The sequence below is a fragment of the Protomyctophum parallelum genome (assembly GCF_964188405.1).
Source record: "Protomyctophum parallelum genome assembly, chromosome: 10".
Taxonomy (NCBI): Eukaryota; Metazoa; Chordata; class Actinopteri; order Myctophiformes; family Myctophidae; genus Protomyctophum; species Protomyctophum parallelum.
This window is the reverse complement of record NC_139704.1, coordinates 41,101,944-41,169,921: the sequence shown is the minus strand read 5'-3', so window position 1 is coordinate 41,169,921 and position 67,978 is coordinate 41,101,944. Positions and strand designations below refer to the sequence as shown.

The window sequence follows — 67,978 nt, the reverse complement described above, 5'->3', positions numbered from 1 at the left end:
CAGAAAACAGCCCGGTCAACTCCAATGCATTCCGTGTGTCACTATTCGCCAATAGAAGTCTATGTAGAAGAGCCGCCATTGGACTGGCCCCATGAAGTGAACGGAGTTGTCGTAACTCTGTCTCACTCCTGGAGCTCTCAGAGGCCATAGACTTAACTAGGACCACTTCACTACGTTTCAACTTATCTTCATAAAATTGGTTCTCACTGTTCATGATAAAATGCCACCTTTTGTTCTACTCGGTCTGTGTCTCATAGGAGGGCTGTGGGCATGTATGACATGCTTTTGTTTTTGCTTAAATGTAAGTCACTCTGGATCAAGAGCGTCTGCTAAATGCCTAAATTGTAAATTGGGCACTTGGCAGTGACATCATCATTAGGCAGATTTCTTTTTAAGCAAGATTTTCATTACCATGAGAACGATGGCTTCCATTTTTGCATTGCAACTTTTCAGGAATAGAAAGCCTGCCGTTTCTATTAGGTTGGATTCCCCATCGATGATGTCACTGGTGGACGGGTTTCTGAACTGCCCACAGCCCTCCTATGAGACACAGACCAAGTAGGAAAAGAATCGTGGCATTTTATCATGAACATTAGTGAGGGCCAATTATCAATCAATAAAAATGTATTAAAGACACATCACATGGCCCATGTATATACTTTGTCCTAGTGAAAATAGCCGATTTTACATCGCAATGATCGCATTGCGATCGCCGTTTCAATTGTAGAACTATTTTTAGCTGTTTTGGAACATTTAGAAAATAATTATGGTGTAATGACATGCCCAAATAGGAATGCCAGGTGGTTAAGAAATATTGTGTGAGGGTGTCCACCATCTGGTATGGGTATGGCATGGAGGTAAAACATAGAGGTCCAGCTTCGCCTCCCGGCAGTGGTGCCTCAGGTTTTGTCCGACGATCTGATGAACACAACTGGCTCTTTGGGAGATTTTGAACTAAACCCGGAAGGGGATTACATCCTTGCCGTTGCACTAGCGCCTCCTACTTGTTCTAAAATATTGTTGTTTATATTGTATTGTCTAAAATGTAATGATTAAAAACTGTGTGAAAATATCTAGTGTGACATTAAAGACGGGATGAAATGGTTAATTTGGGCATTTTATTTTGACGTTTCAGCTTGAAACACTGGCTCTGAACCAATCTGAGCGTCGCATCCCTTCAGGCGATGGGACGGTAGCTCTGCATGCTACACGCACAGCACGCACAACGCATGGAGTGTGTTTGTTTACAAGTCAGACAGTCGGCCAGCTCTAGCAGTTTACTGCTATGTGGCTTATTTCTAACCTATAATGTTTTCAGATACAGTGTGAAAAACATATTTTTCATTTCAGTAGGTCTTTAAGTCACAGGCCGACCTCAGTCATCCCGTTTCTCCAGTCCATACATCTGGCCAGTTCGTTGCACCCACGTGCAAACGGCTCTCCTGGGACGTTGTCATCAAGGACAACACCTGACACTAACACCTCACCATATTTGTCAACTCAAAATGAGTTCCAGGTTTTGTTAAGAGGGAGGAAACGAGCATATATCCATCAATGTTCCTTCAACACGTGCTTGGTTATAACAGCAACAAAAGAAGGTGACTCACAGATGAGTTTAAAATGTCATATCCATTTACAGAGCACATTCGATTTGGTCACTTTGACCGCAAACTATCATTTTCATACTGCATTAGGCCGCACCATTTGTTGAGTGAAAACAGAGCAGTAACAGAATGCCACTGTAAGTGTGGGAGCTTGCGTCAGTGCAGATAATCAGCAAAGACACCCCCCACAGGCACACACACACACACACACACACACACACACACACACACACACACACACGCACACACACACACACACACACACACACACACACAGTTCGACCTGAGTTGTTTGATGTGTGCTCCTAACAGAGAATGAAACTGTTCTTTTGTCAGACAGAGAGAAAAGCACAGAAGATCAGGTTCACTCCCATACGCCATGTTCTCCATCTGGAACTAATGTCATTTAGCAGAAAAGCCTGGTAACATGCAGGCATGACCGTGTGACTCTCTCTCTCTCTCTGTGTGTGTGTGTGTGTGTGTGTGTGTGTGTGTGTGTGTGTGTGTGTGTGTGGGCACACTAGCGCCTATGTGCCACCTAAGTGTGAATTATATCTAGGGTTTGACTCAAGATGAAGTAAGCCCTTCTTCATGGTTTGATGAGTCAGTGGATGTGTGTGCGCGTGTGTGCGTGCGTGTGTGTGTGTGTGTGTGTGTGTGTGTGTGACATGTGTGTGCATATTCTATGCATAGGCAAAGTGAATAAATCAGGGAGAGGGCAATAGTTGTACAACCTTCACTGCATAACCGCCCCTTTCATTTTTTACCTCCGAAAATGAAACATTGAACAAGCAAACAAATCAAAGAATGACCAGGAGGAATCCATGTAAACAGCTCTGTTAGTGGTGTTAATCTGTCAGATAAGGCTGTCATGTCCCCTCCAGTCTGTCTCAATGTGCCCGCACTGGAAAATAATAAGTGAAGGCAGTCTAATCAGTAACAAAAAATCACTGGTCCCTACACTGTCAACATCACACTCTTTGAGACGTGCGATTTGTATCTAGCCTTATTAAAACGAGCCTTCCATTTGAACCTGGCTGCTCCACTGCTATATAGGCTACACCTAAGTCCCGCTTATTTTTAGCAGCTGCTGCAATGTTGCTCCGTCCACAGGAGACATTGTTTGGGGAAATCCTGCAGTCATGGTGGAGATGGGAAATGCAGGGTGGTAAGACTACATACAGTAAGGCCTCCTGCAAAGCGTTGGACACTCTAAGCAAAAGACTCACAGACAAGCGTTTGAAGTTTGTGGACGAGTGATGTTTTCAGAGATCTCATCTCATTATCTAAAAGGCTGTTCCTGAGGACTGTTGTGTGGATAATTAAAGCCGGTGGAGGCTGTGTACTTAAGAGGTTTTATAGCAATGACCTCATTAACACCCGACTTAAGAACGCGCAATGCAGAACCAGATTATAAAATGTACATTTCTTCTCCATACGACTCCTGCATCTTATCTGTACAATCATTATCTGACATTGATTTTCATGAACTGTGTATAAAATGACTTACTGTAAGTCAAATGTAAATGTTTTGGTGGGATCCAACTGTAATTTTACTAAACAATGCAAAGTCCATTCACAGCTGGTATTAAAAACACCTGGTAGCCTAAGCATACTCTTAAATAACAATTCCAAAACCCTGTGGCGGTGGTGATGGGACCATCAGTCATCCTATCCATCGCTGTCTTTACAGGTAGTTACACAGTAAATTCCTGATTGTTAATTAAACTCTGAGAGTGCACAAATTGCATTAATTTGTACACTCTCAAGCTCCAGATATTACAGTGTGTGTGTGTGTGTGTGTGTGTTTAATTGTGTTTAAACGATCTTGACACATTTGGTTGGTGTTGAGATTCTAAATACAATGTGTAAAACTGGATCATTCATTGGATTCATCACCCTAACCGGCATGTGAAATATGCACAATAGCAGGGCCAGGGTTTCTCAGAGTGAGTGGCACCCTAGGGTGCCGTGACGCAAGTTCAAAGGGTGCCTCGGAATATTATTTATTTGGAATTTATCAATATCGCTTCAGTTTAATCACTTAGAGACCCTCTATAGGCCTACAGTAGTTATTACTTGCACTGTAGCCTACTTGGTGCGTTCTTTTCTACGCGAAATCCCTCCATCAAAAACAGCTGATCTACAAGCTCACTGTGTGTCGCAATGTTCCCCCTGAATAGGGTTAGCTAGCTACTGAGATTCAAGTGGTTTAACGTCAAGTAAAAGTTATTTTCAATCTGTCATAATGGAAGCAGATATTATCTCATATCGTAGTTTTCATCATATCATGCTGTATTTTAGGGCAAAAATATTTACATATATTACGTAGCGTATAAGATCATAATATGACATAAATGTAGGGTATTGTGAAGTAACAATGTGATTCAGGGGTGCCATGGATGAAAACATTAACTACAGGGGTACCCTGAGACAAAAGTGTTTGATAACCACTGCACTATAGCTCACTGAACCACCAGCACCATGCCCTCCCGAATCCCCGCCAATTTAGCGCCTTTCATCCCAACATCTCTGTTGGGTATTGGGATTGATGACCCGCGTACAGTTGGTCACACCACTGGAGTTCTGCAAAAACAGCTAATTTACATAATCGCATCATAAATACCAAGAACTCATTTAATCATCTCCTCTTTTCTCTTGCTCAGGGCTAAAGAGTGTTGATATGATAAGACAGCAAGTTATTAAGAAGAAAGGGAGCGAGAGAGAGAGAGAGAGGGGAGAGGTAGGAGAGAGAGGGGGGATCAGCGAGTGAGCTTGTCCTGATTTAAGCTGCCGCTCGGGGCCAAATGAAAATTAATTAATTTCTGTGAAGAATCAATTTCTCAGAATGACAGTGTTGTGTGGTTACGTGAGAGAGAGTGTGAAAGTGAGAGATGGTTTGATACCATAAGTGATCACGCATAGCCCACAAAAACGGCAAAGTTTTAAGAGCAATAGAAAACTGTTTTTTTTTCTTCATTTATGTAGCAATATTGCTGAATTCTGTACACCCCCCCCCCCCCCCCCCCCCACACACACACACACACACACACACACACACACACACACACACACACATGACACACACTTACACAGAGAGAGAGCATGTTCAGTGAGCTTGCCAGTTAGAAAAAGTTCTCTCTCTCACACTCACACACATGTACGCACTGTACGCACACACGCGCACGCAGCATCCCTCACAAAGCTCACCTTGCGTTGGTACAGTCGCTGTAGAGGGTCTCGAAGTCCTGTCTGGAGATGAGTTTGCAGCGGTTCACCCCGGGCTGGATGGCCCCGAGGCCCCGCAGCACCCGGACCTGCTCCACGTTGCAGACCACCGGGGTTATATCCAGTCGCTTGAGCTTGGTGTAGACCGTGTGGAGCCCCCCGACCAGGTGCTTGAGGAACAGGTCGAACGCCTGGGGCAGACACAGGAGCTCCGTGTCTCTCACCGTGAACGAGGCCAGCTTGGCTCCCTTCACCTCCACGAGTTTACACTCGTTGTTCTGCGGCGTGTTCTCCACCGGGGACGGGGTGGCGTACACGGGCTTGCCCCCGGAGGAGGACGAGGAGGACACCGGCGGAGGAGCGGCTCCTCCGAGCTTCTTCGCCGCTGCGCCCGTCAGCGCCGCCGGGTTCTGCAGGCTGCCGTTCGGTAGTAACAGGTCCGGTCTGAACGGGAGCTGGAGCAGCGCGGGGTGCGTCACGGCGACGGGAGGCGTCGGCGACGAGGAGGTGGAGGTGGCCGCAGGTGGCGGAGAGCTGGTGGCCGGGGAGGTGGAGACCGGCGCCGGGTGGTGATGTCCGAGAGCAGCGGAGACCGGAGAGGCCATGGTGGCGGTCAACATGTCCCAGGGTGGAAAACAAGAAGACAAGTTAACTTTGAACCACGGCTGGAAAAGTGAACTATCGATAAAGTAACTTTGCAAGAACGCACGCTCGTATAATTTGCTCCGATGTGCGAAGGGAACTGGCCTGGGTGTGAGTGTGTGCGGGCGTGCGTGCGTGAATGAGTGTGTTGTGTGGCGCGAGAAAAGGGAGAGAGAGAGAGAGAGGATAAACGAGACAGCGTCGGTCGGTGTGAAGAAAAACACATCACAGTTGAATTGAGAGAATGAGAGGAGCTTGTCTAACGCTGGAGATGCTACTGTCACATTATCATAAAGAGGAGGAGCCTGGGCAATTCTTAGAGAGAGAGAGAAACAGAGAGAGGGAGAAACTGAGAATAAATAAATACCAATAAAAACATTGGAAAAATGTCTATTTGTTTTTTGTGAACAACTTTGTATATGTATTTTTATTTTAAAGAAACCCCTCACCGGACCCCCTCGTTCATGGTACATTACAAATTGATGTAATGTCTATTTTTACAGATTTTATATAATCTTTTGATATGTATATTTTTAACAGAAAAACACAATTTAGTTTTATTTTATTTTTGTTACCTATACTGCATATTTGATTGCAAAGTATCTCTCTCTCTCTCTCTCTCTCTCTCTCTCTCTATATATATATATATATATACACACACACACACACACACACACACACACACACACACACACACACACACACACACACACACACACACACACACACACACACACACACACACACACACACTACCTATGTAGGCCTATAGTTTTACTGGTAATTGTACACAGGCCTATTTGTTCTTTTTGTTTGCACACTTGCATAATTGGCAATGTTAAATGATGTTTCCCATTAGTGGTCCCTTATTGGCCAAGGGTTTGCAACAACATGCCAATAAATAAATATCTCTAGTGAGAAGTGAGTGAGAAAGAGAGAGATTAAGAAAGAGAGAGAGAGAGAGAGTTAACAGATATGTGGATACACCATAGGCATATAAATCTTTTTTTCTTGTCCGAGTGACGCATTGTTTTAAAAGGAAAACAACACCTTGGATTAGTTGTATATCTTACAAAGTGTAAGCAATGTAATATCTGAAAACACAGACAGAAAAAACCACAAGGAATAATCCAATTTTACAGGCATATAAAGGCATGTGTCTGTCCAAAGAGAGAAGGCTGGAGATCATGTCCAAGGAAAGAGGAGGGCCAATAACCTTGAAGTGACAAATTGGCCCCTTTTACCTGTCCCCATACTGCTCTGTCATCCAGTTCTCTCTTTCTCTCTCTCTCTCTCACACACACACACACACACACACACACACACACACACACACACACACACACACACACACACACACACACTAACACAGCCGTCATTTACATATGGAGCTCGCAGTCCTTTCAAAGTGGCTTTCACGGAACATTGTGCCGATAATGATCTCGGTCTCAGAGGGAGAGGGAGACACATCTCCAGAGACCATCTCGCCATAAGACAAGAGCAGGAAGAGGATAAAAACTACCACTGTACTTCAACTCAAAGACTTTAACCCATTCTGATCTGAGATCAGATTCGTACAAGGTTTCCACTGGACACACACTGGTCTGATCAACCCATTCTGACCTGAGATCAGATTCTAAAAATGTCAGTCGTTCTTCGATTTTTCAAATAAATAGCAGACCTACAAGCTCGTATCGCGCCACTCGGTGGCGCGATATGAGCTTGTAGATCTGCTATTTTTCAATAGCTAAAGCATAACATGATGCCAACACCAAAATGGGTGCCCGTTCAGAATGGGTTAACACCCTTTTCCCTCGCCCCCTTCCCCCTTTCTCCAATAAGCTCTCTTGTGTTTTTTAATTGGCAGAAATTAATCTTTGGGATGTAGATGGTAGATTTACATTCATTAAAAGTCAAGAGAGGAAGCCAGCCTTGATGCTAATCAAATCTGCTTAATTATGCTTAACATGAGTATCTCCGGGGGAAGATAGATAGAGAGGGAGAGAGAGGCCTAGCTCAAACTTTTACTTTTGCCTTTGAGAACTCCTGCTGAGTATGGCCTTTTCACTGCCAAATAGAAATGTCACGACTCCCTTTCTCTCTCACTTGATTAAAACACCAGGGTCTGTGTGTAAAGCAAAATTGATTTGAGCACAACATTCCCAATATAAAATGCTTAAGTATAGAACCAGAGTCGATGCGGTTCTCAACCATATTTTGGTGCTGTGAAGGTGTACAAGTTCATATCTATTGATATCATAATGAATGATGGCGGCGGAAAATAGCTACACAGTGTTGCTCAACAAAAATTAAAATGCAATAATCTTGGAAACTGTATCGTCATCATAAGCTGTATCAGATTTTAAAACAAACTTAATTTCATTAATTTAATTGTAATTTCCTGTTACTTTAGTTGTTGTTAATAGTAATAGTAGTAGTATATAATATAATAGTATAAATTGTATACATTTAATATCAGTACAATAAGAGAAATGGCTACCACTGTTATTGGCAACAGATGACCTGGACGTTTGTCCTGCATGTTTGAAAATAAGCATCCATCTCTACTGCATGTGAAACCAAACATCGGGCAAACAAAGGTGAATCCCACCTTTTGACTTCAACTCCACTGGGAGAGTATAGTTCGGGAACTAGCCCCCAACTAGTTTGAATCCGGGCTTCCCACAGTGGAACTGGAAACAATATCTTACTAAATAATTCTAATATTGTCTGGCCACTTCCTTAGCACTGCGCAAGACTGCTGCTCGCTTATAGTGGCCCGCTTATAATGTGTGCTAAATAGTAAGGCCAGACGGGGCCTCGTGCCACCCCAGTTAGGGCCCGGGTAGGGCCAGACCTTAATCCATTCTGACCGGGCACCCATTTTGGTGTCGGCATCATGTTATGCTTTAGCTATTTAAAAATAGCAGATCTACAAGCTCATATCGCGCCACCGAGTGGCGCGATACGAGCTTGTAGGTCTGCTATTTTAGAAAAATCGAAGAGCGACTGACATTTCTAGAATCTGATCTCAGGTCAGAATGGGTTCATCAGACCAGTGTGTGTCCGGCGGAAACCTCGTATGAATCTGATCTCAGGTCAGAATGGGTTAATTGGGGGAGTGCCGCTTTGGCATGGGATCAACTTTGACCAAAAAATGCACAATGAAAAACAGGTATGGCTAGGGTTCATGGCCATGGCTAGGGTTCATGGCCATGGCTAGGGTTCATGGCCATGGCTAGGGTTCATGGCCATGGCTAGGGTTCATGGCCATGGCTAGGGTTCATGGCCATGGCTAGGGTTCATGGCCATGGCCAGGGTTCATGGCCATGGCCAGGGTTCATGGCCATGGCTAGGGTTCATGGCCATGGCCAGGGTTCATGGCCATGGCCAGGGTTCATGGCCATGGCTAGGGTTCATGGCCATGGCTATAGGGTTCATGGCCATGGCGGGTCTTGAATGTAGAGGGTTTGATGATGTCAGACTGACATATAATGGACTGACAACCACAGAGATCTAAGATGTCAAGAGCTGTCACAAGGTCAGATCCATATCTGGAGATCTAAGTGTCTCCATGATGTCACAAGATGTCACGAGGCACGATACCATATATGGCCACAAAAGATATACAATCACTGATTGGCCAAGGGGACCACCAAAATTCACAATCACTGATTGGCTGAGGGTATCACCAACATACCCAGCCGAAAACAGTACTTGTGCTGCTCTGTTCGCGCAAGTAATAATAATCATTATTATTATTATAATAATAATAATCCAGGCCAGTGGTAACAATGGTGGTGCCAGTGATCTTCACATTATATTCACATCTGTGAAATTCACGTTGCCTAATAATCACACCTGTGTAAAGTGAGGGGCGCTCTTATAGGCGCTAAATCCTTTAAACCCATTATTGACCTAATGACCTTATACCGACCGTCAATAGTGGTCCCTTATTGGCCAACATACCGACAGAACATTCCGACAGCCGATTTGCTCAGGCGAATATGACCTAAATTCTCCATTCATTGACAATGGAATTTAATGTTTGTGTTCAGACCATAGACTGTAAAAAATATGGACAAAGCGTTCTTCCGGGTCTAACATGAACGTAAAATGAAGCCTGTCAGTCTTTGTATTGTAAGTCGCCATCTTTCTAGATCCGTTTGGGCCCAGCTGGCCATTGGCTGGCCCAGACAACGAGGCGGGACTTCCCCCCTTCTTCTCCGTTGGTTTTTATTTTGACTCGAGTGGGAGGGGAATCCCGATCATAGACTGTAACGGTAGCCACGCCCCTCAGAACATACGCGACTTTATGGTCATTTTATTAATAAATGGGACCATAATTTTCCAAAAATAATATCATGACATTAGAAATGAGACTTTAAACTAGTGACTGGAAGCAGAAAGTATTCATGACCATGTTTATTAAGGTAATACAGTCTAGGTGAAGTTGGGCCCAAATCAGGGGGGCAGTCAGACAGATATTTTGTGAAGCCTGAAACTCCTGAAAGTTCATATAATGGCCTGTTGTGGCGCTGTCACTGGACCCAAAAAAACCCATAGCCCCATAGAAGTCCATGTATTTGGGCCCAACTTCACCTAGACTGTATTACCTTAATAAACATGGTCATGAATAATTTCTGCTAGTTTAAAGTCTCATTTCTAATGTCATAATATTCTTTTTGGAAAATTATGGTCCCATTTATAAAATAAATGACCATAAAGTCGCGTATGTTCTGAGGGGCGTGGCTACCGTTACAGTCTATGATCGGGAGTCCCCACCCACTCGAGTCAAAATAAAAACCAACGGAGAAGAAGGGGGGAAGTCCCGCCTCGTTGTCTGGGCAGCCAATGGCCAGCTGGGCCCAAACGGAGCCAGCCAATGGCCAGCTGGGCCCAAACGGATCTAGAAAGATGGCGACTTACAGTGCAGGAATAACAGGCTTCATTTTACGTCCATGTTAGACCCGGGGAACGCTTTGTCCATATTTTTTACAGTCTATGGCCCAAATACATGGACTTCTATGGGGCTATGGGTTTTTCTGGGTCCAATGACAGCGCCACAACAGGCCATTATATGAACTTTCAGGAAATCCCGATTTCCTCAGTGGCTTCACAAAATATCTGCCTGACTGCCCCCCTGGTTCAGACAGAATCTACACTATAGTTGTTTATAGCGCCCCTCAATAATAATAATCATACTTCTGACAAATGTCCCAGGACAGTGGTTATAATGGTGGCGCCAGTGATCTTGACATTCTATTTACATCTGTGTAATGCACGTTGCCTAAATGTGTGTTAAGGTACTGGTATTAAATCCACTACCTCAGCATTAAGCACAATGTTCTCAATGGTGCACTATGCATGAATAGAGCTACTGTACCTCATATTCTAATTTAATGTTAAAATACATTTCAATTTACATCAGTGTGTGTCATGACTTGATTGTTTACTGTGTTCCTGTGCCTTAAACAGAGTGACAAAAACATAGTTTTCTTTTCAACTGGGAAAGGAAACCTTTCCGCATGCATACAAGTACCGGTACATAGTAAAAAACGGAACGTTTTTTTAATTCAAAATGTATGTTGGGGGGGGGGGGGGGGGGGGAGTGTAGCACATGACCTTACTTGCCCCACATACGACTCCAAAGCGTGGTACATAACCCTAATAGTGAGTCCCTGCATGGCTCGAATCCTGGACAATTTACCACTGCATATCACTTTCTTTAGCAGAAAATGTCCCCTTCCCATTTATAAATAAAAAAATAAAATAAATAATTTATTTTAGGGGAATCCTCTTTGGTTGAGGGAGATGTAGGCTTTTGGTATTAGCCTGGTTAATAAACCAGACCGAATCAGCCGTTGTCTGCCGGCGGATTACGGTCTGGAGTGGCTCAATTGTACGCCCATTTCCTACACCAGAGAAATGGGGCGCCCAATAGGGACACGGTATGCAATATGGTATGCACACGACATTTTCGTGTTTTTATCACCTTTTTGAACTAAATTTAACAAAATCAATGGCCAATGAAGGGCCCCAGGAGCCCTTTTCAGGGCGTCAAACCCAGTACCTCACGGTCCAATTTCCCTGAAGGGCCCCTGAGAGCCAAGGGCCCCTGGCCCACGGCCCAACTGGCCCAATGGCTATAATTTGTCCCTGCTGATTGCATTAAACAACGTTAAACTCACTTTGCCATTCGATTTGCACTCACTTTAAGCATGCGCATACCCTCACTCTGCACCTTTTGTACACTTGTCAACCCGGAAGGTGGTCCCCTCTGTTGCGATCAATTCAGTCTTGAGATTGAATCCAAAACTTTCTCCGCAAGGTATGTTTTTCTTGGGAGCCTTTTAGACTCTTAATGGGGGTGTTGTTTTGTTTCCTTTGTATGGCCTGTAAACTAAGCCTTTTGAGACTGCAACAAGTGATTAAGGGCTATAGGCCCTATACAACTAAACTTGACTTGTTGCTCTTCTAGTCTAAAGCAACAAAGATTACTTACTGCATACCTTTAGGTTGAATTAGTAAAGAAATGGGACAGTGATTTGTTGGGCTGCTTTGACTGCAGATTGGGAAGTGTTGGTATGAAAGAGGCCCATATACTGTATGTTCTAACCAGCAATATCATGTTTTTAGATGAATTGAGCATGAAGGACCCCAATGGAAACAAGCATTAGGCTTTCTTTGTAGTGAACTATACTTTCCTGTGCTTTCTTCTGCAAACTGTCAATCAATCAATCAATCAATAAATCAATCAATCAAAACCTTCTGTGAGATGATAGTTGATAGTTGAAGTATTATCAAAGTATAAACCTTGGATTACAAAAGAAAGACCAATCAACTCTCAATACAAAGAAAATAGCATTCTCTGAGTGAACTCTAAACAAACAGATTAAACAGAACAAGAAGCCATAATTACACAAATCTGCAGGCTCTGTGGCAGCTCCAGCAGAATCATCGTCACTGGAGCACCACATGGCCCTATAATCTCACCTGTGCTTTTCACCCTTTATGAGGAGCTCAGACGCCACTGATATTGTTGACCCCAGGCAGCAACTCTAGTGTTTGATTGCAGTTTGAAGAGTCACAAAGTGGTACAAATCTATCTGGATCTCAACAACTTCAAGACCAAAAACCTGCCTGTTTAACGATTCTGTTACCCATTCTGTTCGGCTTCTCATCTGCTCAATTGGTTGAAAAAAGCAACTGACTTTAATTCAAACCACACAGTAAATTCTGTATAGTATACAACAATATTTTAATTTTTAAATTTAATTTTGTACATTCCGGTAAAACTCTGTATACTTTTCAAAATACAGACTTTATACGCACGCACGCACGCACGCACGCGCGCGCACGCACGCACACACACACACACACACACACACACACACACACACACACACACACACACACACACACACACACAGGCAAAGCATACAGGGACACAGGCAAAGCATACAGGGACACAAATATTTTAGGTGCAGCAAAGGTTACATTCACAAACTCAATGGATCAAAGAGAAATCATAGGAAATGATGATATGACACAAACAGATTTCTTTTTAAACTGGAACACTATAAAATGTAAAGCTCTCTCCTGAGTGGATGAAATTGACCCATCTGAAAAGGTCATTTCTGTTTAAGAGAGATCCCTGTAACTGAACATATACTCTTAACGATTACGGTATACTATCAGAATATAAACTAAAACGTATCACTTTCAGCAGATTTAATTATTACAGTCTTATAGATTTTACAGTCTACTGGTCACTCACTGTACATTTACATTTTAATGTGTCCACGTTTTATGCTGATCTTTATCCCATTCTGAACGGGCACCCATTTTGGTGTTAGCATCATGTTATGCTTTAGCTATTGAAAAATAGCAGATCTACAAGCTCATATCGCGCCACCGAGTGGCGCGATACGAGCTTGTAGGTCTGCTATTTTTGAAAAATCGAAGAATGACTGACATTTTTAGAATCTGATCTCAGGTCAGAATGGGTTAATCAGACCAGTGTGTGTCCAGTGGAAACCTCGTATGAATCTGATCTCAGGTCAGAATGGGTTATGTTACTGCTGACATTGCTGTGACACACTGTACATACTGTACATGTCACAGCAGGTCCCTGAGTGTTTGCCGTCTTTCACCCACTGGAATAAAGCTATTTTAACCACATTAAACATGGCATCCCTATGGTGCGTTTGCCATAGGCGAAAACGTTCTAAATGTGTCCATTTGTTTTAAGTGCTATATGAGCTCAGGCCATGCACGCTGTGACGTGCTGTGAGCTTGTATATCGATTAGCCGAAATATAAAATAGGGCTTACATGGTGACTTGAACACTTTTACCCCACCTTGGTCTACATTAGAGGACTCACATGCATTTTTGGCCCCTGAGCAGTTAGGGACCTTTCGAATGTGAAGTTTGATGGAGTGTAAATACCACTTTATCTGTTTTCATTAGAGAAGTAATAGCCTATATTATGTAGGAGCCAACACTCTGTTGTTATTAATGTCTCGAGGTCTAGTCAGTGTGTGTGCATGTGTGCGTGCGTGCGTGTGTGATGTCTGAAATGCCACCAAGATCATAGCTGCTCGGTTCTCTGACATACGTTTAATCTGAACAGACAATCCATTCCGACAGCCACCGTTCTGATTCAAATCAAGTTGGAGTGAAGGATGTGTGTGTGTGTGTGTGTGTGTGTCTTCCTGTGAATGAATGAGTGACTGAGTAAGCATGTCATTGTGTTTTGGTATGTGATTAGGTGCCAGACTGTGCATGCATTCATCAGTGTGTGTGTGTGTGTGTGTGTGTGTACAAGATACCACACATCTCTTGAACATTCGCCTATGATAATGTGGATTGATTATGGATATGATAATGAGTGGCCAGTGCAGCGTCGCGACCTTCACAAGGTCTAATTGAAACAAGCGTTGGTCCTCCGCAGCACTTATCAAGTCACACAGCACATCATTAATCACGGAGAATACAAGCTGTCACTGTACACACAGACACGCACGCACGCACACACACACACACACACACACACAGGCGCGCACACACACGTTCATGCACACACTCTCTCACTGTCTGACTATCTATCTCTCTCCCACAATTCTTTGCACATACACATGCCATCTTTCGCGTCTCTCTTACACACGCACAGCGCGCGCACACACACGCACACGAACGCACACATGCACGCGCGCGCACACACACACACACACACACACACACACACACACACACACACACACACACACAATACAAGCTGTCATTACAATATGGCTGGTATTGTCTTCTTTTAAGGCAGAGTGGACAGCTAACACACCCTCCATCTCCTGTTTTTAACAAGTAAAGTTGAGGAGTGAATATCAGAATTAATCCCATCTACCAGAAAGAGGCAGCCTAACCGGAGGCAAAGTTAAAACAATTCCATAAAAAACGAACAGCTGCTCACTTCACCCAATCTGAAATGAGATTGAATTAACTCAAGTTGTTTTTTATTACCTACTTTTATTGGGCGACCGTTTAACAGCCAAATTCGATCCCAGTGTCTGATTAACGCAGCATATGGTGCTTACCTGTTAAGCACAACATGTTTAACACAAGCTCAACGCATCACTGCACCACGGAATAAACTAATAAGACCCAATATGATATTAGTCATTACATAGTCCAACACACAAAATTCCAATATGATAAAAGGGTGGTTTCATTATCATTATGCGGAAAAAACACAAGGGAGTTTACAGGCATTGCGTCGACACCGTGGCCAACTTTGTTAATTGTTATTCAATTAAGTGCTTTTGTTAATGAAACCAATTAATACCTGAAAACAAGAGAGCAGATATATGATTATTATGCATCTATGCAGGAGATGGCTAATTGCAACTGTAAATCAATCAGTCCAAGATTAATCAGCTTGGAAGGTGTCCAAAAATAACAAAGTCACCAAAAGACTTTGGAAGTAAAAAGAACGAAAAAAAGAAAAACATGTTTTGATTGCCACACCATTATCCTGTCTAATGATCATTAACGATCCCTTAAATAGTTTATGATCCAATTTCATTGCTATGAATTTAAGTAGTAAAGTCTTACAGTGTTAAAGTATGGCCTGCTACTTAATGAGTGATGCATAGCATGCTCTGTCTGACAAGGTCAATGTATAGCTTATAACAGGGTTCCCCAATAAATTTTCCTCAAGGGCCATATTTTGACTAGCGTACCAGGCTGGGGGCCGAGTCTGCACGTGCGAGGTCGAGGTCTTGCCCTGAAAATTCATTTTCAGGGCAAGACCCCATTTGAAAAGGTTGCCCAGTTTGACATGCATAGGCTACTGACCCCCATTTAATGCCATTTATATCTGGGACCCTTAAAAAAAACAAAAAAGAAAACATTTTTTTTTTTTTTTTTTTTTGAAATTCTTTCATGGGCCACAAGGGGGCGCTCTGTGGGCCGCAAATGGCCCGCGGGCCGCCTATTGGGGAACCCTGGCTTATAAGATGCACAAAGGTTGCTGTCAAATACAGGAATACTGTAGCAGTGGAACTAGTGGCCATTCTAATAGATGTGGTGATGATACATGCAAGTATATGGAATGTAATTTCAATTTGTTTTGTGTTTGTGTGTGTGTGTGTGTGGGGGGGGGCTGTTTAAAACCTGAGATCAGATTCATACGAGGTTTCCCACTGGACACACACTGGTCTGATTAAAATGATCTTTGATAGCCAATAAGGCCGATACTCCCATCCTAGGCTTTGGCCATGTGACATAACCAGTGGCTTAGATGAGAGAGGTATCTATTCTTAGATGTTTTATGTATATATGGATGCTGATCTCTCGGGCAGCCGCAGGACACTGGGATTTGGGAATATTTTGTTTTACAGATCAAAGCACCAGTCCAGGGCAAAGGAGAGCCCTTTCAAATACATCAAACAGAGGGAAATGTGTCCTGAACACTGGGCTCATTGAAGCCCTGCAAGGAGATGCGTAGCTCAGAACTCTTGACTGTGTTATAAAAAGGAATTTAATTGTGCATCTCTCCCACGTAGAAAGCTCAGTTATCTTCTAATCAACACCCACTCACCTCCTGTAGCGGGCCATGGGCAGTGTTGCCAGATAGATTTTACGAGAGAACTAAGCAAGCAACCTGGTTTATGAAAACGAGCCCAAAAGAATGGACCTAAGCCAAGAGAACTTTAAACCGATATAGATCGCTATTTGAAAATAGCTGTTCTACAAGTTGTGAACTTGTAGATTGTAGGTCTCTGGCACAAAATATTTCCAGATAAGGGGCAGCGAATAAATACATATTCATTTGGGGGCCCTTGACATGAAAATGTTTGACAACCACTGATTTAAACATTAACAGAAAGCCCAAATAAGCAACTACACTTTACAAAGAAGCCTCCAAAAAAAATCGCAACCAACAACTACCAATATTTACAAGCAAGGCTGTTTGGCCTTACAAGACGGGAGTCGGGGAGGGCACTCGACTGCATGTGTTCATCTCTCATTGCTAAGCTATGTAGAAGCATGACAATGCTGCGTTAAGTGATCAAAGGAGCGGTCCAGAGATTCAGACCCATGGCCCGTCAGTCAGGAGGACAAGACAAAGCCAGAGCAGACAGAACTGCTTACATAAACACTCTCTCTCTCTCCGACTGCCCGTCTGTGTGGGGTGGGGCTTTATAATATTGTCAGATGGCTTTGGGGAGGGGGTGCTCATTTGTAGACATCTCTCACACTGTACTAACACTTCAACTCATCCACACTCTCTCACACACACACACACACGCTCACGCTCACACACACACACACACACACACACACACACACACGTGTGTGGATGAAGGGTAGCTCCTAGCCTATACAGTATATTGGCCTGTGGAGGAATGTTCTGTGTTCTCAGCATTTTCCTCATCCCGAAGATGAATAGAGCTATTTTACAGATAGCGGAGAAACAAAACAACACTCTGTGGTTGGATACACCGTGGCAGGGGCTGCACTCGTGGATGATCAAAGACGCTTTTTCCCCCCAAAAAAATGTCAAGTTAGCAATACATCCAAAATCTTTTATGTGACCCAAGTGGAAAAACAATGGGGGTGCAGTCTTGTAGAAATTCAGTTCAATAGTACCTCCTCCTGCTGACTATCAAGAAGTAAGAGTAACCCTTGTCCTGTCCTTGAATCATTGTCCACTGCATGGGGCTGTTTTGGTTGATCACCTCTTCACCACATTAACCCAGGCATCGCTATTTGGACAAAATTAATGTTAAAAAACATTAAATGGCTAAAATAGCTGTCGCATGATTAAGTATATAGGGCTTAAGTGGTCAATACAGCCACGCTAGTCCAGGTACTCTATTGATCTCATCATATCAGTGTTGTTTTTCCTTTTAATCTATATTATCACTAATTACATTAAAGGAATACCAATGCAAAAAGCCATGCAGTGAAATGACAATGAACTTTGCTACAATACCAATATACTCACTCATGCAGGACAATACAAAGAAATAGATGAGAGGGGAAAACAGTCACCTCTACTATGCAAACTATTTATTAGCTTTGAGTCTAAAAAATAAATAAACCTTTAATTTAAGTATTTTGGGGTTTCTTTAAAATTTGCATTGCTATGTCATGGTACCAAACAGTAAATAATCTAGTGGTTGACTGTATGAGTGGTACCTACTGGATTAAAATGAAGATAGATGACACCATCTGGTGGCCATTCATTGTAACACCTTTAATTTAGGTTCATTTTACTGACTTCATGACAAGAGTGTACAAAGTTGAAAAAACACATTATTCTTAGCAAAAGAAAACTAAATACAATTCTTAATGAAACATTGGTCTTCCACTGAGGAACTGAACAGATTGATTGGAGGGAGAGCTTTCCAAGCAAGAACCGGAAAACAAATTGATTGAAGAGCTCTTCACTCAGGAACAAGAACAGATTGATTGGAGAGCCTTCAACTCAGGAACCGGAACAGATTCCATTTAATAAGCCAAACCGTACTGGTTAGCTAGATTCTTCAGTTGGTGCAATTTTCAGAAACCTGGAAAATAATACAATAATATTGTATAAAATAGTACCCTTTTGGTCACGTCATGCTGTAGCAATAGATACAGCATGTGGTGCTGTAGGCCTATAAACATTAGTATAATTGCAACTAAGATCCTTATGGTATGGTCATGACAAGCCACACCTTATTTATTGAGGGGCGCTAGCTCCTCCTATATTGTATATAGGAGGATGTTTGTGTTTGATTTATTTGATATATTCATGATACAATTCATAGAAGAGCAGTACAGAATTATCAGGATTGCACAAAAAGTCAGAGGACTTGTGATCCAAATAAATAAATAATTACAGCATATGATAAGAAGAACATTACAATACTAATGACATTTACAACCGGCCATCATAGATCAATAAACAAAAGACAATAAATAGATATAAATAGATAAATACAGCACTATACTAACTTGCCCATCATCCACTTTTTCAACATATTTTTTAAACTGGTCAAATTTAATTTCCCTTGGGATTTTGTTCCAATCCTCCACCCCTGTAAATTTAAATTAGCTTCTACCTACCCTATGTCTCAGGTTTGGTGGTTTAAGATCAGCTACACTAGCCCTTGTGTTCAAACTATGGAACTGGTTAACATACGGGAAGTAACCTTTAAAATGTTTTGGGCATTGTTCTTTTAAACTTTTATAGACCATAATGAGTCTCAGTTGTTGTATTCTGCCTTCCACTGGAGCCAATTTAATTCTCTAAAATGGTTAGCGCCAAGGGGTATTTATATGCAAATATCATGACCAATGGCATTGCAATGAACATCAATAATAATAATTAAGTAATTAATTACAATAGAAATGTTACCGAAAAGCAACACTGGGTCTTACAGGGTTAAGGGGAAACACTTGACACTAAAACTCTGTTCCTTCTTACCTTGAGCGATTCTGAGGCTTTGCGGAGTTCTTTGATGACGGACGATAGGGCCTCTGGATTGATACCCTGCTCACACAGTCGCACACAGATGGACAGAGACTCCATATCCAAGCCTGTGTTCAGCAGCCTTGAGATCTCCAACAACACTGTTGGAAAACGATGAGGTGAAACGTTGGCACCGATACACAGATGATGAACAGCACCGTACACAGTAAAATCCTTAAATGTATCCAACTATCCATTTGTAACTCAAGACGAAGAGTGCACAAAATGGTGCACAGTGCCCACACCATTTGTAACTCAAGAGTGCACCCATGCCATGCCATGATTGATTGATTGATTAACAGTTTGCAGAATTACAGTACATTTCAAGTACAACTCAATACAAAAACTGTTAACTGAGTGGACGACATCACGACACCATAAAGCATTACACTTAGGGCCCACTATTTTCAATTCACCAAAACATTTAGAGACGTACGAATATACACTTCAATATAGCCAAAAACAGGAAATCATCATAGGATGTAAAAAAAAAACATATACAGTGAGTGTGAAAAGGGGTGGGTGGGGGATTCAGATTTTACGGGGGCCAGTTTTGAATGGCAGCCGTCCGTAGGTGCCCTTTGAGAGCAGTTTTGAAGGAGTCAAGGGATTCGCATGTCTTAATGACTGTTGGTAGGGCGTTCCATATTTTGGTGGCATATTTAGGAAGGAGGAATGGAGGAATTTAGTCCATTGTTTGTGCTGAATCTGGGTTGCACATGGTTAGTTGAACTCCCTCTGGTGTTGTGGGTGTGGGTACACGTTACCCGTCTAGCCCCTTTCAGAACCCTAGTTTACCTTTTCTGAAGTTTGGACGTCGGTACCCCAGGGTCTCTAATCGGTTATTCCACTCTCGTTGGGATGTATGGGTACATACCCTCCGTTCATGCCGAGCGGCGCGCCTCTTGAGTGTTGGTGAGATGTTTCAAAGATGCGGCTATAGGAGACAACGGAAATGTAGGACCGCAGATGCCGTTAAGTATTTTTTATCTTTTTTTGAAGTTTTGGCTTCTCCGAAATTATCTCTTCCTCACTTCCCATGTCCCGCCTCCCACGACACAACAGCATTATAAACAACCTGCATGTACGCGGTCGGCCAATCAGAGGCAGTAACTAGGACGTGCAGCTAGCCAGTCGCCGCCAAGGGGCCAGCTATGCACTCCAATGTTGAAGCGCTGCGCCCTAGTGGTAAGAGGAAGGACTGCAGGCGGACCAGTGGATTCTTGACGAGGAAACCCCGTGCAACCGAGCGCCCAATGTTAAAGCCCAGCTGCACTTCCGCATTTCCGGACACCAAAATTTGGTGCCCAAATGCTGAATCAGCGAAAAAATGCGGAAATAGACGGTACTTCCAGCAGCCTTCCGGGTGCTTCAAATGCCACTGAGCAACTTCCACTGACATGAATAGCGGAGGGGGCGGAGCTTCGCGCCAGTTTAGTCTCTTATCCTTTTAATACTCTATGGTCGCCGCTCCGGAGGCGGTACAATGGGAAGTCAACAAGGAAGTCAAGGAAGTGAGGAAGAGAGAATTTCAGAGAAGCCAAAACTTTAAAAAAAAAAAGGTTAATGCGATTTCTCCCACGTTTCCGTTGTCTCCTATAGCTGCTTTATGCATCTTTGAAACATCTCACCAACACTCAAGCGGCGCACCGCTCGGCGTGAACGGAGGGTATGTACATCTGCATCCCAAAGAGAGTGGAATAACTGATTAGGGACCCTGGGGTACCGATGTCCAAACTTCAGAAAAGGTAAACTATGGTGCCGAAAGGGGCTAACGTTACCTCAGCATCTATGGATCAGAGCAACACTAGCCCTAGAATGTCTCCTGTTGTTACATACAGTTGGCACGAAGTATATGAATGATCACAGACATTCGAGGTGTAAGAGCTACCCCAGCATCCTTATGGGGCGAACAGATCTACAAGTTCACAACACGTCTGAGCTTGTAGTTCAGCATTTTTTTTAAGGCATTTGGGGAGTATAGTAGACAGAGAGACAGACACCTCAGGTCCAGCTTACCAATTCGCCTTTTTAAGTGATTAATTTGGATTTACTGTGTACATTCACTGATGTTAGCCTCCCTGACAACATCACACCCCAAATGGAAATGTAGAATATTTGTTATTCTTTATGACATTAAGCAGAATAGGCAGAAAAAGTTTGTTCTGAATTAGCCTTGTTATGAATTCACTGGGACCCATGTTGCTAAATTGAATCGGTGAACTGCATGGTAGAATTAAAGTGTTAAACCTGTGAATGGTTTAGACCACATGAATGAATCAAATATTATATCTGGGTGTATTGTTTGTTATTATTGTATTTACCGTCCATTGTCTCCCGGACTGCGTTCATGTTTGGGTTTGCTCCTGCACTCGCCATGGTTACGAATACGATGCTCTGATTCAGCTAACGTCCCAGACTGATGGATGGGTCCTCCTTAACGCACTAAGCGGGCCAATGTTATGAAATGAATGACTTCAAGCCTTCACCAAGATCACTACGATTGACCTATAGACATTGTATGATTCGTCAGTCGCTTGCATGAATCAACAGCAGTATAATATGAGACACATTGGGTTGCAGAGTTTCACAGAGATGCAGAGCTAGCTTAATTGCGTGCAAAGTAAAATCGGCATCGGCTGCAGAGCTGCAGATACACATGTGACTTCCGCTTGGCTAACTTCAAAATAACAGCATATTGACTAGCGGAGTGGACCTTAGAGTATATAACTCTATGGAGTGGACCCGTCCCCCATCTGGCTGCAGACTGCCCGGACCTTAGAGTATATGGCCGGACCCCTAGCCCTAGCCGGACCCCTAGCCGGACCCCTAGCCGGACCCCCGGAACTGAAGAGAACACTTTGTTAAAAGATTATCAGAAACTATGTACAGGCTCGCAGTAATAATTGGCCGCTTTATTCTTATTTTGTATTATTATTGTATTATCATCTGTTGTTGTGATTTCTGTTGCAAAAAATGTGAAAGATGAAGTGCAGAAAGTCAAGTGTAGTGTGTGTGTGTGTGTGTGTGTGTGTGTGTGTGTGTGTGTGTGGGGGGGGGGGGTCATCTATGGCTGCAGTACACCGTTCGAGCGGACCAGAAGTGGGGCCGCTGTCTCATTTGGGGGCGTGAAATTTGTAGTCGCCGTTTGTGGAAAGGAAGTGAGGCAAAAGTGCTCCTATTGGTTCCCGTTCCCATTCACTTCCAGTTGAATGTCTTTAGGCTCCTGATTGGCTCAGAGCGCTGTGTGGAGAATTGAAATACACGTTTGAAACAGAAACTTGCTATAACTGTTTGCTGCTGTCTTCGTCGTCGTGTTTTGAGGGCTTTTGGGGATTCGTTTTCTACAAAAGTAAGTGCGAGACATTGATTGATTGATTGTTAACAGTTTGCAAATAGTACAGTGGTACGATTATACAAAAATGCTAAAAGGATAATAACACTAACACGTTTCCATTGTGGTCCTATGTATTCAATGTATAGGGACATTTAAAGACAGTAATATGTATTCAATGTATAGGGACAATTAAAGACAGTAATATATCCTAGACATCAACACTATTAGACAAATTAACAAAGTTAAACCGTTAACGGCTGCTGCTATCAGTGCACGTCACGTTGTTTGAGCGGTGCGGGGAGTTAGCAAGGAGGACAATCGAGGGGTTGTGTGTTATGTTAGGAAGTAAGCAAGCAGTTGGAACGTATAATATCTTATTTTACGTCTATCCTTTCTAAATTGAAATATTAACAGTTTGCAAAATGGGTACATTTCACATGAAAGCACAACTCAAATGCTGCTGTTACTGTGGAGTGGACGACACTGATAAAGCATTACACTTGATTACAGTTTTACTTTTATTTGAATCGGAATCAGTTTAACAATTATGTTATATTATCCTTTGTAGTACAATCTGCAGACTGTTAAAGTATTCAATCAATCAATGCTGTTCCTGGATCTTGAGAACAGAGCGTAGAGTAAGACCAAATGGAAAGAGTTGGAAAACAAAGATTATACCACACTTCTACCACTGTCTTCTTGGTCCCGGTGTAACGGCCTGTGGTTGTTGTTTTTTTCCCTAGCTGAGATGGGGGACCGTTTTGAGATACAGATCACACCTGAGACTCCAGGGAGGCCTTCTATTCGGAACCCTTTCGAGAGTCCAAATGACTACCACCATCTCCACGAATCCCTGGTCCCGAGTCCTTCCATATTCAAAGTCAAGCCTTCAAAGCCTTCATCTGTAAGTGTGATAGATACCATGTATTTTCCTGATACTTCCTGATACTGATTCCTTCCGATACCCATAAACGTGCATAATGCATATCGGTCGATATCGAGTACCGACCAGTGTGTAATTTAAGTTTAAATCTAGGACACTCACACAGGACATTGGTTCTCAAAGTGGGGTCCAGGCTTTGAGGTTCCAAATGGACCCTTACAGGTCTGTAACTCTGAGAGTGTACAAATGGACCCTCTCAGAGTAATGGGGGGTCTTTGAAATTAAAAGGTTTGAGAACTTCTAGGAATCAATGAAAATACCATTAATAATACAGTTAGTAAGGGTATAAAACGGTTGTGCAACATCAACTGAAGCAATAAAAATGACATATGTAAATTAATAAATATGTTTGATATCATATGTGATACATCGGAATGGTATAGACTGGCATGCTCGCCAATACCGATGGCAGTATTTTAGGCAGTATCGGCAGCTTTTCCGGTGCTGGTATCGTGACAACTCTAAAGTGTGACTACATGCCACACATTTACAACACAGAGGGGTGGCGGGGGCTGTCCGAAACAGACACACCCAATGTAACATATCTGGTGTCTCACCTTTTATCACTGCTGCTGTTTCAGTCTCCAACTAAGTTTAATTGGTCTATCGATGAGATGTCCAGCCTGCTGCCAGTACACATAGACCAAGAGGACATCCAGCGACAGAACCTATACCTCAGCCAGACACGGTAGGTCTGTCTTGGAACAACAGACAGTAAGACATAATGGGAAGCGCAGTACAAGCTCCTTCTGGCTAAAACTTTTTCCCGGAAAGGGAGATTTAGATTTTTTTTCTTTTGACACTCCTGCACCCCCAGATATGTAAATATGCTATTGTTGTTTTATAATTTATAGAACCATCTTATTTTCCTCCTAAACCTGTAGATTGGATCATGATATTGAGGAGAAGCGGCAGAATGCTATTGAACAGGTATGCACTATGCTGATAGACAGAGAAATACATTGGATTAATTTCACTTGACTAAATCCATGAGTGTAACTGTATTTTATCTGCTCTCAAAGTTTTTTATTAAAGGAGGCATAGTCCCATCCCCATGGGGTGCCCCAGCCCTGCGCAAAACCACTCCAATTCAAACGTGTAAGTCGCCCCATTACCATTATCCTCTGTTCATATTATTGTGCTATTTATTGGTGATATTTCATATTTTTGACATTTTCACATCTTTTGCTCGCCTTTGTTGTGTGTGTGGTGTCAATTTACCAATTCCCCTTTCTATCCTATGTATTTCTCCTTTTAGTTTCCATGTCTCCAATGATTACTGTGGAGCCTGAAACACTGACTGGTAGGTACAGTATATTCATTGAGACAGGACATGACTTAAACTATTTATATAGCGGAGTAGGATTCTCTGCTTTTTGCTCAACTGGGAATTGACCTGCTTTTTTTTTTTTTTTGTCCAGTTTCCTGTCAGACGACACTTTCATTACCCGTGGATTTTGATTTGGAAAAAGTACTAGGTATGCTTCCACAAAAAAAGAATAAAGTCCACACTGGTTAAATGTCGCACTTGTTTATTGCTTTCTCACCGTTAAGATCAAGAATCTTTTAAAATGTTGCCTGAATATCCATCTTTGCTACCTTTTTAGGAGAGTACTACTACCGCTGTGATGAGGCATGTGAGGCTGTTCAGGAAAGCCTCAGCTCCTCCTCTCTCAGACGGAAACTCTTCCTGGATGGACAGGCTGACATCAGCAGTGGTTCCGACACCTCTGGACCACCAAGCCCTGAAAGAGGCCTTTCTGGGTTACAGAGGCCTCCGCTGGACCATGAAGGGCAGGAGCTCAGATCTGTGGACTCCGACTGCAATGGCGGTTCTGAGGGAGAAGCACTCTCATGCTTCCTCTCTTCTCCTATGTGTTGTGGTATAGGGGCACAGACCCTTCCCACGGTTAGTGGGATTCCCCAGGTCATATTTTAATTCCTGTCTAGGTGAATGGTGTAAGAAATGCATAAATGGCGGATGTTGTTTCAACTGAATTGACTGTACAGCGTGAAGTTGTTTTAAGTCCGAACATAAAATGACATGGTGTCTGTCATTTGGCTGATTAACAAAAAGTATAATTTGAGTGAATTCAACCAAAGCAGTCACTGTTGACATTTTAAATCTTGATAAATTAGACTTTTTATTATTTTATCTGGCTTGAATATAATTTCAGAAATCATTGATACCAGCTTTTCCAAAATGTAAATTAAATATATTTTCATTCTCTCTACTGCAGGGCCAGTTCTCCTCCAGTCCCATTGAGAAGGGTCGTTTCCGTAACTACAGCCTGGGAAGCCAATCCAGTCCAGCGTTTCCTGATAGGTCATCGCCTGCTGGTTTCACTTCCCCTACTCTGTCTCCTATTGGTCCACAATCATCATGTACACCAATGGGTTCAGGTTAGCTATTTGTCTCATGAATCATATTGTTTGATCAATACAGTAGGAATAAGAACTTATTTCTTTCCTTTTGCCAAATACATTTGGACATAGTAAAAATGTCAAACTAAACCATCCCTCACTGTCTCACCCCCTGCCTTCGTTCATCCATTTAATAGGGGAGAGGAAGCAGCTGAGCTTTATGTCTCCAGATGATGTCGGCTCCCCTCTAGATATGGACGTCAACTCCTGCACCAAGAGCTTATATGTAGAAGGTTGTTCACCCATTCGGAGCTGTTCCCCACACCCACTCCATTCCAACAGCCACTCACAGCACACCAGCAGACACAGGGCCAGGACGCGATGCTGGGCCTCGCCTCACACAATCTCTCCAATCCTCAATCCCGGGCTCCACAACAACCTGGAGAAAGAGGACCAGCTGCCACCTGCCGCTCTCCTCTCCATGGAGTTAGACCCATCTTCTCCCTCAAGGCGCAACGGTCTCCCACGGAGCACAATGCCACCTCCGGGCTTAGAGAGGTTCGGCGAGAGTGTCAACTCTGGTCCTCTTGAAGCCGTTAAGATGGAGGAACTTAAGGGGGTGGAGATGGAAGGAAGATTGGAGGATATCATTGAAGAGGAGGAGAAGGGTGCCTCTGTGCTGCTGACCAGCTCTCGTGTGGTCAACATGTCTGCCACAGAGAGCTCTCTGGGTGAGGGGAGCAGCATCCGCTACGACTCCAGCATGCAGGCGAGTAGAAGGGTTGAGGGACCTGCTGATCTATTTGAGCTTTTTCACGTATTGGCTGGGCAGTCTGATCTGTTTGTTCATGATGTGAAGCATGGTACTGGTATGATGAACTAATTGGCATGTATTCGTCTCTAGGTGGACAGTGGGTACAACACCACTTCAGCAGGCACTGCCAGTCTCATAGATGGGTTCAGCCTGGAATTTCAAAGCAAGGAGTCTTTCACTTCAAACCTGGGAGATGAGGCCTTCCCATTCCCCAAGACCACTAAAGTTAAGGTAAGTTACCACAAGCAATTAGAAAAGTATAACATGTACATCCACTCTGTTAAATCGGGTGCAGGAAAAACACAAGATCAGCACCCAAACATAAGTCTGCACACTTAAGATTTGGTCCCACTAATTTTGATTGCAAGAATAAGATTAATGTGTACGTGTGTATATATATATATATATATGGTTTATTGCAGGAACAGTGTTTGCAAACCTATCAGTGTGCAGACTATTTTAATTTACCACACAACCACCTACACCAGTAAATAAGACTACATTATAGATGCTGACATAGGCCATGCAAAGTTAAATACAATACAGTACATTATTTTGTAAGTTTATCTAGAATATTAAAGAAACTCTTGTTTTTAACAGGTGTTTTACCCTCCTTACTGATTGCTGCATCTACAGGGGAAATCCCTCCTGGCTGGAGCCCAAGATGATCATGTTTACACTGTCTATGTCGAGTGTTCTTAGCAGACTAAAATTTGGTTCACCAACTGTCCTCCGGCTAAATCAAAGTGAGTTACCACCATGTTCTTCATGGTTAAATTATAGACCTCCTTTTCTCCTATTTAGTTGTTAGGCCAATTCATTCCTCATGCTGATGTTCTACCCCACTGAGCCCCACCCCCACCAGGAGGACGTACAGCCTTCATTCTACTCCTCTCACTCTCCATTCCCAGATGACATGCACTCCCGTAGGATTGTGTGCAGTGACAAATGTCACTCACCACACAGCTTACTCCAAACACAGGCTAAATGTATTCGTATAGATATTCAGCCAAGCCAAATTATGATTTTGACCCTTTTGGTTTTGTGATTGAGTACTTTTTTTTTCTTAAAAAAAAAAAATTGAAATTAATCAATGGATTGAACCATTAACTCCCTCCCACCCCTCTCCCTACAGACCTCCCCCCTCACTAGTGGTCAGTTTTTTTTCCTTGTTTCTTTTTAACAAATATTATGCATTAGCAAATTTATTTTTAATTATTACATTTTACTAAAGTAAAAAAATGTACTAAAGTAAGTGGATATCATGGGGGTAAAGTTCCTGCTCATCACCACAGAGACCGAAGTTGTTCCTCAGCATGCTCCATTTAATTTGTATTACGCCCTCCCCCAGTGAAACATCTCGGTGTGAAGCATTTGATGACATGTGTTTCAAAGGGGAAACTTGATTGTTTACAATACAACACCCTCACCAACCAGTAGGGGTGAGTCTTTGCGAGAGAATTGGCATAATGACTAATTTTGGAGAAGGGTGAAAAATGTATTTGGCCTAGTATCAGTACAATACTATAAGCCAATGTTCTTGAAAAAAATATGCTTTTAAGAATTCACAGCTGGTATAATGGTGAACGAATGAGTCTGAAAAGGAAAAAGTTGAATATTATTACTGCACTGAACTTGCACAATGAAGTTGGAGACCTTTTTAATAGTGACTAAACCTTTTTCCATTTGGCATAGACATGAACAAGGGACTGATGAAACTTTACTTGAAGTAGATTTAACATAGCATTTATGCTCATCTGCTGGACATCTGTGTAAAACATTTTTGATGGTTAAATCTGTTACTGTTTAACTATACTGAATATGGCTACTAGTTTGAAATGAATGCATACTGAATGAGCCATACTGTTCTTTTGTTTTCTTTATAAATATTTATTGAGATGTGTTACAAGTGCAGCACTGTCGCATTATGGCCTTAAGTGGACTTGTTTCTTACTTGAGTTTAAAAGTTTTAATACAAATATACAAGTGTAATTTTCTGAAATGAATGGATAATAACTTCATACTTGGTGCCTGGGACCTTTTGGCAGAAATCGCACGTTTCCATTTTTGCTTTGAAATTGTGTTCCCCTTGCATAACTCTTCTAGCTCAAATAAAGATGGGATTTAACCCATCAAAAAAAAGCGTGCAATGTGTTCAGGTTTGTTCAAAGATTTACATAGAACTGTATGTATATCCTAGAATCAACTAACTTTCCAATGGTCATCATATGCAGTACTTTAGTCAGTAATAAGTAGGGATGTACCGATACACTTTTTTCTGTGTTAGCCAATACCTAATATCGATACCAGTGTAGTGATCTCATGTTTATAGCAGACTCCTCACTCATAGATATGTGCACTTGCCCCAACATTTTATTTACCTGCCATAGTGTCAACCTTTGTGGGATCTGTGGTTAGACTGGTATATTCGCCGATACAGATGACCCGATATGACATAAGGGCCGATCCAATACATACTTTTCCCGATACAGTATCGGGACATCTCTAGTAATACGTTATAACTTAACACTGAATTACGATGCTAGTGGTTCTTAAACTTGAATTTCAAGGACCACCATAACTCTAGGAGTGTACAAATGGACCCGTATGGGTCCATTTGTACACTCCCAGAGTTGGACCTGTCAGGGTCCATTTGGAACCACCTACAGGAACTGTTAAAGATTGAGTGCTGTGATTTTTGTACTTTGTGTCCATGGAGTTAACATTACTAGTCTATATTGTGGTTAGAATATTGAAATATCTTCCCTGTGTGTCTATGAACAAACTGGACATCGGGGAATGTGCCTGACGGCACTCATGGCATGGGTGACAAATCTCGCACCGGAAGTTCGATAAAATGCATGGGAGTGGGTGGAGCTGGCTGGACCAGCCTGTGAGCAAACGCTATGAACGATTGCGACCTTTGTCATAATCGGATTCGGTTCAGGAATATAAAAGGTGTATCACAAGTTGTTTTCTAATCACTTTCTTTTTGATGTGCACAGAACATTTATTGAGGCATCTTAATGGCAGGTATCACAAGATGTGGTTGCCAGACAGAAATCGGCAGTCTTGCGAATGCGATACTTGGCACATTCAGAAACATACTTTGTGCTCTTTAGATACCTCTATAAAAGTCCAGTGTACACATCGAAACGCAACAGGCAATGATGTGTTCTTTTATTTTCCAGAAGCAATTTTACAATCGTTTCCGTTTTTAGGCCAAGGAGTGTTTTTCGTGCAAAACTAATGCTTGGAATGGATTCAGAATCATGAAAACCCCTTAGTTTGACATGTCACATGCTAGTATGCTACTTAAAGTACGACAACATTTTGCCTTATATTGGTTGTCTATGGTGGGGTATACAAAAATAGCCATAACTTTTCGCGATATTTCCGGCTGAGCAGACTTTTCATTCTGTGGACTTTAATGACCAAGTGAATAGAAAAAACACAAATAAAAAGTAGGTCGTGACATCACAGGTCCTCTCAAAAATGTTGTGCTGGCTCCCCGGCTATTAACTATTCAATTATTCAAGTACTGAACATAAAGTTAAACAACATCCAACACTATGAATACTACTTTATTGCTAAATCTTAACTTAAGACTTACCATTGGAACACTGTACTTCATCGACAACTAATCCAATCAATCTCTCACGAAACAACGGTGCTTGCATGGCTTTCCTCCATAAATCCTCAAATGTTTCAGGGGAACCGTAGACAAAGGAAAAATCGCCATTACAAAATACAAATTGTGTTTTTACCAGCGTACGCAGCCGAAAGTCCCTTTTCGTTCAGCCGTTTCAATTACTCCATTATGGATTGTACTAGGCAAACAATCAGAAGCATGGACACAAAGGCAAGAGAGCAACAGTTATGGATAAAACAAATTTATGGTTGAGTAGGCCAACCACTTGTATGAAGCGAACATTCAATGGAAAATAAAATGGGATACAAGTGTACAAGTCCATGCACAATACATTGGAGATGTTGGTCCTAGTCTATGAACCAAGTAGAAAAGATAAAATCTGCAGATCAGGTGAGCTCCCATTTGCCATGACTTATTATAGTGACTTTGAGTACTAAAGCTTCTGTTAGAGTCTCAATGTAACATGTATATAAGATTTGTAACAGGTGTGCTGTGTCACATGGTGCATATATACCGTATAAGCACTGATTCAACAGAAGTCTGAGTAAGTAAGGGCCGATTCATACTCCTATTTTAGAGCCGAATAAAAGTCGGTTCGGCGCTGTAGAGCCTACAATTTGACGTCATTTGAGGCTCGGGGGGGGGGGGGGGGGGTACCGTCCGAAAGTTGGCTCTTCGGTGCTACTGAAAATTTCTGACGAGCCGAAATCATTTCGGCACTACAGTGCAGAAACAGCAGTAAAATAGGAGTATGAATCGGCCTTAAGAGCCTTGGTGCTTTTCAACAAAAAAAAATCTGGGGTGTGTGGATGTTATCTTTCTAATAGATGAGCTTTTTAATCCAGCACCATACCCATTCGGTCTAGCATGGTTATACTGGTTGTTTGGCCATGAAAAATGGCAGTATAACATCACTATATTATAAAATAAAAAATATCAGAGATGCCTGCTATGAACCAGTCTGTTCTAAATAAAATAAAACTCCATATATATACTGTGTAGATGTAGAACATTAGGGGGTACTGCTTTCTGTGTCAGCGGTCCAGTTTGGGTTTCTTGGCCTGTGGTTGAACCTCTGGGGCTGGGACGCTAACACCAGGAATCTAGAACAAAAAAAAAAGAGAAGAAACAAGGGTGAGCTCCAGTTAGTTTTACATGGTCTTTTTTCCTAAGAAAGCCTGATATTGAGTGCAAATCTGTTCAAATCAAGTAAGAATTCCAGTAAGGTTTTGTTGGCCCTAAAAGTATGGGGTCGGGAGATTCAGTCAAAGGCGATCATGCCCCAGTCGGCGCCAACAGAAATATATTTAGAAATGTAGCAAATGATTAAGAATAAGTCACAGTAAGCCTTATTTTACACATTGACCCTTTTTAAGAAAGTATCACGCCATTAAAAAAGAAAATACAGTACCGGTATATCCGAGAAGCAACCATTGTTATGGTTGAGTGTACCGTTCGTAAAAAGAATACAAGTCATTATCTTGAGGAAGCAGGGCCAGAACCAATCTCTAAATAAATGTTGAACTTTGTAGTGACAGTGGGTTGAGCCAGCCCTGCCAGCATGTCCTTACCACAGGTTCGATCAGGGACATGCGGATCTTCTGGTGCTGAACGTTGGAGTCATCTAGACTGATCGTCACCTTCACCTTGTCAAAAATGTGGAAGATGTGCTGATCTACTGTCAGGGTAGGGACCTACAAGGAGACAAACACAGATGGGCCGTGAGCAGATCAGTACCCGCTACCAGCACATCTTCCATTCCTATCCTAGACTACACATCTCAATAGAGGATATGTGCAATGCGCATACATACAGTGAATTTAACATTGTTACTGCAATCAGATAGGACTTTTCTGTTTGGTTGTACGGGCTGTCAAGGTCAGAACGTTTTTTGCCACTCACTAGGTGTTTCCGCATAACTTCTGGGTATGACGACGATGCCATGCACATATCCTCTATAGAGTAAGGTTTTAGTTATTGAAAAACACTACCAGTGCAAATTAACAATTGAATGTGACATTGTTATTTAGTAGGGGGGTCTATAATACTGTACCTCTTCAACAAAAGTAAGTTTTGGGCCAGTCTTGTCCTTGCCATCAAAGAACACAGTTCCTTCCAGGCCAAACTTTGGGATGAGGACAATGATGGCGTTCTTCCTCACAAACAGGACGTAGCCCTCCTCGTTCAGAATGCCTCGGCTCTTAAAGAACAACTAAGAACAACAGAGCGTGCATTATGGTGAGTTTGGAGGCAGGTAGACCATACCTCAAAATATTTTAACAAATTATTATTAATAGGGGGAAGACACGCAGCAAAGGTGGTCAGGGATTGGGATTCGAACCCACGACACACTGTCAAGCTTTCATGCGCATTCTCACTTGTGTATGGAAGGCCACGGACGCCCTCTGTGCATACTGAGCCATCTTGTGTCTGTAGTTGAGGTTGTTGGAGAGGGCAGACTGCTTGTGTTTGTCCATCAGGTCTGGGTAGGTGCTGTCTGCTGCTATAGACACTGCCAGTAGACGATGGACTATAATATCTGAGTATCTACAAACGAAACAAGACGGGAGAGGAAGTGGGTGAATGGAGTGTAAAGGAGAAAGAGGGAAAGGGGGAGGGGAAGGATGGGGAAATCGAGTCAGGAGGCCGAGGGGAGGAGAGATTTGAGGCCGTAGGGAAAGTAGAGAAATACCATTATTAACCACACTATACTTATTTGGGGGGAAATGATACATAAAAAGTGTGTACCGACTCCCAACCAAAATGCTACCTTCTAATGGGTGAGGTGAAGTGTGTGTATATGGGAGAGGCCAGGCCGTAGTGGCGGAAGTCGCTGTCCATGCCCGAGCAGAAGTACACAGCTTGCATCATGCAGCGGGTGGCCAGGATGCGCAGCAGCGTGTTGAAATAAGGGAAACCGGCCACCGTGGACACGTTCAGAGAGTCAGCCAGCGCCTTCGCCGAGTCTGTATGGATCTCCAGGCCCTGTGAGGAACACAAGTGTCAACCCGATCAGAACCACGACAGTCAACAATGAATTTGTGTTTTCCAGCTGCTGCCTTTTTAAAAGCTTGACCAATGCCTGTTGAAAGAAAGGTGCTGCCAGCCGCTTTGTGATTATTAGGCCATAATTATTATATATTGTAGGTGCCCAATCACGTTTATTTTAGATAATCGTAAGCAGGATTTGTTATATCTGCCCTGTTTTTTCACAAAGCATAAAATGCACACCGAAATTAAACTTTTCTGACTATTCTTCTCAAAAGCACAATTTAATCGCAATTATTTAATTTATTATAAATTCCATGATCGTGTGCAATCAGTTGTTTTGTGCATATGCTTTGTTGTCAATAAAATAAATATTGTAGACAGCACAAAAATGGCAGAGTAACGCAAAATGTATACTTTGTTGCGTGCGGTGTCATGTACTGTAAAACGTACATATTTGGTGCAACATGTTGTGCTAAGTAGTCAGTGTGACGTCACACCCAAGATAAAAGGCAGGCTTAGGCCTATATTGCCAGCATCAGGTAGGTCTTTTGAGGAATTGTGACATTACAAGCAAAGGTTTAAGATGGAGTCTGCAGAGCCAGCTTCCCGGAAACACTTCCACTGCCACTCCTGTGAGAAAGACATTAACCCCAGGCTCCCAGAACATATCTGTCCCTCGTGTGAATCGAGTTTCATAGAGGATGTAACGGGGCTTCACTCTCATCCAAGCAACTATGTGTGGGGACATGGAGAGTTAGACAATGTCTTAACACAGCTGTTTGAGCAGTTTGAGCCTGCCGGTCCTCCGCCAGCAGAAAAGGAAACTATCTCCTCTCTCCCGATAGTCAACATCTCTCAGGAACAAGCAGACGGCGAGACGGAGTGTCCGTTGTGTAAGGAGGACTTTGCGGTGGGTGAGGCAGTCAGACAGCTGCCTTGTAATCACGTCTTCCACTCAGACTGCATAGTGCCCTGGCTGGAAATGCATGACACCTGTCCTGTGTGCAGGAACACTTTGAAAGGAGAAGACAGCAGTCCGCCTCAATCAGAATGCTCCCAATCAGAGTGCTCCCAATCCTGAACAACAGAGACCATCTAGGTTCCATTTTGATAGCCTGGAAACCAGAACAATATACCATTGCAACGCAGTGATATTAGTCTGGCCATGCCAGGCTACCATTGGCCCTGAGTGTGTACAAATGGAACAAATGGACCAGCGTGATCTGGGGCACCCCAGGGACCCTTGAAGGGCGTTCAGGGGGTCCCCAGCTAAGTTGTTGATAGTCCAACCAAATGGACCTGTACAGATCTGTAATTCTGATGGGGGTTCATGGCTTGGTCCTTGAAATGAAAAGGTTTGAGAACCGCCTGATCCCCAAACAGTGCTCTGTGGGACATATACTTTAAGTTAAAACAAGGTGGGGTCTAATAACGGAATGGCTTCTTTGATTCTCTGATGTCATAATATTGATGTTAGTCTTGCCCAAATATGGAATTGAGGATATACAGTACATAAATGGCTGGCTACAGACTGGCAATACCCCGGAGGGACATCTTTCTGATATTATGAATTCACAAAAGGCAAGACCGGGTATAACAACAGCAGTCAATCTCTGACATATGACACCACGTTAAGCAAGGTTTCAGCCTGATCCGACCACCGTTGACTTCCATTGTTAAGTTGGCTATATCTCAAAAAGAACAAAACTAACAAAGAGATCCTCTTCCAGATGGCCTTGTCTCCTATTAAGCATGTTTTGCCCTAATATGGAGTTCCACGGATCATCAGAATGTATGTTGCCCAAAAATAGAGTTCCACATGGCTCAAGCATGGCCTCCAAATGCCAACAAGGAAGCTATGCCGTTATCAGACTCTGTTTTGACCCCGAATCGACATGTTCGATTCCCCCATGTGTATAGTCCCGGTCACTGCTAATGGGGTCAACAGTCTCCCTTGTGCTTGAGGCACTGTTGAACATGCAAACCCGCTTCCACTTTTGCGGCAGGGAATTTATCCCTGCCTAAGTTGAACACCAAACATCTTCCTTTAAAGTAAAGGACTGTGACCCAACGATCTGTGCGCACCTTGGACGCAGCGGCCTTGGTGAGGATGTCGTAGTTTGACGGAGGCGGTGCAGGATGCTTCCTGAGCAGGGCGCACTCGGAGAATTCATCGTAGATTTTCTGGGCCACAGAAATATTGGCCAACAACATGAATTCTTCCACCATGGAGTTAGTCTCCCTGCCAACCAAGAGAAGAGATTTTTTTTAACATCATTGGTGAGATAAAAATAAATTAGTTTATTTTTTACATTTGAACCACTTTTAACCTAGAAGTCGCTACTTTGAATATGTATTTTTTTTTTATTCAAATCTGTCCCAATGACGAGATTTCCAGAGAATCTCGCCTTTGTTCATATTGCCAAAGACGAGATTCTCATGTAACATCTCGTACTCGTTGCTTCCGTCTGAATATCCCTCGTTTGCGAGGCAATCGGTAAACGAAAATGGTCCGTCAGTGAAAAGGTTCCCCTCCATTCACTTCAATGTTAACTGAAAATTTAAAACCCTTTCCCCCCAGATTGAGTTTTTGATCAAAACGGCGATGTTTACGGCTCATAACTAAAGCGCTGCTTGTCGCGGTTCCAAAATTCATGCCTCGGGTGACTTATAAAAAGGATCACGGCTAAAATAGCCGAGGCGGTTTTACTTCCGGTTCAGGGGTCGTGGATTTGTCTCCTTCAAAATAAAATCTGTACAGAAGTACATCTACAAGCTATTCGTCGTAAAGTATACTTGGCAAATTTGTGAGTAGTGTACTGTATGTGAGATAAGGAGAAATGAAACAAGGTTTGTGGCAGTTCAACAAGGATGCTGCATGACTATCCTGTCCACCTACATGAGCTCTTTGGTCTGGAGGTCAATGGGGTCGTGGGTTTCACTGTCCATGTGGAAACGGACCTCTACAGATGACAGGGTCAATGCACTGAAACAAAACAAAATCACAACACGTTTTCTTTGAATGTCACCGTGTGGAGTTCTCTATAAACAACGACAAATGGATTTCTGTTCTACAGACCCTGCTTCTCATCAACATATTGACTGTAGCAAGTTAAAGGTTACAGTAAATCTGGGTGGGAACCCCTTTTGGTGTTAGCATTATGATGTGCTTTAGCTATTGAAAAATAGCAGATCTACAAGCTCATAGTGCCCCACCGAGTGGCGCGCTATGAACTTGTAGGTCTGCTATTTTTGAAAAATCGACTGACATATAAACATAGCTTTTTCAGAAAACTGTCAGGATGTAGAAGACATTTTTTTAATCTGATCTCAGGTCAAAATATATATGAATATTTTAATATATGAATATATGATTTAATATATTTATAGTGATCTACGTATATGAAAAAATGAATAAGTCTGATTCCCCGTTCCAGAATGTTTCTTGTTGCACTGGTTTGACATTTGACACAAATCAGAAAATATGTGCATGCATTCCATGCAACCAGTGCTAAATTGCCTGTGGCACATAATTTTGGTCTGACATTATCAGAGAATATTATTAAATATATTATAATTTTATGTTGTAGCCAATTTATGCACTACGTTGTCACATTTCTATCTGTGGAAACAATGTGCACATTTGTGCGCAGATGTATGTATAAGATTTACAGATCTACACTTTAAGATCAAAATGTATATAAATAACTGCCTTTGTCAAGATATTAGAAGCATATTGTATTGTTGCGAACGCAGTGAGCCACTTACTATGACAGCAGGGGCTGAGTGTCTGTGTGTGTGTGTGTCACGCTGTGTGGTGTCACGCTGTTACACCACCGGCCCGCCACCAGAGGGCGCAGCTGTGGCACGCACGCACGCACGCACGCACACACACACACACACACACACACACACACACACACAGGGCGCAGCTGTAGCACACACACACACAACCACACACACACGAGCTGCGTTCGCTTCACGCGTTTGCGCGTCTTACTTGTATACTAAATCAACATGTTAAGGTTTCATCTTCCACCCAAAATAATTTAAACATTATTCATATATGTCCTAATAAACTTCTCCAGAGTTCACTGGAGACCACCTTGTACATGGGGCAAGCTGCCGCAGGCCAGCCGGACGACGTGCCGTGGGTTCGACTCCCGGCCTGACGGCCTTTGCCGCGTGTCACTCCCCATCTCTCTCCCCCTTTCCTGTCTGTCTACTGTTCACTGTCAATAAAGGCATAAAAAGCCCCAAAACCAATCTTAAAAAAAAAAAAAGAAAAGGTCTCACCCATTGTCAATCCTCTTCTGCTTGAGGATCTTGGCCAGCTTGTTGAGGCCTCGCAGGCTTTTAGTAATGTCATCATTCATGGTCCCATCGTCCATCCTCATCTGGGCTTCAGCGTAAGTCAGAGATGCCTGGACCACATCAGACGCAAATGGGAAAACAATCTTCATGAATATTCAATAGAAAAGCAAAGAATATCTCGGAAAAATTCAATTCGTCACTACAGTTTTTGGCTAAGAAACTTAATGAAAGCTGGTTTGTAGAAGCACCTGCAGCAGTGTGTGCATGCGTTTGTGTGTGTGTGTCATCTACCTTGGAGTTGATGACACTCTTTGTAAACCTGGTCTTCAGAATTTCAGCATTCTGGTTCATCTCCCAGATACAGGAGAAGGACAGTCTGGGGAGAAGTGAGAGCATCTTTTTCATTCAAAGAACATTTAACATTGAGGGGTCTGTACTAAACTATTATCTTTGTGTGTGTGTGTGTGTGTGTGTGTGTGTGTGTGTGTGTGTGTGTATGACTGTGCATGCGTAGAGTCCTCACCTCTCCACATTGGAGCGTAGAGAACACAGATTGGAGCTGAGTAACTCAGGAACCATGTCTATTCTCTGGTGGACACAGCAAACACACACAATCATCACAAAATAATCATACACTTAAAAACCACTGACTGAGATATATCATATCTCATTCTCATCCTTCATTACTCAGACTTTCTAGTCTGCTCTGAAGAAGGCTACTGCCAAAACCTGTCAGCGTTCTCAAATAAATATGAGAAATTCCATCTGAGCGGGTCTTGCAGGCTTGTCAGAGTGCAGCTTTTTCCATTTAGTTGGTTTATGAGTTAAGTTACTTTCAAAGCTCAGCACCCACTGCCTTAAACAAAGGGCAGTTTTCAGAGGAAGCGCACCCGTTTTTTCTTTCTTTATATGATATATATGTTTCTCCTCACCCTGCCACATAGGTAAACAGTGGTCCCTCGATTGGCAGCCTCTTTGTCCATTGCGTTGCCTGGTCTGATGAAGTGACTGACGTCAGCAATGTGGACCCCAACCTACAGCAAGCAAGGGTGGACACGCTGTCAAAAAACTCATGTGAAATGCAAAGGCATTATTCATGTATGCCAGATGAAGGTGCTGAACAGAACACAGAACAAGCAATCAACAAGTTAAAACCAAACAGGAAAACATGGCACAATAAAGTAAAAAGACAATAAATAATTCAACGAAGAAAAAACAAGGCAAAAACTCAAAACATAGGCATGTAAAATAGACTAGAGGCAGAATCACAAAAACATGTAAAAAAATAAGTCAGGTAAGAACTACATGGGAAAAATAAATACGGAATAAATGTGTCTTTAGCTTTCTTTTAAAAAGAGTCTAGTACTGACTCAGCATGTTTTAACATGGGGGGGTTAAGCGTTCCAGAGAGTAGGAGCAACAACTGCGAAAGCCAGGTCGCCCTTTGTTCTTAGCTTAGTTCCCGGTATCTTCAGTAGGCATTTGTCTGAGGACCTAAGGCAGGGGTGTCAAACTGGTGATCCGCGGGCCGCAGACGTCGTCTTCTGCGGCCCGCCTGCTTTATAGGCTAATAAGTAAGGCTGCATGATATATCGAACATGTACCTTCATCAGAGTGGAGAATATAAGTATAAATCAAGTTGAGCAAAAGCCACTCTTCTCTGCCCCTCTCTCTAACAGACACAGTTAACGATCGCTTGTTAAGTGCCTGCCAGACAGACAATCAGATGAAATGAAGGCAGGTGTAGAGTAGAGTGTAGACTAGTGAACTGAACATGTTCTCTTTATATCAAGTACTTCATACCAGCCCCTTATGAAACTACTTCTCCCCAAATCCAAATGGATTTCATTTTCCATCCTGAATGGCAGTAACTAGCATACAATGAGAACTGAGAAGATCTCCACAAAGGTTTACTCATCAAAACTCATTATAAAACTGTAACCATCAAAGCATGCACTCAACATATAATGGTTATGTGACCATGGCATGTGCATAATATAAAATCGTATACGTTTTATCTGATATTGATTAATATGGGGGGTGGGTTCCATTAATCGATTATTAATAGATAGATAGATAGATAGATAGATAGATAGATAGATAGATAGATAGATAGATAGATAGATAGATAGATAGATAGATATTATAGCAGTGACTGACTGAGACATCGAGTGTGCGTCCGCAACTGGTTGTGGCCCCCATCAAGTGACCTTTTGACCAATGCGGCCCTCGCCCCAAGTTGAGTTCGACACCCCTGACCTAAGGGGTCTTACATCAGACTTTGGGGGCAGTAGGTCATGAATATAAGAAGGGGCCAGCCCGTGTAATGCTTGGTTGTTAAAATAATTTAAATTTTGTGTGTGTAGTCTGTACACACCTCCAGGTTTCCGTTGTCCAGCGTCCTACAATGTAGGGCGTCATCTATGTCTGTACATCCTGGAGGGTCCACGCTGCACACCGTCAGGTGCCTCAGGTCCGCTCTCACAGCCATGTCCTGACACACACACACACACACACACACACACACACACACACACACACACACACACACACACACACACACACACACACACACACACACACACACACACACACACACACACACACACACACACACACACACACACACACACACACACACACACACACACACACACACACACACACACACAGTGAGCACCACACAAGTGAACATCAGCAGCACCATTATTCGTATAGGAACCATCCTGTTACCTCTGGCGTGATGTTCCAAGGCATTGTGGGGAGGAAGCTAAGCACGGCCTTGGAGAAGGCCTGGTGTGGGACATCATGCTCCAGCAACAGCACCTCTGTCTCCGTCTCCTTGTCCCCTGCGCTGCCCAGACTACGTACAAAATGACCCTGAGAGCGGGGACGAGAAACGGTTCACAAGCCGGCTTGCAACATATCAGACCATCTCTATGGGATACATTTAAGTCGCTGCTTGTTTGCATTAGATCAGGGGTCCCCAAACTACGGCCTGCGGGCCGTATACGGCCCGCAATGTCATTTTATGTGGCCCGCCTGCCTCAAGCAAAAAGAAGAAAAAAAGATATTTAGCCACAATATAGGATTTTATTAATTTTTTTTATTAGCACTGGATGAGAGCAAATAATTAGATTAATAAATTAAGTTTAATTTGTATTATTGCTCTTGTATTGCTATTGGAGACACTGGGGGGATACTGGGGGACACTGGGCAGGCACTGGGGAGGCACTCAGGGGACACTGGGGAGGCACTGGGGAGACACTCAGGGGGACACTGGGAGGCACTGGGGAGACACTGGGGAGGCACTGGGGAGACACTGGGGAGGCACTCAGGGGGACACTGGGGAGGCATTGGGGAGGCACTGGGGAGACACTCAGGGGGACACTGGGGAGGCACTCAGGGAGGCACTGGGGAGGCACTGGGGAGACACTGGGGAGGCACTGGGGAGACACTGGGGAGGCACTGGGGAGACATTGGGGAGGCACTGGGGGGACACTGGGGAGGCACTGGGGAGTCACTGGGGGGACACTGGGGAGGCACTGGGGAGGCACTCAGGGGGACACTGGGAGGCACTGGGGAGGCACTGGGGAGACACTCAGGGGGACACTGGGAGGCACTGGGGAGGCACTGGGGAGACACTGGGGAGACACTGGGGAGGCACTCAGGGAGGCACTGGGGAGGCACTGGGGAGGCACTCAGGGGGACACTGGGAGGCACTGGGGAGGCACTGGGGAGACACTGGGGAGGCACTGATGAGACACTGGGGAGGCACTGATGAGACACTGGGGAGGCACTCGGGGGGACACTGGGGAGGCACTGGGAGACATTGGGGAGGCACTCAGGGGGACACTGGGGAGGCACTTTGCAGACACTGGGCAGACACTGCAGGGCAGACACTGGGGTGGCACTTGGGGAGGTACTGGACATTTCATATCACACACACCATGATTCACTAGGCCCCTCAAAAAAGAAAAAACAGCTTGGCATGGCGCGATTTATTTCGCCATGCCAACAACATTGTGCAGGAAACCCTGGCACTGCTGCACGTACAGTACATGCACTATGCAGCCCTGTAGTGCTGCATGTACAGTACGTGCACTGGTTATTAATATTTGGTTATGTGTGGCTTTCTGGAAAAAGATAAATGTTTACGTTTAGGCACCCCCTGCGATCGTCACACTTTTTCTGTTACAAACTGACCCGGGCCCCCATCAGAGAAGGGAAAAGTTAGGTGGCCCTCACAGGAAAAAGTTTGGGGACCCCTGCATTAGATGTTCACTAGTTCCTGTTCCCGTTATGTGGCATCAATTTATGTTTACATTGGGGTATCTGGAGTTTTTAGACCAGCCATCGATGGCCACCATGATCCTTTGGCCTACAAGCGCGGCAGCCTGACGCGTCTCAATGCGGATCCTGGGGATACGGCGGTCTGCTGGCGTGAAAAGGTGCCGTGTTGACTAAAAATGAAGAGAAGCAAAGTAAGAAGGTGACATAACAGGTTGGTTTACATTTCCCATTAACTATTTGAGCCCCTGCAAAAGGCTAGTGATTTAAGAGTTCATTTTGGTTACATTTTTACACAGAGTTAAATTTACACCAATAATTTTACAGTGTGATACTACATTCCAGTATGTGAATTTGAATGTGTTAAGGAGCCTAGTCACCTCTTTGATAAGGGAGACATTGAGCATGCCACAGAACGGTCTCCAGTTCCTCTTAATGATTCCAACCACCTTGCCTGTGGGCTTCTTGGCTACTTCAGGCACTATGCACTTCAGCTGCACCAAAACAAACGCAGGAACAGAAAGGACATTAATACAATGGGGCTGGAAAGAGGAGAGACATCTGCCTTTCAAGACAGTAAGAATCAAACAGAATCAAACATTTGAGTGCCAAACAGCAGACATAGAAGCTCACAATGCATCACGGATGCGTTGCATTGAGGCCTTGACTCTTGTGGCCTTGTGCAACGGTGCATAGATGAGCCATTACTCACCGGCTTCTCCTCTCCATCCTCCCCGGCGGCGTCATCGTCGTCCTTGGCGCTGCCCTCGTCCTGCAGCACCACAGAGGAGGGCGCCACCCACTGCTCTCTGGGCAACAGCTGCACGGCAACCACATCCTGGTACACCGCTCTGTTTAGGTTCTGAAGGCCCTGCAGGAGAACCTGGTTGAGAGAAGGAAGAATACAAATAATAAGTAGAATAATATTAATAACAAAGAAAAGAAACTTCAATTATTTAGATCTTTTCCTCCTTTTCCCCCAATTTTAGTAATTCTGTCCATTTCCAATAGCTCTCGACTCCCTGCTGACCTCTAATGGCTTGTTTGTTAGGGAGGATGCTGAGCCCCCGTCTCCTCTGATATACAGTACGTACAGTACGTGGCTTCTTTTCACCTGCCAGTGAGGAGTTTCACCGGGAGGCCATACTGCATTCAGAGATACATGCTATACGCTCTGTGTATGGCTGTGGGATTCCAGAAGGTAGCATTCCTGTTCCGCTTTTTTTCCCCACGGCTTTGTTTGGCTTGGCAGAAGATTTGAGTCAGAAATACATACAAAACTATATTAATGTATCGTATCATATGTTTCCGGTTCAAATCTTCTACTGAACAAAGGCAAAATGAACAGTTAAATGGTATATTTAACAACCTTCTGGAAACCTGGGGGCTACAATTATTTATGCAAAGAGCCTATTCTTCTCAGTTCACCGAACAGGGCAGGCACCCTGACTAACCTAGGAGTTTTTAGTACAACAGAGATTGCCTCCCTGCCTGGTTTACCTCTGTTCCATCCATGTACCATAATAATGATTATTAAATTACTTGGACGTTAAATATTGTAGGGCCATCAAGGGATTAGACACAATGAGTGACATGCAGGAATATACACCTACAGTCAGTGTTAGTATTCTATAGGACTTTCATTTAACTTCCATTTAGTCACCTCTATAACCTAGCCTGGAGTTGTGGCGACTCCTTGCAACAAAACAGTTTTAAGGTCAACCGCGCACACACACACACACACACACACACACACACACACACACACACACACACACACACACACACACACACACACACACACACACTTGCTTATGGTTGTCCATCGAATCCGATGATGACGTCCACTTATGTCCTTAACGGTGAGTTCTTTGATGGCTAAAGAGTCCAATCCTGGAGTTGCATGTTTTATTGCAGGTGGGGCATGGGTAGGTTGTAGTGGTGGTAGTGGTACTGGCAGTCATGGGTGTGTTCCTCCTGTGTCTCTGTTGCCTCTGTTGCTGTCTTCTGACAGTCCTGTCCTCCTCCAGCCTCTGGGTTCCTTGGTGACAGTGCTGCCGCCATGAGTCACGGTCAGCAGCAGCAGCCTCCAGGTCCTCAGGCCTGATCTTACACTTCCTCAGTGAGGTCTTCAGCTGGTCTTTGTAGCGCTTCTTTGGCCCTCCTGCCAGGCGCTGGCCATGGTGGAGCTGGCCATACAGCACTCTACGGGGCAGCCGATCTTGGGGCATCCGTATGACGTGTCCGAGCCAGCGCAGTTGGTGCTGGGTGATCATGGCCTCGATACTCCTGCAGTTGGTCTTAGCAAGTATTTCAGTCTGAGGTACATGATCACGCCAGGTGAGGCCAAGGATGCGCTGCAGGCATCCAACATGAAAACGCTCCAGGGCCTTGATGTGACGGCTATATGGGGTCCATGCTTCACAGCTGTAGAGGACACACACACACACACACACACACACACACACACACACACACACACACACACACACACACACACACACACACACACACACCTCAGTGCTGTCCTCCCCCTCTCCTTGGATGAAGACACTGGCCTCCAGGTAGTTGTCCCTGCTGGCCCTGAATGTGCCCTGGAGGTACGTGCCACTCTTGATGCCAGCTTGGATCCTGGAGAGAGGCACATGCTCTGGGAACAACACTTTACTGCTCCCGATCTCATTCTGAACACATGGAAGAGGGGAAGACAGGTGGGTGGATAAAGGGAGGAAAGCAAAATGAGGGAGTGAGCCTATAAAGCTTATACAACTCAAATGTTCTGTTCATGACTTTCAACCCGCCATCCCTAATTTCGATTAGGGATGTATGATGTATTAGGGATGTAGAGAGTATGCTAGAGAGAGTATGTTAGTGTTCGATGTAGCAAGTTGCAACACTTGAAATGTAAATGGTAATATCGTATATCGTATCAATATAGCAATATTTGACATAAATACTGGGATATGAAATGTTGTCCATATCGTACAGCCCTGGTTAATACAATGAACAGCAAAGCAGCATTGTGACAATTAACCTTTTCATCGTTGGTTAACGCCAGTCGATCCACCAGCTCGGGGTTGGCTATCAGACTCTTGATATACTCCTCGCCTGAGAGAGCAAACGTTACAGTTAACAACGTACTTAGAGGAAGTCAGTATTACAATACAGTGTAATAACAAATGTGAACAAAACTCAAGACAATCTGATTAAATTTCCCCCTTGACTCACAGGACATTTTTCTTAAAATATGTTTGTTTTAAAAGTTGTTTAGGTGCATTTCCACAATGCTAAACTTTCTACATTCTTTTACAATAAATGAACAGTGCTTTCTTCTTTGTTCTAAGAGATGACATGCTGCGTCTATAAAACTGGTTATACACTGGGACACGACCTACATGTGTAGGCTAGAAGGCCCGCCTCCACTGCCTTCTCCTTGTTTGCTCGATCGTTGGTGATGAGGACCACGCTGAGGCCATCCTCCTCTGTCTCGGTGGTCTTCAGGTGCTGGCTGTACCATTTGGTTGCCACGCGGATGGCACGGTCGTTGCGGTCATTGGCGCTCTCCCCCGGTTCACGCTCAATGAATGTATCTCTGGGAGAATGGGGAAATGTTGAAGGTAAAAAAAGAGTAAACGATGACAGTGGAGATAAAGTACTGACAAGCACACTTATGAAACTTTTGATGAATACATTTTAATTTTGTCCAATATGCATGGTAGTGTATGTTGATACAATATAACTTGTACAATTGGGGCAGGTGTATTTGTTGGTCCTCCTTCTCTTCCAGAGAGACATTTAGATCTGGTGTCTAGGTGAGACATGACTTTTGACACAATCCTGTTGCTGGTTTGACAGAATTTTTTATCTGAAGGTCAAGAAAGGATTACATTTATTCCAGACTAATATCTATGCAGTGATATTAGTCTGACCATGCCGGGCTAAGGAGGCCCGGGTTCATATCTGGGGTAGAACAGGAAAGTTACATAGCGCAGATTTTTGTCTGTCTAGTACTTGCAGACATGTCTGTATCATGTTAAATTAGTCTAGCTTCCTTTAGGGTTCATTTGAAAAGATTGACTATTTAAGTTTGTTTTCATTTGTCAAAGAAAACCCCCATTGATTTATTCTACCTGTGGTGTTCGTTGGTAAACGTATAGACGTGTTTCTCTTTATCGTGGATGATGTCCTTTAGGCGTTTATAGACTGGCGGGCTGCGATGGCGGACCTCCTGGAGCACAATCTGTAGGATGATGATGTTACGAATCAGAGGGTCCTCCAGCACGTCGATCTACAAGGGACAGGGAGCAGATGGGTTGATAATACAGCAATATCATCAAGGAAGGCTATGGTTCATTGCACACTTAACACAGCAAAATCCTCAGGGTTAAATCATGTGTTAATTTGTCTATATAAATTAACCACTAAAGCCCCATTTTATACTTTGTCGTACAGTTACTGGTGTTAAGAGAGTTAAAATAGCAGTCTCACCGGCGTGGATATAAATTACAGACTCACCACCGTGGATAATCTGGATATTGTCTTTTTTATGTCTGAAAATGTTCTCCTATAAAGCCAGGTTGTACGTGGTTAACAACGAGGATGTTGCTGCAACAATGGACAAATTATTATAACGGATGATGGACTTATATAACCTCCTGTCCTGAACACTGTCACACGCAGGTGTTTGAGTTCATTCAAAACATTCTCACATTGGTTGAATTACACAGAATGTAGTCAGAAATTAAATGAAAAGACAACACATATAAATGCTGTGTTCTAGCTCAGTGGTTCTCAAACTGACATTGAGCGAAGTGACAATTTAAGGACGTTTAATACCTAAAAAAAGAAGACTATAACTGCAACAAACAATACTCGTCAAACATTGGCCAAATTGCAAACTAATATAAGAAAGAGGCAATTGTTTTTACAATATTTATCTGTGGAACAAAATGCAATCTGGGTAGCCATTGACAAAACAAAGGAAAAACAGCACCACAGTCGGTCTTGAGAGACTAAACAAAATGTAATGCCTCTCATCGGGGACGGGGAAGCTCCCCCAGGACCTAGCTCTGGTCCATAGCTCTAATGCCATCGCAATGCAACGGCAGCAAGAGCAGTAATATGGAAGTAAAAACATGACATTATTCGGCACACATGCCATCATTCGTCACATGTATTTTAGGTCTCCTCACTTGTGTTTTAAACCTCGCAAATCACACGTCGCTAATGTACGTATGCACTGCTTCACTTGTCTGCAAAATACAACTCGCAAAGATTTGCACCCCTTACAATTTACAATTTAGGCATTTAGCAGACGCTCTTAATCCAGAGCGACTTACATTTAAGCAAGAACAAAAGCATGGGAATACATCACATAAAAGCATTTATCATGAAACATGCGTAAGCTAAGAAAGTAACAGTGGAATATCTATATAATGAAACTATACATACACTATACATATAAACTATACATATTTACTACTATGCTATACATATGTACTATGGCGTGCTATGACTATATACAATACAATTATAGTGCTGTCTACATAACATGCTATAAGTCTGTGTCAAATGCTATCTAAGCCAACAGAAATGCTATCTAAGGGGTTAGGGTAAGTGCTATGGGCCATGATGGAGTCTGAAAAGTGGGTTTTCAGGCCACGGCGGAAGATTCACTTGTGTTATTAATTTATAGCATTTGCAAACAACTTAATTATTTATTTATTATTTACACATTTGTCGTTCCTTTTTTTACACGTGAAGCACCAATTTCACATTTGTGCAATAATGTCTCATTTGACCCTCGCCAACTTAATTGGCACCAGCAGTTCTAAGTCAGACTTCAATACACTATCTAATTGCCCTCTATAATTACATAGACATGATATAGTTCTTGTTTTAATAGGTCAGCTTCTTATTTTAATTGGGTGTTATTGGAAGTGAGCTGCGATGAAGAAGTGAGCAAATTAAGTTAGGCTTTTATAATTACCAGGTTCTACGCCGTGCAGATTTCTGCAATTGTTGTCATCACTTACCGCAAGTTACGAATGTAACTATGGTTATGTGAATTCCTGGATGACTGCCAGTAGGCAGTAAACAATAGTGAATATGCCTCTCGCGCTCCGCGCAGGTCGAGTCTTTATATAAACAAAGTCATGTGACGTGTAGGCTGCCCGTGCGTCCCGGTAGGCTATATAAGCATGTGACAGCCCACACCCGGCCTCTTAAGAATCTTCTCGCCCTGAAAGATTCCGAGTGACCGTTATTACTGGCAGTCATCCAGGAATTCACATAACCATAGTTACATTCGTAACTTGCGTTATGTTTCATTCCTTACTGACTGCCAGTAGGCAGTAAACAATAGTGGATGACTCATACCAGAAGTGTCACGAGGAATCGAACCCACCTACTAAACTGTCGTAGCAGCCAGTGGCAGGATTGCAGACGTCAGTGAGGATCCAGAGGCCACATCAAGGCGATAGAACCTCAAGAACATGCAAGGGGCTGTCCAAGACACCGCCGCACAGACGTCCGCCAGTGACACCCCTCTCATCGCCGCCCAGGACATGCCAATGCCCCTGGTAGAATGGCAGATGACGGAGAGGACAGGTTTACCAGGTGCTTCATAAGCCCTTTTAACCGCATCCACTACCCAGTGGGATAGCCGCTGTTTAGACAGCGTGTCTCCTCTATTCCTTCTGCCGTAGCACACAAACAGTTGCTCTGAGTGTCTAATATCCCGTGTTGCCTGAATGTACAGTTGCAACGTGCGGACTGGACACATTAAGTGGGCCCTTTCCTCCACCTCGGATGTAAACCCGCCAACTCTATGGCCTGGTTAACATAATCGGGGGCAGAACCTTAGGCAAAAATGACACATTTGGCTAAAGTGTGACCCCAGTGCCGCTAGCCTTCCACCGAAGGCATGCAGGGCTAATGGGAAGTGCGTGGAGCTCACTCACACGCTTAGCTGTCGTAACTGCTAACAGAAAGACAGTCTTAATCGATAAAGAGCTCAAGGACGACCCAGCCATAGGCTCAAGTGCGCCCTGCTCAATGCCCGCAGGACCAGAGGTAGGTCCCAAGCTGCAGTACGCCTCACCCTAGGGGGGCGTAACCTCTTGGCACCGCGCAGAAACTGTCACCCAGTAATGCGCACCAACTGACCTGCCATCAATATGGCTATGATTGAAGGATATAGCGGCCGTGTGCACTGTGCACCTTCAAGGTGGATGCCGCACGGCCGGCATCAAGTAGACACTGTAAATAATGTATGTGTAGTATAGGGCAAGAGACTGGGTCCAGACCCCTGTCGCTGCACCATGATGAGAAAGCAGCCCAGCAATTAGAGTACACCAACCTTGTGGAAGGGGCCCTTGCATTCCGCAAGGTCTCACATATTGAGGGGCATAGCCCACTCAAGAGTGACTGATCCCTTTCAGTGGCCATACCCAAAGCTGAAGGAGGCTCGGCGATGGATGCCACACCTTCCTGTCCAGCTGGGACAGGAGGTCTACACTCACTGGAAGCTGCCATGGATCCCCGTCCAACAGACTGAGGAGCGTTGAATACCATATTCTCGAGGGCCACCTGGGGGCCACCAAGAGAACTCGTGGTCTGACGATCCCACCCTGTGAAGCACAGGCAACAACAGGGGGATCGGGGGAAATGCATAAAGGAGCGTTCTCGGCCAAGCGTTGGCGAGAGTGTCCATCCCGAGTGGGGCACTGGTCTCTGCCAGGCTGAACCACATAGGAAAATTTGTCGTGCCTTCTGAGGCGAATAGATCTACGTAGGCTACCCCGTGCCGATCCCAAATCAACTGTACCACCTGGGGGTGCAATCTCCACTCCCCAGGGGGCAGTCTCTGACAAGACAGAAGTCTGCCACAGAGTTTGCTCTGCCTGGCAGGTGCATAGCCCTCATCGAGGAAAATAGCGGATAAGCCCACGTCCACAGGCGATGGTCCCACCCTGATGGTTGACATGAAACACCACTGAGGTGCTGTCCGTCTGAATGAGCATGCGCTTCCCCCTGAGAGGGCAAGAAGTGCTTCAGCGCCAAGGAAACAGTCCGGAGTTCTAGCACATTGATATGGCGTCCTCTCCATCGAGAGCACCATACCTCCTGGACTGACCTCCTCTGCCATACCGCGCCCCATCCTTGAGGCGAGGCATCTGTTGTCACCACCTCTCGTCTCGCCGGGACCGAGCCGAGAGAGATTCCACTCAGCAGGAATGCATTGTCCCGCCAGCGGTGGAGATAACCAAGGCACCTGCGAGTGACTCTGACCTTGACCCACCTGTGTAGACAGGGGTCCATGTGAAGGCCATTGAACCACCTCTGTAATGGGCGTAGATGTAACAGCCCCAGAGGAGTGATTGCTGAGACTGCGGTCAGCATGCAGAGTCTGAGCTATGTTAGGACGGTCAACCTCGCCCCTGGGCGGAAAGACCGCAGGAGGTTCTGTAATTCTCTCCACCCTCTGTGCAGTCGGTCGTGCCCGCATCGATACCGAAGCTAGGGACATGCCGAGGAAGGTGGTCTGTTGCGTTGGGAGCAACGAGCTCCTTTCGAGGCTTACGGTCATGCCCAGTACCTCAACGTGAGCGAGGACTCTGGACGTCACCTGTTCCGCCTCCCTGAATGAGGGGGCGCAGATGAGCCAATTGCCTAGGTAGGGAAGTATCTTCACTCCCGACCGGCAATAGCGACGTTAAGGCTGCCCTCATACACCTTGTGAAGATGCGGGGAGCAAGAGACAGGCCGAACGGCCAACTGGTAGACTTTGCCTTGAAATGCAAGGCGGAGGTACTTTCTGTGCTCTGGATGTATAGGCACATGAAAGTAGGCATATTTGAGGTCTATTGTGGTGAACCACTCCCCCTGTGTGATAGCCTGTAGGACGTCGACTGTGCGAAGCGTCCAAAACGGAAGGACCTTGAGGTACACATTTAACCCTCTCAGGTCTAGTATAGGCCTGAGAGACACCTCTTTCTTTGGGATCAGAAAGTAGGTGGAGTAGAACCCATTGTTCTGTGAACATGGGTGAACCGTTGCTATTGCTCGTTTGTCCAAGAGCTTGGTCACCTCTTGAGACAAACACTGGGCCTTCACTTGGGTCTGTGACTGAAGTCACCCTGACCCGTGAGCCACATCATTAAAGCCGCCCAACTCACTCCCTGGCCCACTCTCCAAGATCTTGGACTGAGCGAGGAGCACAGAGAGAGAGAGAGTTCCCTAAATGGGCCATTGTGGCAGCAGAACCATATGCCCTTGCCAGCAGGTCATCAGTGCTGCACACTGCGCACTGGGACAGCGGGTTCTTGCCTTCAGTGCCTCATCTGGAGAGAGAACCAGCGCCGCAATGCACTGGTCTACAGGGGGCATGCGAACCAGTCCATGCACTTCTGCCTTGTCCATGGAGGCCAGGGTCCTTGCATCCTTGCCTCGGTGGGCAGATGCACCCGGCTCAGCCCAGCACTGCTTCAGCTGACTTAGGTAGTGAGGCGAGGGTGGGACAGCAAAGGGTGGCATTTTAGTGGCGGCAGCTTGTTTTAAGAACGGGTTACTCGCCCCCTGAGCGGCTGACGGGTCGTGCAGCTCAATCTTAGCCAGGGCAGCACGCAGCGTTGAACGCAATGTGCAGGGCCCGATCCCCAGCTCAGTGCTTACCGAGCTTCTGCGGGAAGTCTCTGAGCCAGCCTCAGCCTGCACACTATCCACCTGGGGATCACCCTGAGACCCCCGTTCGGGGGAGGGGTCCCCCTGGGGATATCATCTTAGTCATGGAACATAGAGTCTGAAGCTCTAGTTGACATGGCGTCGTCATCAATCATAATCTAATTCTAGATGATTATCGCCCTCCGGCTCCTGGACCGCCTGTGGCGGAGGAGGCGGAGGCCATTGCCTTAAGGCGCTCCATTTCAGCCCGCAAATCGTCCATTTCATGGCGATATGGAGCAGTCGTGACAGCTGCCATTGACCTCGCCAGGTGACCGCGCTCTGCGCGAGACCCGCGTTTGCGCTTCACCTTCTCATCAGAAGGGACCCCAGCGGGGACCCCAGAAGGTGGGAGGTTTCCCTTGAACAGGAGGTTCTCCACCTCACGCAGCCTAGCCTCTCTCACAGAGTGGTAGAGTGCCACAGTTCATACATGGGTAAGTCAGGGCTTCCCTGAGATGCCCGACACCCAAGCATGATGATGTCGGACACAAGTCATGTCCATCGTCGACTTGGAGCTGAGCGCTACAGGACGTACACGCCATAGCTCAGTAGTCTCAAGCCAGTTGTATAGCCAGGCAATACCAGCGAGAACTGTACAATCACAGAACGTGTCAGTAACCTCCAGCAAACAGAACAGCTAACTGGTCAGGCTAAGATGGCCTGCTGTTAGCTTAATGTCAATTAGATACTTAACTGGGCAATCCCAGCTGTGCAGCCAGTAGCCACAGAACGCGTGGGAACCTCCAGTAACCAATTTTCTTTTTTTTAACAAATTAAGTTATTTAGATTAATTAATTAATTAATTAATTAGATTAACCATCAAACAAAAATGTCAATCGGACATTCAACTAGGCAATCCCAGCAAGGACTGTGCAGGCACAGAACGCGTGGGAACCTCCAGTAATCTGAATTTATTTATCTATTCTTAATCAAATTAAGAATCAGATAATATTAGTTTAATTATCAAACAAATGTAATCAGACATCTAACTAGGCAATCCCAGCGAGGGCTGTGCAGGCACAGACCATGTGGGAACCTCCAGTAATCTGAATTTATTTATCTATTCTTAATCGAATTAAGAATTAGATAATATTAGTTTAATTATCAAACAAAAATGTAAATCAGACATTCAACTAGGCAATCCCAGCAAGGACTGTGCAGGCACAGAACGCGTGGAAACCTCCAGTAATCTGAATTTATTTATCTATTCTTAATCAAATTAAGAATGAGATAATATTAGTTTAACTATCAAACAAATGTAATCAGACATCTAACTAGGCAATCCCAGCGAGGACTGTGCAGGCACAGACCATGTGGGAACCTCCAGTAATCAGAATTTATTTATCTATTCTTAATCGAATTAAGAATTAGATATTAGTTTAATTATCAAACAAAAATGTAAATCAGACATCTAACTAGGCAATCCCAGCGAGGACTGTGCAGGCACAGACCATGTGGGAACCTCCAGTAATCTGAATTTATTTATCTATTCTTAATCAAATTAAGAATTAGATAATATTAGTTTAATTATCAAACAAACAATTATAACTAGGTAAATTAGGCGAGTGCTGTGGGAAACCAGCAGCACGCGGCCAACACCCAGTGTGTGGAGGAAGCCCTTCAACAACACTACTCTATGAGAGTGTTTGTAGCTAGCTTAATGTCAATTACATACTTAACTGGGCAATCCCAGCGAGAGCTGTGTAGCCACAGAACGCATGGGAACCTCCAGTAACCAAAGTTTATTTTTCAAATGAAGTTATTTAGATTAATTAATTAATTAGATTAATCATCAAACTAAAATGTCAGACATTTAACTAGGCAATCCCAGCGAGGACTGTGCAGGCACAGACCATGTGGGAACCTCCAGTAATCTGAATTTATTTATCTATTCTTAATCAAATTAAGAATGAAATAATATTAGTTTATTTAACAAACAAACAATTATAACTAGGTAAACTAGGCGAGTGCTGTGGGAAACCAGCAGCACGCGGCCAACACCCAGTGTGTGGAGGAAGCCCTTTAACAACACTACTCTATGAGAGTGTTTGTAGCTAGGGATCCTCAAGACAACCAAAGAGAAATGGTGATAATTTGACAACCACAGCCTTGAGAGGACAACAATTTGCGCTCTCGGCAACAGCCACAGGCAGGATGTCAACACCACGACACATATAGTGTCTTAACAACTCTTTGGACCTGCAAATATAGAACTGATGTACAGATTCTAGGAGCTACACTTACCTACGATACTCACGTCAGGTAGCGAGAAGTTCAAAGAGGCCGGGTGTGGGCTGTCACGTGCTTATATAGCCTACCGGGACGCACGGGCAGCCTACACGTCACATGACTTTGTTTATATAAAGACTCGACCTGCGCGGAGCACGAGAGGCATATTCACTATTGTTTACTGCCTACTGGCAGTCAGTAAGGAATGAAACATAACTGATGTTTTCTGAGGCTGATTTGAAAACTGTCAAGTGGCATTTCTTCCTCAGCCTATAGTGGGAATAGTAATGCACGGAAGCCGTGGATATGCACGGCTTTGGATATCCGTGGATATGCACGGCTTGTGATATCCGTGGATATGCACGGCTTGGGATATCGATATGCTCCTGAGGAGGAGGATTCTAAAAACGACTTATAAATCCTAAAGCCTTGTTTATACTTCACTGTGCAACGGTCCTATGCTGGAAAATAGCAGATATGCAAACTCACAGCACATCTCATTCAAGACACTGAACTTGCAGATCTGCCATTTTTGCCATCCAAATGCATTATATGGTTAAATGGGCCTATAAGAGATGCAGAAATTAACTAGAAAAAGTGCCCTTCTGGGCACAGGTCTCCACCAGGAGGATAGGAGTGTGTGATGTTTGGCAAAATGTTTAGGAGTAATTTAAATGTGTTTGTGTGTGTGTGTGTGTGTATGAGCCTGTTGTAGCGCCACCATGAGGCTGATTTGGCATTTCTTCCTCAGCCTATAGTGGGAATAGGCATGCACGGCTTGGGATATCCGTAGATATGCATGGCTTGGGATACACTGATGATAATCATCATGGCAGTCATGTTTCAGGGCTAGTCTGGACCTAGCCCTCCAAGCAGAACCCAATGGTACTGAAGTTTCTGACATTTTTGACGACACAGACCATGGGGTCCTGTTGCAGCAGTATCCTGCCACCTGGTACGCGGACATAATAAAACATAAACACCGTGTTTACGGCCTGTCTGCGCTCTTTGACGACTTTTTTTCGTGTGAGGGCTTCTGAATCTGTGAACTATAAGTACCTATACATGCCGCTGCGAATATCTCCTGTGGCGCGGAAGCCGTTAAGTATTTAGTGTTTATTTTGTTTGACCGATTTGGTCGCTTTGATTCTTCTCTTCCTTCCTTCTCCGCCTATCTGGCTAGCTAGTGGCGCTATAGCTATGACAGAGCAGATCAGAGGCAGGGACGTAGCCGCACAAGCCAACCGCACACCGGTATAATAAACGGTAAACAAACAAGAAGAAATAAAGCGACCAAATCGGTCAAACAAAGATTAAAAATACTTAACGGCTTCCGCGCCACAGGAGATATTCGCAGCGGTTTGTATAGGTACTTATAGTTCACGATTTCAGAAGCCCTCAAAGGAAAACAGGCCGTCAAACGGCGCAGATACGATGTTAGTGAGCATATTTATGTCCGCGTTCCAAAATTCTCATACGAAAATATAGTTATGAACAGGGACCCTACAATAAAGCGACATCAAAATTTCAGAAAAGCTTTATGGAGGGTTTCCGAGAGGGGCTAGTCTGGACCAGACTCGCTGTAAGAACTAAGCACTGGACCAGGGCTACCCAGGAGGGCCCCAGTTCAAATATGATCATTTTGGGGAGTCGCGCGCGGCGCGCCATGAAAAGGTTTGAGAGCCACTGTCTAAACGCAAACACGACACTCTCGAGAGTTTAATGAATTAATTACCTGATGCAACACTACGTTAGTGTCTGGAAGCAGATAGTGTGGGAAGGAACACAGGTTGCTCTCAATGCACGCATCTCTCTGAGTCTGCAGCACTGTGGACTCTTGTTTACATTCCGTGCAAACTTCACTTCCGCACCAAATATCATCTCTCAGGTAATGTTCTCTTACTATCTTCATCACCCCGCCCGACCGGGTCTTCTTCACGAACGTTCTAGATTTCAGCATGCTAATAAAGTATCAAAATAAGTATTTTTTATGTTTTTTTCCCACCAAACATTCGATGAACAGCATCCACAGAAGCAACTCGCTCGAAAACCCCATGTGTTATCTGGTCTGGTGGGATAACAATACGACTTTCCCAGAGTTTTTATTATAGAGACATAAAACATCAAATGCAAGGTCTGACACCAGTGTCTCTACTGTATAATTAATATCGGCCTTGGAGTGACGTTCAAAGAAATAAAACTACAAACATGCGCGTACAAAATGTTATATAAGAACTATATTTTGAACTCTGAAATAGAGTTTTGTTGGCCATCTACCTACCACGTGTTCACTGAAGGCAGCGTCTAGTGAGCTAATTTAAGACTTCCGGTGGACGATCTCTTCAAAATAAGAGTACCCTCTAGAGTATTGAAAAAAAGTTTAATTTGCACATTCAAACTACAAATTAAGCATTTAAATGATGCTATATGATGCTATAAGACACACATTATGTTTCTGTGTAAGAATAAGTAATTAAATCCTTATAATAATAATAAAGTTATCTAAATGGATAAATGCTATTCACTGGAGTGCATGGACTTTATAAAGTGGACACTGGACAAAAGACGGCTCCGCAAGGCAACTATCTGGACATACCCACGCGTTCGGGGAGATGTCCTATACCACACCCCACTCTCCGCTAAGCGGGAGAGGTGTAAAATTCACAGCAGCAGACCTTCTACTGGGGTCAAGGCTGACAAAAAGTACCGTTTCCGGACCCAGAATGGACACTGGACAAAAGACGGCTCCGCGAGGCAACTATCTGGACATACCCACGCGTTCGGGGAGATGTCCTGTACCACACCCCACTCTCCGCTAAGCGGGAGAGGTGTAAAATTCACAGCAGCAGACCTTCTACTGTGGTCAACGCTGAAAAAAGTACCGTTTCCGGACCCAGAATGGACACTGGACAAAGAGGCCTCCGCGAGGCAACTATCTGGACATACCCACACGTTCGGGGAGATGTCCTCTACCACACCACACTCTCCGCTAAGCGGGAGAGGTGTAAAATTCACAGCAGCAGACCTTCTACTGGGGTCAATGCTGACAAAAAGTACCGTTTCCGGACCCAGAATGGACACTGGACAAAGAGGCCTCCGCGAGGCAACTATCTGGACATACCCACACGTTCGGGGAGATGTCCTCTACCACACCACACTCTCCGCTAAGCGGGAGAGGTGTAAAATTCACAGCAGCAGACCTTCTACTGGGGTCAAGGCTGACAAAAAGTACCGTTTCCGGACCCAGAATGGACACTGGACAAAAGACGGCTCCGCGAGGCAACTATCTGGACATACCCACGCGTTCGGGGAGATGTCCTGTACCACACCCCACTCTCCGCTAAGCGGGAGAGGTGTAAAATTCACAGCAGCAGACCTTCTACTGGGGTCAATGCTGACAAAAAGTACCGTTTCCGGACCCAGAATGGACACTGGACAAAGAGGCCTCCGCGAGGCAACTATCTGGACATACCCACGCGTTCGGGGAGATGTCCTCTACCACACCACACTCTCCGCTAAGCGGGAGAGGTGTAAAATTCACAGCAGCAGACCTTCTACTGGGGTCAATGCTGACAAAAAGTACCGTTTCCGGACCCAGAATGGACACTGGACAAAGAGGCCTCCGCGAGGCAACTATCTGGACATACCCACGTGTTCGGGGAGATGTCCTCTACCACACCCCACTCTCCGCTAAGCGAGAGAGGTGTAAAATTCACAGCAGCAGACCTTCTACTGGGGTCAACGCTCAAAAAAGTGCTGTGCCTTGGGGCATTGACATGAAATCACTTTCTCTACGCAAGCTAAGTCAGGTCAAGGAGTTACCTCTAGCTTTGGAATGGGTGTCACTTGTGTGCGTTGATTGCATCTGTCTGTGCATTTATGCATTTGTTTGTCCTGACGAAACTTGATTATTTCTCGACTGTTTATTTTCTCGTATGACACGACATAGAAACTACTTGTGACTACTGTCTTTGTGTGCTGTCGAGCGGATGTTCTTTGCATCAGCTCAAAGGTATAGCCTGCTGTGTCATTCAATTCATTTGTCCAGATATGCCATTTATGATCTTTAAGGATGTACAATGACGCATATGGTGGCCTGTCGAAAAATACACACATACTGGTCAAAGCATACTCATTTTGGTGGTACAGACAGGATAAATTGAACGTTTTTGGAATTTTTGTGCCAGCTCTTAACAGGAGAAGTAAGGTCTGTGGGCTGTTAATTACTTCATATGTTGATAAGCTCTTTTCCTGCTGACATGTTTCACATTGTTCAGATTGAGCAGGTAATATTTGTGCAATAGTGTCTAAGATGACTTTTTGTGACACGTCAAGTGGCTGCACTATGAATTGTGACATGTTCTTTGTAGATGGTAAGGCCTTGTCACCACATTGAGTACAACTATACAGACTAAGACTTTTCAGGCAAAGCAGGTCATCTCCAAGGAAAGGAGACCGAAGTGTGTATTCTACAAAGCTGTTTAATATGGTGCATACTTCTGTCCTAGAACATTTCTGAGACACTAATGACACTGATGTGTTGGCTAGATTGAATTTCTCAAGTTTCCGTCTAAATGTTGAGTCCTGCGCTGCTGCTTCTTCAAGCCGTGTGTGACATTTTTTGATAGCAGATGTCTGTTGTAGAAATGTTAGAATTGGTAATGGTATAGCTTCACACATATTGTCATTTAGACTTTCATTGCATAAAACCACATCATCATCATCTTCTTCCAAATTGTCCTCCGTTATTGTTCTGTTAATTGCTTTCAACTGTCCAGGCACAGAATGTACAGATGTCTGTATGTTTTGCTTGAACAACTGTGTGGACACCACACATACTCAACCAAACTACTAGTTTGTGTATAAAATCTAATGGGTCATTGTGCATTCCTAAGGCCAAGTAAGATGCTATTCACTAGTTGTTGAGTGACACCACAGATTGTTTTGCAATCAAATGTGTGACCTGGATTTTGAAAAAACGCTTGAATGAGAGCTGCTAAATTCCCCGGCATAGATGACAACTGAACCATCGAAGTAGGTGTCAATGGTTTCAATTTATCTTGTACTACTTGTAGATGCAGTATACCCACGCGTTCGGGGAGATGTCCTGTACCACACCCCACTCTCCGCTAAGTGGGAGAGGTGTAAAATTCACGGCAGCAGACCTTCTACTGAGGTCAACGCTCAAAAAAGTGCTGTGCCTTGGGGCATTGACAATTATTTAATTAACGAATTAAATAACCTTATTTTATTCTGAAGGCAACCGGATGTCTTAAATTAGCTAGCTCTCAGACAGGAAGTTCTACATTAGCTCATAAGACGGAGCCAAATATCTGTCTGAGAGTGGAGCCTGCCTGGCAAATGACATGGGGGGTCCTTTTTGTGGGCTTGGCCGAAAGTGGGCGTTACCAAAAGGTGGGCGTGGCCATGGCCGCCAGAAGTCTGTCAGATTTTGACAGCTTCAAATTAGTGTTAAACATAATATAACCCAATTGACTCCAGTCCTCTCTGTTTAATATATCTATAATGAAACTATATAAACTATGCATATACCATGAAGTGCTATGACTACTAGCTCTGGTCCATAGCTCTAATGCGTTTCATTTAGAGCTATGTTACTCTAAACTTCCCCGCTCGCATGAATGCAGACCAGCCTCTACTCTTTGGCGTAAATAAAAAGAACGTTTTTGCTACACATAAAAACAAAGGCGAGTTGTGTCATTAGAAAGCCTACTTTGGTAATTGGTTCTAGTTCTAGTGAACAGAAATAATAAATAAATAGACTTGGTAACCTAACTGTAGGGAGTGCAAACACATTAAAGAACCTGGGGGTTATCATCTATGAAAAGGCAACACAATGAGCAGAAAATAAAAATGAACCATGTAAATACAACAAATTGAGCAGAGCACTGCAGGGAGTTGAACCCCATTCCGGTAAACCAGAAGTACCACAACCAGTGCCTTGGTTTTTGTTTTGTTTTACGAGGTCCATTCGTTGAAATGTAAATTTTGCATTGCAACGGTAAAGTAATTTAATTCACAATTGACATTGTAGGCAATAATTAATAACGGTATGGCACCAGGCCAAAGCCATGGGGATAGAGTATGTTTTGCACTATGAGTGAGTGTGTGTGTGTGTGTGTGTGTGTGTCCGTCAGTTTGTTAACAGCTAATCTCCAGCACCATTAACCCGGTCGATGCCAAATTTTGCACACACACTCCCTGGATGCCAACGATGAACCTCTGTCCCAAATTTTCCAGAACGGCCTGTATAGCACCACACATTTTTGTATGCCCTCCGAGAACAAATCGTGAACAATGATGAAGAATCGCGCACTATAGCATGCCACTTAATGACCTTGGGGTCATCAAGGTCATTGATATTGATCAATAACCTTGAGCAGTATAAATGACCTTCAATAAGACTAGTAAATGACCTTGACCAGTATAAATGACCTTGACAAGTACAAATGACCTTGACCAGTATAAATGACCGTGACCAGTATATGACTGACCAGTATAAATTACCTTCATGAGACTAGTAAATGACCTTGACCAGTATAAATGACCTTCATAAGACTAGTAAATGATCTTCACCAGTATGAATTACCTTGACCAGTATGCGGTCCGTGACCATGGACTATAGCCTTTCGCTTTTCCTTGATTTTCACCTTTTTTTTAAATCCTCAACAATGATGAAGAATCGCACACAATAGCGCGCCGCTCAATGACCTGAGACCATGGACCAATGAACCATGTAAATATAACACATTGAGCAGGGCACTGCAGGGAGTTGAACACCGTTCCGGTAAACCAGAAGTCCGACACCAGTGCCTTAGTTTTTGTGTTGTTGTTCATTTACAGGTCCAGGTGTGCATACGCATGTGCGCCTGTGCGTGTGTAGGTGCATTTGTGCATGTGTGTGCACGCTTCAATGACCACTGTTGGACCCCATGGGGATCAAGGACCTCAGGGAGCCACCCATAATTCACAACGGTCACAGCGAACTCTGTTGCATCACAACTGGTGGCCAACAGTCGTAACCAACACCGCCACCGACCCACAGGAGAATACCATCGCACAGTGGTATCAGACCAACCACAATCAGCCAGCCCTCAAACCAAACCCTTCGACCTAGAAGAACTCGAAACTGCAATGGGAAAGTTGAAACCCGGAAAAGCAGCAGGGATTGATGACATACTGGCAGAAATTATACAGCACCTGGAACCTAACGCAAAGACCTGGCTCGTAGGGATGCTGAATACATGCATGGCACAGAAAACCATCCCTTCTGTCTGGAGAACGGCCAAAGTGGTTGCAATCCCTAAACCTGGCAAAGACCCATCATCCCCAAAGAGCTACCGACCCATTTCCCTCCTCTGCATCACCTACAAGAGAGGCTGCTACTCCAACGCCTCATGCCACTCATAGACACCAAGCTGGTTTCCGTCCCGGCCGCTCCTGTGCTGGACAGAGCTCAACCTCACCCAACACATTGAGGATGGGTTTGAGGGAAAACAAATAACTGGAGCAGCAACTGGAGGGCGAAGCAAGCACGCAGGCAGCTTGTGCCTGCCTGCGTGCGTGCGTGCCTGCCTGCCTGCCTTCCTCATGTGGAAGCTGCGTAGTTGAGTTTGGGTGTGTCTTTCTTTTTCTGTCTTTCTTTCTTAGGACGAAGATCAAGGTAGACGCCGTTGGAAGGCTCAACACAAGCCGATGCCCCTAGAGATCCATCCCAAAGCTTCCCTCAGGGAGCCCAGCAAGCCAGCTAGCCAGCAAGCCCGCCCAGTCAGCCAACGCAGCCAGCCAGCTCCGCCAGTCAGCCAGTGTAGAAAGTCAGGCTGCCAAGCCAGCGCACATCAGCCCTTGCAGTCAACCATTGTAGCCATACCAGCCTTGCTCAGTCAGCTCAGCCAGGCCTCTCTCGAGGCCTGGCTCTCTGTCTGCCTGGCCCGGTCTGCCCCGCCCTGCCTTGCAGCAACAGAACCAGCCTTGCTGGCAAGCCAGCCAGCTCAGAATACGAGCTCAGCAAGCCAGCGCAGCTGGCAAGCACGCAGTTAGTCTAAACCAGTTTCAGACCGGCAGGCCAGGGCAGACAGACAGGAAGACCGAGGCGCCTAGGCAGGCAGACAGGCCAGGAAGGCAACGAAGTGCAGGCAGGGGGACTATCCGGCCTAAGGCTGCGCTGCAAGGGTTGGAGCCTGGCTTGCTCCTGCTGGTCTGGGCTGAGTGGCTGTGGCTGCACAGTAAGGCTGCAGTAACCTAGTCTGGGCTTGTTGCTGCACTGGCTTGCTCAGCTCGCATTCTGAGCTGGCTGGCTTGCCAGAAAGGCTGGTTCTGTTGCTGCAAGGCAGGGCAGGGCAGACCGGGCAAGGCAGACAGAGAGCCAGGCCTCGAGAGAGGCCTGGCTGAGCTGACTGAGCAAGGCTGGTATGGCTGCAATGGCTGACTGCAACGGCTGATATGCTCTGGCTTGGCAGCCTGACTTTCTACACTGGCTGACTGGCGGAGCAGACTGGCTGCGTTGGCTGACTGGGCAGGCTTGCTGGCTAGCTGGCTTGCTGGGCTCCCTGAGGGAAGCTTTGGGATGGATCTCTAGGGGCATCGGCTTGTGTTGAGCCTTCCAACGGCGTCTACCTTTATCTCCGTCCTAAGAAAGAAAGACAGAAAAAGAAAGACACACACAAACCCAACTATGCAGCTTCCACCTGAGGAACCGAGACGCGAAAAAAGAACTGAGCGTCACTTGGGATGGTCACAAACTCTCCAAACATACCCACCCCATGTATCTTGGAGTTACACTGGACAGGACACTCTTCTTCAAAAAACACCTGGAGAACACAAAAGCCACGGTCAACACCCACAATAACATCCTGTGAAAACTAGTGAACTCCAAGTGGGGTGCAGACCCACAAACAATCCGTGCAACTGCCATGGCCCTGTCTTTCTCTACAGCAGAGTATGCCTGCTCAAGCTGGAGCCGATCACGTCACACCAAATTGGTCGACACAGCCCTAAATGACACCTGTCGCATCATCACGGGATGCGTCAAGACAACACCTGTCCCTGTCCCAGCACCTGTTTACATTCGAGGGTCGCCGGTCCTCTCGAACGGAACAGTTTAACGTCATGCCCAGGACGAAAAGATATAGAGAACACCAAAATGACAAATAACAGCAGGAAGGCATGAGCCACAATCCACCGTCTTGGCAAAGACCACACCACCCATAATTCACAACGGTCACAGCAAACTCTGTTGCATCACAACTGGTGTAGGTATTGGATGGAGCCCGCACATCACAGGTATAAAAAAAACGTTCTGTATTGAAATACTGACAACGTTTCGATCTATTTGATCTTCATCAGGTCATGTGTACACAAAACATACACTTTTATACTAAGGGAGTGCCCCCATCAACCAATCAAAACACCACATTTTGGTGCCCCTCCCATCACTGCAGGTGTGACACGTCAACCCTGAGTGAGTAGGTGGGGACCCAGACATATTGATGTAAATATAGTCTGTTCAGAAATGTTAGTGCCTCTCATAGAGCTTGTAGGTGATGCAGGAGGGAAATGGGTCGGTAGCTCTTCGGGGATAATGGGTCTTTGCCAGGTTTAGGGATTGCAACCACTTCGGCCTTTTTCCAAACAGAAGGGATGGTTTTCTGTGCTATGCATGTGTTCAGCATCCCCACAAGCCAGGTCCTTGCGTTAGGTCCCAGGTGCTGTATCATTTCTGCCAGTATGCCATCAATCCGTGCTGCTTTTCCGGGTTTCAACTTTCCCATTGCAGTTTCACGTTCTTCTAAGTCGAAGGGTTTGGTTTGAGGGCTGGCTGATTGTGGTTGGTCTGATACCACTGTGCGATGGTATTCTATGTGAGTCGGTGGCGGTGTTGGTTACAACTGTTGGCCACCAGTTGTGACCAAGACCGCCACCGACCCACAGGAGAATACCATCGCACAGTGGTATCAGACCAACCACAATCAGCCAGCCCTCAAACCAAACCCTTCGACCTAGAAGAACTTGAAACTGCAATTTGAAAGTTGAAACCCGGAAAAGCAGCAGGGATTGATGACCTACTGGCAGAAATGTTACAGCACCTGGGACCCAACGCAAAGACCTGGCTTGTGGGGATGCTGAACACATGCATAGCACAGAAAACCATCCCTTCTGTCTGGGAAAAGGCCAATGTGGTTGCAATCCTTAAACCAGGCAAAGACCCATTATCCACAAAGAGCTACCGACCCATTTCCCTCTGCATCACCTACAAGGCTATATGAGAAGCTGCTACTCCAACGCCTCGTTGCCACTCATAGACACCAAGCTGACTAAAGACCAAGCTGGTTTCCGTCCTGGCCGCTCCTGTGCTGGACAGAGCTCAACCTCACCCAACACATTGAGGATGGGTTTGAGGGAAAACAAATAACTGGAGCAACAGATCTCTCTGCTGCCTACGACACTGTCCAACACCGCACAATGGTCAGGAAAAGCCTCCTCAACAACAGGCGCTTCTATGTCCAGTTAAATGACCAGAGGAGTAAATGGAAAGCCCAAAAGAACGGCCTACCACAAGGTAGCCTGCTCGCCCCCTCCTTTTCAATATCTACACAAACGTCCAGCCACTACCCAAAGTAGTAGTACTGGAATGAAATGATAGAGAACACCTCACACACACATAGTTTCCTTTCGTGGCTGTTTACATTCGAGGGTCGCCGGTCCTCTCGAACGGAACAGTTTAACGTCATGCCCAGGACGAAAAGATATAGAGAACACCAACATGACAAATAACAGCAGGAAGGCATTATAAATTACCTTCATGAGACTAGTAAATGACCTTGACCAGTATAAATGACCTTCATAAGACTAGTAAATGATCTTCACCAGTATAAATGACCTTGACCAGTATGCGGTCCGTGACCATGGACTATAGCCTTTTGCTTTTCCTTGATTTTCACCTTTTTTTTAAATCCTCAACAATGATGAAGAATCGCGCACTATAGCGCGCCGCTCAATGACCTCTGAGACCATGGACCAATGAATGAAATATAACACATTGAGCAGGGCACTGCAGGGAGTTGAACCCCGTTCCGGTAAACCAGAAGTCCGACACCAGTGCCTTAGTTTTTGTGTTGTTGTTCATTTAAAGGTCCAGGTGTGCATACGCATGTGCGCCTGTGCGTGTGTAGGTGCATGTGTGCGCACGCTTCAATGACCACTGTTGGACCCAATGGCGATCAAGGACCTCAGGGAGCCACCCATAATTCACAACGGTCACAGCGAACTCTGTTGCATCACAACTGGTGGCCAACAGTCGTAACCAACACCGCCGCCGACCCACAGGAGAATACCATCGCACAGTGGTATCAGACCAACCACAATCAGCCAGCCCTCAAACCAAACCCTTCGACCTAGAAGAACTCGAAACTGCAATGGGAAAGTTGAAACCCGGAAAAGCAGCAGGGATTGATGACATACTGGCAGAAATTATACAGCACCTGGAACCTAACGCAAAGACCTGGCTCGTGGGGATGCTGAATACATGCATGGCACAGAAAACCATCCCTTCTGTCTGGAGAAAGGCCAAAGTGGTTGCAATCCCCAAACCTGGCAAAGACCCATCATCCTCAAATAGCTACCGACCCATTTCCCTCCTCTGCATCACCTACAAGAGAGGCTGCTACTCCTGTTTACATTCGAGGGTCGCTGGTACTCTCGAACGGAACAGTTTAACGTCATGCCCAGGACGAAAAGATATAGAGAACACCAACATGACAAATAACAGCAGGAAGGCATGAGCCACAATCCACCGTCTTGGCAAAGACCACACCACCCATAATTCACAACGGTCACAGCAAACTCTGTTGCATCACAACTGGTGTAGGTATTGGATGGAGCCCGCACATCACAGGTATAAAAAAAACGTTCTATATTGAAATACTGACAACGTTTCGATCTATTTGATCTTCATCAGGTCATGTGTACACAAAACATACACTTTTATACTAAGGGAGTGCCCCCATCAACCAATCAAAACACCACATTTTGGTGCCCCTCCCATCACTGCAGGTGTGACACGTCAACCCTGAGTGAGTAGGTGGGGACCCAGACATATTGATGTAAATATAGTCTGTTCAGAAATGTTAGTGCCTCTCATAGAGCTTGTAGGTGATGCAGGAGGGAAATGGGTCGGTAGCTCTTCGGGGATAATGGGTCTTTGCCAGGTTTAGGGATTGCAACCACTTCGGCCTTTTTCCAAACAGAAGGGATGGTTTTCTGTGCTATGCATGTGTTCAGCATCCCCACAAGCCAGGTCCTTGCGTTAGGTCCCAGGTGCTGTATCATTTCTGCCAGTATGCCATCAATCCCTGCTGCTTTTCCGGGTTTCAACTTTCCCATTGCAGTTTCACGTTCTTCTAAGTCGAAGGGTTTGGTTTGAGGGCTGGCTGATTGTGGTTGGTCTGATACCACTGTGCGATGGTATTCTATGTGAGTCGGTGGCGGTGTTGGTTACAACTGTTGGCCACCAGTTGTGACCAAGACCGCCACTGACCCACAGGAGAATACCATCGCACAGTGGTATCAGACCAACCACAATCAGCCAGCCCTCAAACCAAACCCTTCGACCTAGAAGAACTTGAAACTGCAATGGGAAAGTTGAAACCCGGAAAAGCAGCAGGGATTGATGACCTACTGGCAGAAATGTTACAGCACCTGGGACCCAACGCAAAGACCTGGCTTGTGGGGATGCTGAACACATGCATAGCACAGAAAACCATCCCTTCTGTCTGGGAAAAGGCCAAAGTGGTTGCAATCCTTAAACCTGGCAAAGACCCATTATCCACAAAGAGCTACAGACCCATTTCCCTCTGCATCACCTACAAGGCTATATGAGAAGCTGCTACTCCAACGCCTTGTTGCCACTCATAGATACCAAGCTGACTAAAGACCAAGCTGGTTTCCGTCCCAGCCGCTCCTGTGCTGGACAGAGCTCAACCTCACCCAACACATTGAGGATGGGTTTGAGGGGAAACAAATAACTGGAGCAGCATTCAGAGATCTCTCTGCTGCCTACGACACTGTCCAACACCGCACAATGGTCAGGAAAAGCCTCCTCAACAACAGGCGCTTCTATGTCCAGTTAAATGACCAGAGGAGTAAATGGAAAGCCCAAAAGAACGGCCTCCCACAAGGTAGCGTGCTCGCCCCCCTCCTTTTCAATATCTACACAAACGACCAGCCACTACCCAATGCCTAATGCCAGCATTTCATCTACGCCGACAACCTCTGCATTACGAACCAACAAGCAGACTTCCAGAAGATTGAGTCTGTCCTTGAAAGTGCCCTCCAAGAAATGTCAAGCTACTACAATACAACCACCTGAAACCCAACCCATAGAGAACACCTCACACACACATAATTTCCTTTCGTGGCTGTTTACATTCGAGGGTCGCTGGTACTCTCGAACGGAACAGTTTAACGTCATGCCCAGGACGAAAAGATATAGAGAACACCAACATGACAAATAACAGCAGGAAGGCATGAGCCACAATCCACCGTCTTGGCAAAGACCACACCACCCATAATTCACAACGGTCACAGCAAACTCTGTTGCATCACAACTGGTGTAGGTATTGGATGGAGCCCGCACATCACAGGTATAAAAAAAACGTTCTATATTGAAATACTGACAACGTTTCGATCTATTTGATCTTCATCAGGTCATGTGTACACAAAACATACACTTTTATACTAAGGGAGTGCCCCCATCAACCAATCAAAACACCACATTTTGGTGCCCCTCCCATCACTGCAGGTGT

General features: G+C 44.6%; 4 protein-coding genes across 4 annotated transcripts in view; 1 reads left to right on the top strand and 3 right to left on the bottom strand.

Annotated features, from left to right (window-relative positions):
- Window positions 1–5,704, bottom strand: part of dachc (dachshund c) — a 51,740-nt gene extending 46,036 nt beyond the window's left edge. The window contains exon 1 of the mRNA XM_083775204.1: window positions 4,815–5,704. Coding sequence (XP_083631330.1) covers window positions 4,815–5,452 — 638 coding nt within the window. The 5' untranslated portion in view covers window positions 5,453–5,704. The remainder of the gene's footprint in view (window positions 1–4,814) is intronic.
- Window positions 5,705–18,214: 12,510 nt separating this feature from the next.
- Window positions 18,215–22,142, bottom strand: mzt1 (mitotic spindle organizing protein 1). Its single transcript, XM_083775278.1, has 3 exons — window positions 21,820–22,142; window positions 19,451–19,596; window positions 18,215–18,548 (listed from the first exon to the last, which is right to left on the bottom strand). The coding sequence occupies exons 1-3, from the start codon at window positions 21,872–21,874 to the stop codon at window positions 18,525–18,527; spliced, it is 225 nt and encodes a 74-aa protein (XP_083631404.1). The 5' UTR covers window positions 21,875–22,142; the 3' UTR covers window positions 18,215–18,524.
- A 1,438-nt stretch (window positions 22,143–23,580) lies between these two features.
- bora (bora aurora kinase A activator) lies at window positions 23,581–27,916 on the top strand (the record flags this gene model as incomplete). Its single annotated transcript, XM_083775129.1, has 11 exons — window positions 23,581–23,736; window positions 24,357–24,463; window positions 24,660–24,705; window positions 24,798–24,873; window positions 25,034–25,078; window positions 25,197–25,253; window positions 25,383–25,684; window positions 26,016–26,178; window positions 26,337–26,908; window positions 27,044–27,184; window positions 27,554–27,916. The coding sequence occupies 11 exons, from the start codon at window positions 23,581–23,583 to the stop codon at window positions 27,572–27,574; spliced, it is 1,686 nt and encodes a 561-aa protein (XP_083631255.1). The 3' UTR covers window positions 27,575–27,916.
- Window positions 27,917–31,320: 3,404 nt separating this feature from the next.
- dis3 (DIS3 exosome endoribonuclease and 3'-5' exoribonuclease) lies at window positions 31,321–56,288 on the bottom strand. Its single transcript, XM_083774797.1, has 21 exons — window positions 55,891–56,288; window positions 46,331–46,488; window positions 45,596–45,792; window positions 45,235–45,308; window positions 44,717–44,884; window positions 42,913–43,083; window positions 42,581–42,694; window positions 42,236–42,373; window positions 40,644–40,790; window positions 40,288–40,404; window positions 38,843–38,944; window positions 38,434–38,498; window positions 38,202–38,286; window positions 37,893–38,020; window positions 36,496–36,582; window positions 35,682–35,838; window positions 33,376–33,590; window positions 32,984–33,152; window positions 32,659–32,817; window positions 32,177–32,299; window positions 31,321–31,708 (listed from the first exon to the last, which is right to left on the bottom strand). The coding sequence occupies exons 1-21, from the start codon at window positions 56,113–56,115 to the stop codon at window positions 31,640–31,642; spliced, it is 2,868 nt and encodes a 955-aa protein (XP_083630923.1). The 5' UTR covers window positions 56,116–56,288; the 3' UTR covers window positions 31,321–31,639.
- Between the last annotated feature and the right edge of the window lie 11,690 nt (window positions 56,289–67,978).

Coding starts and splice junctions, on each gene's coding strand:
- dis3 (XM_083774797.1), bottom strand. CDS start 56,115: ATGCTGAAATCTAGAACGTTCGTGAAGAAGACCCGGTCGGGCGGGGTG. Junction 40,791..42,235: donor AAAACTCCAGATACCCCAAT/GTAAACATAAAT, acceptor CCCCGCTCTCAG/GGTCATTTTGTACGTAGTCT. Junction 32,300..32,658: donor AACTTACTTTTGTTGAAGAG/GTACAGTATTAT, acceptor GTCTCCTTGTAG/GTCCCTACCCTGACAGTAGA.
- mzt1 (XM_083775278.1), bottom strand. CDS start 21,874: ATGGCGAGTGCAGGAGCAAACCCAAACATGAACGCAGTCCGGGAGACA. Junction 19,597..21,819: donor AGTCCGGGAGACAATGGACG/GTAAATACAATA, acceptor GTTTTCCAACAG/TGTTGTTGGAGATCTCAAGG. Junction 18,549..19,450: donor AAGCCTCAGAATCGCTCAAG/GTAAGAAGGAAC, acceptor ATTATTTTCCAG/GTTTCTGAAAATTGCACCAA.